This window comes from Primulina eburnea, chromosome 6, assembly GCF_022965805.1.
Source record: "Primulina eburnea isolate SZY01 chromosome 6, ASM2296580v1, whole genome shotgun sequence".
Taxonomy (NCBI): Eukaryota; Viridiplantae; Streptophyta; class Magnoliopsida; order Lamiales; family Gesneriaceae; genus Primulina; species Primulina eburnea.
The window spans coordinates 21824934-21895047 of NC_133106.1; the positions used below are offsets into that span (position 1 = coordinate 21824934).

The 70114-nt window shown below is 37.7% G+C and overlaps 3 protein-coding genes across 3 annotated transcripts; all 3 read left to right on the forward strand.

Annotated features, from left to right (window-relative positions):
- The first annotated feature begins 33555 nt into the window (after positions 1 to 33555).
- LOC140833372 (CASP-like protein 1) lies at positions 33556 to 35983 on the forward strand. Its single transcript, XM_073197732.1, has 3 exons — positions 33556 to 33908; positions 35315 to 35441; positions 35569 to 35983. The coding sequence occupies exons 1-3, from the start codon at positions 33643 to 33645 to the stop codon at positions 35791 to 35793; spliced, it is 618 nt and encodes a 205-aa protein (XP_073053833.1). The 5' UTR covers positions 33556 to 33642; the 3' UTR covers positions 35794 to 35983.
- A 17766-nt stretch (positions 35984 to 53749) lies between these two features.
- Positions 53750 to 55583, forward strand: LOC140833373 (uncharacterized). The gene is made up of 2 exons (XM_073197733.1): positions 53750 to 53830; positions 53906 to 55583. The coding sequence occupies exons 1-2, from the start codon at positions 53765 to 53767 to the stop codon at positions 54488 to 54490; spliced, it is 651 nt and encodes a 216-aa protein (XP_073053834.1). The 5' UTR covers positions 53750 to 53764; the 3' UTR covers positions 54491 to 55583.
- Positions 55584 to 62415: 6832 nt separating this feature from the next.
- On the forward strand, positions 62416 to 65660 carry LOC140833875 (CASP-like protein 1). The gene is made up of 3 exons (XM_073198355.1): positions 62416 to 62816; positions 64850 to 64976; positions 65241 to 65660. Exons 1-3 carry the CDS (start codon positions 62551 to 62553, stop codon positions 65463 to 65465), a joined length of 618 nt encoding a protein of 205 aa, XP_073054456.1. The 5' UTR covers positions 62416 to 62550; the 3' UTR covers positions 65466 to 65660.
- The last annotated feature ends 4454 nt before the right edge of the window (positions 65661 to 70114 follow it).

The following is a 70114-nucleotide window of genomic DNA, read 5'->3' on the forward strand; positions in this document are numbered from 1 at the left end:
GGTCGTTCGTCGCCGTTCTTCACAATCATCAATGAGAATTCATGCGTTAAATACGCAAAGGCACGCAATATTTTTCTTTCCTTCAAATAACTATCACACCATAATATTTATTTGAATATGTTTTGAAAGAAAACAAGGCACACAACTTGATATTTTCGTAACTATGCTTACATGTGTATTAAACTCTTCAATTTTGGTTCCAAAATTTTGTTTTTATGTTATTGAAAGGACTACCATGATTATGACATGATCAAGCATTGTTTTACACGAGTTTAGAGTCCTAAGAAAACACACAAATGCTGCACATCAAGAAACGATCAAGTTGGAACCATATTCTGTCAAGGTGTAGGTATGGCTCGATTTTTGGGGACTTGTTGGCTGGCTTGGTCTCGGTTTGGGGCCAGGGCTAGCTAGGGTCTGGTGTGAGTCAGGGAGAGACTCCTAGCCATGCTATGACTCGAGGGTCAGGGCTGGGGACCACCTGAGGGCCATCAAAGAAACGTGCAGGGTTGTGCAGGCTTGCAGGGAATAAGGAGCTCAGTCAGGGGGCTCAGAGCTGGGCTAGGGTGACTCCTTGGGGTCCTAGGTGGGTGCACAAGAGGTTGGTTTAGGGGCTGGGTCGATGGCTAGAGTGCTAGGCACACAAACTTGGAGTCCATGCACAAAAGATTCTCGACCGAGAGCTTTCCTAGTTTCTTGGCTACGGTTTCGAGTTAGGGGTCAAGTCGGTTGGTTCCATAGGTCCAAGAGGGTTCCTGGAGGGGCTGGTCATGGTTCGGCTCGGGGTTGTCCGAGCTGGGCTCGAGAAAAACTAAAGATGGCTCATGGGTTCAAAGCTTGGCTCGGTTAGTGTTTTTTCTTGGAAATTAATTCAAAACACGGCTCATGGGGGTAGAGTCGTGGTTCATGAGGGATAAATTAATATAAAAGTTTAAGTTTTGAATTTATAAATTTTGTATTGAAGTTTGAATTAATTCAAGATTAAAACGCCTTAAATACCAATAATTGAATATTAATTAAAAAGTCTAGTGTTTAAGTAAATAAAAGTATGGGAAGTTTAATTTAAGCCGAAATAATTGTTTGGGACATGTTAGAGTCAAATAAATTAAGAAAAGTAAAAAACGTGAAATTTTACGTCTAGTGGCAAAACAGTAATTTTAAACCCAAAAATTAGTAAACGTCATGACAGTATCCTGAATGCTGTTTTATTTGCTAATATGAATATTTAAATGTTTATGAATTTTTATATGTTAAATTATGATTTTTAAATGTTTATGGATTTTTATTATTTAATATTTACATTTAAAAGATATGTTGCATGCTTGGTTCAAAAGAAAAACGATATTATATGCATGTTTTTGTTAAGTGATGAAAATACGAAATGTTGAAGGACGTGAAGGGATTGTGACTAATACGATGATATGTTGGAGATATCGCGAGGGTGAAGGTCCCAGTGGGAGCTCGACGATCGTGTTTCCATGGATACGAATATGTTGATATGTTAATATGTTGGCCAAAGCTCAGTTGACGGGTGAGAGTGTCGCTAATGTACCCGTCGCCTAGTACTATGGTTTTATATAGATGGATCCATCGCCCAATACGAATACAAATACGAGTCACAATCACGATCTAAATTCAACAAACACAAATATGAGTATGAAAATGTTTATGATGACTATGAATATGAATATGTTGATATGAAGATGTTTATATTTATGCATTATTTTGAAAATGTTATTTTACATACAATTATATTTCACCTTGTATGTGATCTGTATACATATTATTTGTTATCAAGAATAAAGTGTGTTGAGTCTTTAGACTCACTAGGTGTGATTGATCAATGTGATTATGATAATAATGTTAATGGAAGTCTTGATGGTTGATTTTGCTGGACTGAAGGTGCATATAACCAGATGACCGACGCTAGTTTTCCGCACTATTTTAGGATTTATGATTTTAAGTGAGGCTAAAGATATTACGACGATTTATTTATGAGTGGTTTTTGAGAGGCTATAATATGGGCTATACTTTTCAAATATTGTTTTTAGGTTTGGTAAAACTGTTAGAGTAGGTGCCCGTCGAGACAAGTGTTGGCCGAGAGTTCACATTGAAACTCTATGCATAAAAAATCTTTATCATAATAATATTTGAAAATATTGTATGGCACATCTTTATCTATATACATATGCTTGTTGCATAGATAAAGTCCTTCAATATACAAATAGTAGAAAGAATATGAGGTGCTCATATGATGAGCATCATGAAACTCATATTTGAAATACCGTAGCAGAAAGAATATGAGGTGCTCATATGATGAGCATAATGAAACTCATATTTGAAATACCGTATATTCTAAACAGTTCCTAATCGATTCAGCTACCGCTAAGAAGGATAAAGGCCGCTCGAGTTTGAGACTAGTATCTGCAATGTGAGTACCATGTTTCATTGGTAGGGGAAATTGAGATGTTCGAGCATGCAAATAGGTGCTCCTTGTAGATAGCACTAATTTAATGCCGCCGTGCTCTAGGCCTCATAAGCTCTATCGGTTCGGCTCCTCCTCGAGGATCCTGCCCTCCAAAATGGACTTTCCAAATGGTTCTCACTTATCGAGTGGAAATGTCATAGTTTATGGTTGTACACCATTAGTCCTCATGACCTGGGACAACATTGAGATTCTATATGCTAGCATTGCACTTTTTGATTTGTTTACCGACTCATATGGGGTCATCAGGTGGCAAAATTGAGTGTTTTGTCGAAACATATAGGAGTCATTCATTGTAGTCGGGGATTCACTTCTTACCTTTGAGTATGGATATCCTATGTGATCTCATGTGTATGTAGTTTGAAATATCTGATCAGAGTGTTGGTAGTAATTAAAAAAGGGGTTTCTTAGATTACACCATCGATACAACTACGACATGAAACATAGTATCGATTCTTTGACAGCTCTCGATATACCAATACTTGTCGAATCGGTCGGGATATATGAGTTGAAGGGACTGTATTGTACGCTAACCATAATAGAATGGTTCTTGCAGAAACTATCATTTGATACCTAGGGAATCATGTAAGCGATGCTGCTAGGAGTTTAACATGATTGGTTGGGTACTATCAGACTTGAGTTCTGACGTTATTATTATCAAGGAGTTGATAATAAGAATGGAGCAACTGGGGTATGCTCATATAAGAATTTGTTTAGTCCCGAATCACATAGAGATGCAAACCCACTACTAGTTGTATCAATGAACCATTGAGGGTCACATAAGTGCTAACTTTCTAGATCTCATTGGGAAGTGAAAATAGTTCAATGTGTTGAACGGCTTATAAAGGAGTTTATAAGAACAAAGAAAAATAGAAGTATGACTTCTATAAGAGGATTACGGGGAATGTAACTTTTAGTTTGTGGAAGAGTTCCTAAATTAAAAGATGGCTCAAATAAATAATGTATTTCAAAATTGTATTTTCATAAACATTATTATGGAATAAAATAAATTAATTCAACTGTTGAATTGATTAAATACTAATGGACCTAGTAGAGTCCAAATATTTAATTTAAGTCAAGTGTTGAATTAATTAAATAACATTGGGTCTTGTAAAGCCCAATAAGAAATAATTATTCAACTAGTGGGTTTGAGTAAAATCAAGTAAAGTTTAAATGGTCTCAAATGTGTTGGAGATATTTAAATAAAAGTCCATGCTTGGGAGGTGAAAGGTTGTAGACAACTTTTTCAATAAACAAGGCATGTCATGCACATGCAACTTTAACTTTTTACAAAACCAAGAAAACTTTTCCTCCTTTCTCTCCACATGTGATGACCGAAATTTTCATCTTATTCTCTCCAATTTTTGCTTCTTCAATTGTTGAGGAAAGCCTACACTTCTCAAAGAAAAATCTTTTAATTTTCTAGTGAAAAATTAGAGGGGATCTTCCTAGTTAGTGTTGGACATAATTTGAATCAAGAATCCATTTGAGCAAGGCTTGCTCTTGGAAGCTTATAGATTGGGTCAACCATTCAAGAGCTAAGTTGTTTACAACTTGGTTGAAGCCAAAGATCAATCCTTGTGATTGATATGTAAAAATTCTTAATACACTATGTATGAAAATTTTGAGTTTTTCTTATTTGCTACACAACATATGAGGTGCTCGAAATTTTCTTCACGAAAAATATGATTTTCGAAAATTTCGTTTCGTATCCGGGCACCGTAACCAATCCCCTTACAAGTGGTATCATGAGCTATGGTTACTTTTTTGTATAGCAAATTCATTTTATGTGGGGACCCGGACGCTAATCATCTTCTTAATCGTCATTGGGACTAATTTAATCAATTATAATAAATAGGATCTAATTTTTTATTTTTATTTTAAATGCGAAACGTAATGGAATCAAACTCCTATACATATCAGTATAAAAGTATAAATTTGATACAACATACAATCATTTACATCTCAGGTTCAACAACTCACTATCAAGTGTTTAAACCCTATCTCTAGTCCGTAGTCTCCACTCTAATCTCGATCTTTCTTCACCTCTGTGACCCTGAACCTGTCCCACATGTTGCCATGCACACATACAAACACGACAACAGTCGGATAACTCCGGTGAGAAAAAAATCCCAGTATAAACAATGTATCAATGCAATCATATAAAACATATATAAAAGCATAAACAATCATTAAAACATGTATTCAGTCTGACTACATGAACCAATAGGAATCTGTGTTTTAAGTTAATGACTTATTATCTTATCTTAACTTATTACTAATCTAGGGATCCCGATCTAATTTAGACTTTGGTATGATATATCGAATGTCTACAATAGATGTCGATCTATATCTAAGCTCATCCATACACCGTAAGTCTAGAGTCTCAGCGGTTCTGACAAAGACTCGGAGGTTCTGTCCTAGCAAGGCTGATCTGCCCTAGACTCGGACTCTTGCTCTGCTATAATTCAATAGACTAAACATATCTATCTGATAATCTGCAAATATCAATGCAATGAAATAAAGTATGTGATTTTGGGAAACTCCAGTCAAACCTAACTCGAGTTGTGCAATCCCGAATCAACATTTATTTATACCTTTCTTGTTGTCGCTCTGATACAATCAAAATCTTGACTCAAAGTCTGTCAATGGTCAATCTGACAATGACAATATCAATATTCTATTTAAATCAAGACATCTCTGTCTTATCAGATTCTGACGATACAACAGTACAATCTTGCGATACCGGTGATACCACACCAGTATATACTAATTCTAATAACTTATAATCCACACAGTGCAAATCTGACAGCACATCTCAGTCAATTTAACTCTGAAATTCATAACAATTCCATAATCAATCTGTTTCTTAATCTGAATTCTATTCTATGATGTCTACTATGTCAAGAACTCCATATATGAATCGTATCTAATTCTGGACATAGCATAGTTTCAAATCTTAACAAAACGTAACAAAACTTACGTCCTGTTGTAGCTGTCGTTGCTAGGAACACGGTGCCGTACTCGGGTTTAAATTTGGACGGACGGATCAAAATATAAAGGCGTAAGGATTTTTATCAATCTTTCTCTTTTTCCTTTCTTCGTTTTTAATGAATTCTGAAGGGAAAACGTTATATATATATATATATATATATATATATATATATATATATATATATATATATATATATCTCTTCCATGTTAACGCAACGTGTCATCCTTCTTCACTACTTTCCAGCGGCGCTCGGGCGGTTGATCTTTACCGTCCGGGCGCTTGCTCGGTGCTCGGGCGGTTAAAACTTACCGCGCGGGCGCGGGAGGTTCTGTCCTCACCCTTAATCATTGGCGCTCGGGCGGTCAAAAACTACCGCCCGGGCGCCACATCTTCTGCCCGCAGCATACTTTGTTGAACATTGGCGCTCGGGCGCCAATAGTTCTGTCTAAGATTTGCACAATTCATATGCTTTGTTCAATCTGGTCTCGGAATGGCCCGACAATATCACATTAGCTCAACTTCAATAATATCAGGTTAATATAATCAAAATCTCATATTATCAGAATCAAGATCTTGGCCCTTACATTTTATTATATTGAAGTCAATTTCTAACTGCATGAGATAATCATTACAACAAAATGGAAGGCCAAATGAGGAGCTGTTTTGGGCACCATGTTGCTGCCCATTTTGGGCAGCAAGGGCAGCCCATGGGGCTTTGGCAACGACAATGACGGGTAAGGTTTCCAAAAGTGTTTTGATATATCAAAGTATCATGGGCCTTGAGTTGTTTGGCCATTAAATGGCTAACATAATTTGTGAAATTTTAATGGGCTAAAATATTTTTGGTGAAAAATGTTTTATTGGGCCCTTAAGTATAAATCTACAAAAGTTGTACATATTTTCTCATAAAATAAATAATTGAAGTTGGACTTTAATTATTTAGAGTAAATGATGATTTACAAGAAATTCGGTTATAAATAAAATAATTAGAAACTAGACAAAAGAGTTTGTTTACTTTGTTGATTTAGTTTATAATCTTGGCGGTTAGTGATTGGATCAAGATATACAATATTGGATCAAATGATTATTGTGATAATTAAGTGATGGTGTATGATATGTGATATTATGCATGCATGATAATCAAAAGACCAAGCCCAATTCGTTATGTGTATGCTAGGATATTTTGTGTTGAATGATTGTAATAATTATCAATTTATAAGTGAGCTTGGTTTGTGGGACGTTTCCACCCCATGAGATGTATCCCTATTTGCCATGGATATTTATTTGTAAATATTAGTTTAGTGGAAGATCAAGATTGGAAGATGGTGGGCCTTGATGATCATGAAGATCGAAAACATGTAAATATTGAAGCTTATGTAATTGTGCATTTGCATCCCATCCATTCCCTAGGATTGGACCTAGGCCCATGTTTGGCTCACACGGGCCATTAGTTTTTGAGGCGATCGATCATCTTTGTTTAGTTTACTGTTTATAATATATGCATGATATATTATAAATAATAAGTATGTGCATTATTATTATTATAATAACAAAGTTGCATGAATCTGGCAAACATACGATCAAACATGACCAGCTTTTAAACAAAATTAATGATGAGACCTTTCAAAATTTAAAACCCTCATTTTGAATAAGATTCAAAATTCATATCAAGCACGAAAAGGAGAATTATAAAGGTGTTAATAATTTTCATGTCTTCCATCGACAATGGGTGCATGATGAACGCAACCCGTGCTCGGGGCTCGGCTCATATTATGGGAGGAGCCCTGGACACCGGAAAGCTGTGACATCCATTGACATGGTGATGTGAACTATGTTGAACTCTCATGATTTCGGCTCATATTATTGAGGGAACTCATGGCGACTGTCCATTAAGGTTCAACATCGATGGGTAATGCTTGAAACATAAAGATGAACGACGTTATAGTATTGGATCCTAATCAAACGTGAGACAAATTTTACGTAAAGGGTTGCATGGAGATGCAATTGGAAACTACCTTTTGGAAATTATGATTGGATGATATTATTCCACATCATAATTTGCTAATTAGACCTTACGTACCTACTAAGGAAATGTATTTCCCGTTTTCGCTAGAGGATACTGAAAAAAGTCAAAACAGTGGGAGTGAAAATTTATGAAGTAAAAGTGCATAATTTATATCTTACTAAATATTTTAAAATAGTCATTTACATTTATCTATTTTAATTTTCAATACAGATTTTGACAATGTCTTTGATTCGCAATCCATTATCTGCTATACTCGAAAAACATGTTTTAACTTGATCTAATTACCTCAATTGGCTAAGAAATCTGAAAATCGTCTTGAATTCGGAAAGGATAGAATATACACTTACTGATTCGCCCCCTGTTGAGGCTCCGACTAGCTGAACTCCTGAGGAATTGCAGACTTACAAGGATTGATATGACCATGACCTGCGAGCGAAGTGTTATATGCAGGCTTCTATGAATGATGAGTTGCAGAGGCGTTTTGAGGATGCAAAGAATTCTGCTGACATTAATATGCATCTCAAAGAGCACTTTGGTGAGAAAACACGGCCTCTTAGGCATGCTACCGTCAAGGAGCTAATAACTTTACGCATGCGAGATGGGGCATCGGTCCATGAGCATGGCCTAAAGATGATTGGGCTTGTGGACAATCTCGTTGGCATGGATCTTATGTTGCCTTCGGAGTTGACCACTAACGTGTTTCTCTTGTCACTGCCTAGATGATTTGATCCTTTTGTGATGAATTTCAACATGAACAAGCTGGAGCCTACCCTTGAGGAGTTGGTGAATATGCTTGTTACCTTTGAGTCCACCATCAAGAAAGAGAAGTCGGCTCTTTATGTGGGTTCTTGATCTGATATGAAGATTGGTCCACATGGGAAGGGAAAGAAGCGTTCTTTCCAACGTCCCAAGAAGAATGTGCCCTTGAAGAGGCAAACTCCGAATCTCATTATTTCAGCCACACCAGTAAAGGCTGACAAGACTGTTGATGTAGAGGTCCGAAATTCGTATTTGAAAAATTTGCGGAATATTAAAAATTTTCTCCTTAAGTGAATAAAATGCCTCATTCATAAATATACTGATAAAAAGATTCAATATTTAAAGTAGCAGCGGAAGTAAATAATGTTTGAAAGCAACAACTTAAATTAATTCAACAAAATAAATATGAGTTTGAAATAAAAATGTAAGTGCTGAAAATGAGGTCCTCGGGTTCCTACTACTACCGACCCAAGATGGCTCACTGGTCCCCGCCCTCGGTCCCGACCTCATCAGTACCTACAACAATCAAGTCTAGTAAGTCCAAAGACTCAACATCCATATATCGTAGATAACAAGTAAATATATCATAAAATTTCATGCCGTGTAAAGATATCATGTCGTAAGCGTAACGTGAAAATATCTTGTCATGAGTCATTATAAATACATGCATAACTGAACTGAAAATCGTAAGTGAAATGTTTGCTCGATAGAGCCCTGTCATGAAATAGCATATAATAATTTTCCGTTGAGAATATGTTCTACGCAAGTGGCCCTTAACGTGATCAGACTAAACCACATTACTGGACGGTAGAGATCTAGCAATACATGAACATGAACTGAACCGGTTAGTGACCACCGGATGAAGTAATAATCCCATGATAAGCTGCAATCCCATGAACGTGAGGTGGCAACAAGCAATATCACATTATTCTAAAAAATGAACATTTTATATTTTTATGCACGTAATATAATTAAATATCCTGTTTTATTTTACCGAATGGGTTGGATCGTTCCCAGGCTCGCTGCGACCTAGTTCTTACATGAAAAATATGCAAATGATTTTTGCTTGAAAATAACTTAGTCATTGAACCCTAAAACAGGGCCAACTATACCAACAACTTAAATTCTAACCATGACTTTGTACCAACCCGAACCAACATCGAACCATCATTAGTTATGATTAAAATACACCTAAAATGATGAAATAATGCTCCTAAAAATTGTACAAGTCGAAATTTGGTAAATGGAGGCCAAAACATGAAACGCTCTTTCGAGAGTCATTTTGGCACATTGCACCGTAAATTCTCGTACGACCTATAACATAACCGAATCACAAACGTCCAAAAACATGACCTTCCTAACTCGACGAGGTACTGTCCCGTCCAAGGCCATAGGCTAAAATCCAACCAAGAACTCGAAAACACCTCTGAACCGCGGGTACAGTTGCGGTAAAAAATACAGCAAATGTTGGTGCGTTTCCTTGCGTCGTTTGCAAGGCTAATGGTCATTGGAGCTTGAACCACTGATCAGATCCTCTTACCAACATCCTAAGGTGCGGCTTGAACCATGACTAAGGGCCCTAGGCCAGACACAATCCAAGCAACACCAGCAACAACTCGAAACCATCACCCGAGAACGCATATACACGCGTGGGGTGTTGCAATCGTTCTTGCTATCATGGACCATTCCAGTGGCAATTTGATTGACCATGGCATGATCTAGACATCAAGAGGTATTTTTTGAACCATGGCTAGGGGCTAGAAGCCAACCAAGATCCACACGAAAACCTCAAAACCGGAACTACTCACACAACTCAAAAAGAAGAAACCGAGGGGCTTTTCTTGTTTTATTTTAAAAACGGTTTGGAACGTGAACCAAGCCATGAAAGGGTACCTTGGTAACGTCCTAGAAATGTCAAGGAAGGGTCCTAGCCAAGGTTACAGGCCCTAAATCCAACCAAGATTCGAACCTCCTTGAACCATCCAAAACAAGAAATTTCGAGACAGAAAATCGCAGCATGGAGTGTTGCTGTCAAAAATTATTTGGTGGGGTGCATGGACCGTAACCAATGGACCAACATGATCCTAATACACCCTAGTACATGCCTAGGTGAAGCCTTGGGAGCCTAGGGTCGAGCCAACCACCTGTACTCACAAAAACAAGCAAACCGTGAAGGCACAAAGAAGAGGGCCGAAAATCTGCACTATAATTTTGAAAAATGTTGTCAAAGATTTAGGTTTTTGGCTATCAAATCATGATCATTTAATGTTTAAAAATCATATTATAACTTGATTGAAGAGAAAGGGAAAACATACACATTCCTGGATTTGTTTTGAACGAAAAACAAATGAAAACAACGACGCGGCGTGGAGGAGACGGAGGGTTCTTCTTTCCCACTCGATTTTCTCTCTTTTTTCTTGCTAGGAGTCTCACGATTTTTCTCTCTAGTATGCTCTGAGATTTCGAAATAATGGAGAGGGATAGAATGGCTAGGAGTGAAGGGAAAGTCTACAAATAAAACAGGATAAAATGGCAAGGTCAATCTTTCTATCCTAGAGTTAAGAGATAATGTGAATGATTTGATAACAAAAGATTTTTGAAGGATAATTGAGGGTGCACATGGTCGATTTTTAGTCTAGGAACAAGGGAGGAAATTGCTTAATTATTTAATTGTTGGTGATTTAAAAGTGGGGGAAATTATCTATCAAGAAGAGATTAAGGAAATGAATCAAAGGAATGAGTTGTCAAATATTTTGAATCAAGAAAAGGAGGGGCCGAAATTCTCTAGATGAAATGGGTAGGAAAATTGCTTAATTACTAATTATTGAGGATTTAAAGTTGGAGGAATTATCTATGCCAAGAAGGGATAAAGAAAGATATCCAAAATTGTGAGTTGTCAAATTTAATTAATCTAGGAAGGAGTGGCCGAAATTATTTAGTTAAATGGGGTGAAATATTTCTTAATTATTGAATTTTAAATCTTTAGTGTTTTATATAGCCATTAAATATTTTAGTGAATTAATAAATTAATTATTGAACCCAAATGAACTTATTTATTACTTACCTCAAATTACTTAAATAAATCCTTTAAACATTATTTTACATTAACTTAACTTATTATTTATCTTAATTAAATTCTGGGAATGTTTTCTTAATATTAAATTTTATCTCAAAAGTCCAACTCCAGTCCGGCCTCACTTAAATAATTGAAAAGATAATAACTAAACTACTGCATAAAATAATTAAATTTAAAGAAAAAATTTAAATCCTCATGCATAAAAATCATTTTAATTTAAATATTAGAAATTATGCATGGCTTATACGTAGTCTGATTTACGGGTTCTACAGTTGATGCATGTCATCACTGCAAGAAGCCTGGACATTGGAGGCGTAACTGCAGAGAATATCTTTCCCAGAAAGGTTCTGGAAATGGTAAGTTCTACATTGTAGTAAACATTTCGATTAACTCTACTTCTTGGGTATTAGATATCGACTGTGGCTCACATCTTTGTAATAATTTACAGGTGATAGGAAGAAGTAGGAGACTCAGGGAAGGTGAGACTTTCTTGAGGATGGGCAATAGAGCAAGAGTTGCTGCAAAGGCCATATGAGATGTGTACTTATTGTTGAACAATGAGTTTAAGTTAATTTTGATAGAGGTTTAGTTTGTACCTCAGTTGGTAAAAAACATTGTTTCCATTTATATGCTTGATAAAGATGGATATTTTTGTTTATTTAGCAAATGTGTTTGTAACATTTATAAGAATTAATGTTTGATTGGTACGGGAGAACTTGGAAACAATATCTACAACTTAAAATTGAAAGATATTCCACTAAACAATGTCCAAGCAATAACAACAACAAACATGCGAAAACAAGATACTCTAAATTCGGCACAATTATGGCATGCTCGATTAGGACATATTTCCCTAAGAAGGATGAACAAGCTAGTAGGAGTAGGTATGTTTGATATGTCTGATATTAACTCTCTCATGACTTGTGAATCCTGTCTAAAAGAAAGATAACCAAAATTCCCTTTAAGGGCCATGTTGAGCGAGTCAAAGGGTTATTGGATTTGATCAATATCGATGTGTGCGGTCCGCTTAGCATCACCACTAAGCATGAACATTTCTACTTCATCACCTTTACCGATGACGTTTTGAGGTATGTGTATGTGTATTTGATGAAATACAAATCTTTATCCTTTGAAAGGTTCAAAGAATTCAGAAGTGAAGTAGAGAAACAGTTGGGACGAAGCATCAAGTCACTTCGATCGGATCGAGGTGTGAGTACTTGAGTGCCGAGTTCCAAGAGTATCTTAAGGAGAATGAGATTCTCTCGTAGTGAACTCCACCTGCTACACCGCAGTTGAATGGTGTTTCTGAGCGTCATAACCGGACTTTGATGGACATGGTTCGGTCTATGATGGGGTTCACGGAGTTGTCGCCATCCTTTTGGGGATATGCGCTTGAGACATCGGCACTATTGTTGAACAATGTCCATTCAAAAGCAGTTGATAAGACACCATATGAGATATGGATGGGTAAGCCTCCCAAATATTCTTAGCTTAGAATATAGGGATGCCATGCTTATGTAAAGCAAGCAGTGGGAGATAAATTGGATAGTCAATCCATTTTATGTTACTTTGTGGGATATTCAAGGAATTCAGTTGGAAATTATTTCTATCATCCCCAAGAAACAAAGGTGTTTGTTTCTAGGAATGCAATCTTTTTGGAAAAGGAATTTCTATTGGATAGAAAAGGGGAGATGATAGAACTCAAAGAAGTTTGAGAAACACCCACAATTGTAGAACCCACACCTGAAGAGCCTAGAGAGGAGATACAAGCTCGTAGAAGATCCAAGAGAGTCTCGAGACCAGCTATGAGGTATGGTCTGCTTCTTGAAGAGGGCCATGATGAGCGTATCCATGGATTTGATCCATTTGTTAGAGTAGGTGCTCGTCGAGCCAAGTGTTGGCCGAGTGTTCACAATGAAACTCTATGTATAAACAATCTTTATTTTAATAATACTTGAAATTATTGTTTTGGCACATCTTTATCTGTATACCCATGCTAGTTGCATAGATAAAGTCCTTGAATATACAAATAGTAGAAAGAATACGATTCAGCCAGCCGCTAAGAAGGATATAGGCCGCTCGAGTTTGAGACTAGTATATGTGATGTGAGTACCATGTTTCATTGGTAGGGGACATTGTGATGTCTGAGCATGCAGATAGGTGCTTCTTGTAGAGTGCACTGAACAACCCTCCACAAAGGACTTTCCAAGTGGTTCTTACTTATCGAGTGGAAACGTCCTAGTTTATGGTTGTACACCATTAGTCCTTATGACTCGTGACAACATTGAGACTCTATATGCTAGCATGACACTTTGAATTGTTTACCGACTCTCATGGGGTCATCAGGTGGCAAGGTTGGGTGTTTTGTCGAAACATATAGGAGTCGATGCTTTGTAGTCGGAGATTCACCGCTTACCTTCGGGTATGGATATCCTATGTGATCACATGTATATGTAGTATGAAATCTCTGATCAAAATATGGTTGTAATTATGAAAGGGGTTTCATATATTACACCATTGATGCAACTACAACATGACACATAGTATCGATTCATTGACAACTCTCGATATACCAATGGTTGTCGAATCGGTCGGGATATATGAGTTGAAGGGACCGTACTGTACGCTAACCATAATTGACTGGTTCTTTCAAGCACTATCATTTGATACCTAGGGAATCATGTAAGCGATACTGTTAGGTGTTTAACATGATTGGTTGGGTACTATCAGACTTAAGTTCTGACGTTTTATTATCAAGGAATTGATAAGTAAGAATAGAGCAAATGGGGTATGCTCATATAAGGAAATGTTTAGTCCAGAATCACATGGAGATGTAAACCCACGGCTAGTTGTATCAATGAACCATTGAGGGTCACACAAGTGCTAACTTTCTAGATCCCCTTGAGAAGAAAAATAATTCATTGTGTTGAACGGCTTATAAAAGAGTTTTAAGCGTAAATAAAATAGAAGTATTACTTCTATAAGAAGGATGTAACTTTTAATTTGAGGAAATTTTCCAAATTAAAAGTTGGCCAAAAAAATAATGTATTTGAAAATTGTGATTTTTATAAACATTATTATGGACTAAATAAAATTAATTCAAGTGTTGAATCAATTAAACACTAGTGGGCCAAGTAGAGTCCAAATAATTAAATTAAATCAAGTGTTGAATTAATTAAACAACCTCGGGGCTTGTAGAGCCCAATTAGAAATAATTATTAAACTAGTGGGCTTGAGTAAAATCAAGTAATGGTTAAATGGTCTCAAATGTGTTTGAGACATTTAAATAAAAGTCCATGGGTCTTGTAATTGCTACAAGCCCAAGTAAAAAGCATGCAAGGGTGGTGAAGAGTTGGGAAGCTACTTTTTCAATATCTAAGGCATGGCATGCACATGCTTACGTTAACTTTCACACAACCAAGAAAAAGCTTCCCCTTCTCTCCTATGGTGAATAGTGGCCGAAATTTTTAATAATTATCCTCCATTTTTCTTCTTCATATTGTTGAGAAAATCCTACACTTCTTAATGAAAAATACTCTAATTTTTCTAGTGCAAAATTAGAGTGGATTTAACTTGTTTGTGGTGGACCTAATTTGAAGGAAGGAGAACAAGGAAGGCTTGTAGAAGGTCTTGTCATTGAAGAGCTTAGTTGTTTTACAACTAAGTTGGAGCCATAACATCAATCCTTGTGATTGATAGGTAAAAATTCTAAACACCATTTGCTACACATTATAGTATTAGGGTGCTCGATTTTCTTGTTGAAAAAAATTTTTGAAACTTCCGTTGCGCATTAGGGCATATTAATTTGAAGGAAGCAGAACAAGGAAAGCTTGTAGAAGGTCTTGTCATTGAAGAGCTTAGTTGTTTTACAACTAAGTTGGAGCCATAACATCAATCCTTATGATTGATAGGTAAAAATTCTAAACACCATTTGCTACACATTATAGGATTAGGGTGCTCGGTTTTCTTGTTGAAAAACAATTTTTGAAACTCCAGTTGCAATTTAGGGCATCTTAATCGATCTCTTTTCAAGTGGTATCAGAGCTATGGATACTATTTTTTGTAGCAAATACGTAATATTATATTGAGGTCGATTTCTAACCGCATGAGATGAATTTTGCAACAAAAATCGAGGCCGTCGTGGGGTGTTTTTGGGCAACTTGTTGCTGCCCATTTCAGGCAGCAAGGGCAGCCCGAGGTGCTGTCCGAACACCCCTTGTTTTAATTAAAAAAACATTGGTGTGCAAGTTGGCCGAAATCCGGCGACGGAGCTTCGACGACGGCGATGACGACTAGGGTTTTCAAAAGTGTTTTGAAATATCAAAGTGTCATGGGCCTTGAATTTGTTGGGCCATTAGATGGCTAACACAATTTGTGAATTTAAATGGACCAAAATGTTTTTTGGTGAAAAATGATTTTTGGCCCTTAATTTTAAATTTACGAAAGTTGTACATATTATCTCGTAAGTACATATTATGTCATAAAATAAATAATTGAAGTTGGATTTTAATTATTTATAGTATATGGTGATTTACAAGAAGTTCGGTTATAAATAAATTAATTAGAAAGTAGACAAATGATTTTGTATACTTAGTTAATTTAGTTTATAATCGTGGCGGCTAGTGATTGGATCAAGATATATAATACTGGATCTATTAATTATTGGGATAATTAATTGTATGTGTATGATATGTGATATTATGCATGAAGGATGATCAAAAGCTCAAGCCCAATTTGGTAGGTGTATGTTAGGATATTTTGTGTTGAATGACTGTAATAATTATCAAATATCAAGTGGACTTGGTTTATGGTCCGTTCCCACCCCATGAGATGTATTCCTATTTTCCATGGATATTTATTTGTAAATATTAGTATAGTGGAAGATCAAGATTGGAAGATGGTGGCCTCGATGATTATGAAGATCGAAGACATGTAAATATTGGAAGCTGATGTAATAGTTGCATTTGCATCCCATGCATTTCCCTAGGATAGGACCTAGGCCCGTGTTTAGCTCACACAGGCCATTAGTTTTGGAATGATTGATCATCCTTGTTTTGTTTACTGTTTATAATATATGCATGACATGTTATAAATAATGAGTATGTGCGTTATTATTATGATAATAACAAAGTTGCATGAATACGGAAAACATACGATCAAACATGGCGAGTTTTTAAATAAAATTAATGATGAGACCTTTAAAAAATTAAAAAACCCTCATTTTGAATTAGATTCAAAATTAATATCAAGCCCGAAAAGGAGAATTATAAAGGTTTTTATAATTTCTATGTCTTCCATCGACAATGGGTGCATGATGAACGCTACCCGTGCTTGGGGCTCGGCTCATAATATTGGGGGGACCTGGGTGCCGGAAAGCTATGACATCCATTGACATGGTGATGTGAATTACGTGGAACTCCCATGATTTCAGCTCATATTATTGAGAGAACTCATGGCGACCGTCAATTAAGGTTCAACATTGATGGGTAAGGCATGACACGTAAAGATGAACGACGTCATATTATTGAGTCGTAATCAAACGTGAGACAAAAGTTTACGTAGAGGGTTGCATGGAGATGCAATTGGAAACTAACTTTTATGAATTGTGATTGGCTGATATTATTCGGGATCATAATTCGCTAATTGAACCTTGCGAACCTACTGAGGAAAGGAGTTTCCCGTTTTCACTAGAGGGTAGTGAAAGGTGTCAAAACAGTGAGAGTAAATATTTATAAAGTAAAAGTCCATACTTTATATCTTACGAAATATTTTAAAATAATCATTAACATTTATCTATTTTACTTTTGTGTAAAAAATTGACAATGTCTTCGATTCGCAATCCATTATCTGCAATACCGAAAAACACATATTAACCGGACCTAATTATCTCAATTGGCTAAGAAATTTGAAAATCGTCTTGAATTCGGAAAGGATAGCGTATACACTTACTGAGTCGCCCTATGTTGAGGCTCTTTCTGATTGCACTTCTAAGGAATTGAAGACTTACAAGTAATGGTGTGACCATGACTTGAAAGCCAAGTGTTATATGCAGGCTTCTATGAATGATGAGAAGTCGGTTCTTTATGTGGGTTCTTCTTCCAGTATGAAGATTGGTCCACATGAGAAGGGAAAGAAGCGTTCTTTCCAACGTCCCAAGAAGAGCATGCCCTTGAAGAGGCAATCTCTGAGTCCCGCTGTGACAGCCATACCAGTAAAGGCTGACAAGACTGTTGACATATGTCAGCACTGCAAGAAGCCTGGACATTAGAGGCGTAACTGCAGAGAATATCTTGCCCAGAAAGGTTCTGGAAACGATATGTTATATATTGAAGTAAACATTTCAATTAACTCTACTTCTTGGGTATTGGATAGCGGCTGTGGCTCATATCTCTGTAATGATTTACAGATGTTGGGAAGAAGTAGAAGGCTTAGGTAAGGTGGGACCTTCTTGAGGATGGGCAATGGAGCAAGAGTTGCTGCCAAGCCATAGGAGAAGTTTACTTGCTTTTGAACAATGATTTTAAGTTAATTTTAAGAGATGTTTTGTTTGTATTGGATTTGGTGAAAAACATTGTTTCCATTGCTATGCTTGATAAAGATGGATTTTCTTGTTTATTTAGCAAAGGTGTTTGCAACATTTACAAGAATGATTGTTTAATCAGTACTGGAGAACTTGAAAACGATCTCTACAACTTAAAATTGAAAGATATTCCACTAAACAATGTCCAAATAAAACAACAAAAAACAAGCAAAAACAAGATACTCTAAATTCGGCACAATTGTGGTATGCTCGATTAGGACATATTTCCTTAAGAAGGATGAACAAGCTAGTAGGAGTAGGCATGTTTGATATGTCTGATATTAATGCTCTCACGGCTTGTGAATCATGTCTGAAAGGAAAGATGACCAAAATTTCCTTTAAGGGCCATGTGGAGCGAGCCAAAGGGTTATTGGATTTGATCAATACCGATGTGTGCGGTCCGCTTAGCATCACCACTAAGCATGGACATTCCTACTTCATCACCTTTACCGATGATTTTTCGAGGTATGGGTATGTGTATTTGATGAAATACAAGTCTGAAGCCTTTGAAAGGTTCAAAGAATTCAGAATTGAAGTAGAGAAACAATTGGGATGAAGCATCAAGTCACTTCGATCGGATAGAGGTGTTCAGTACTTGAGTGCCGAGTTCCAAGAGTATCTTAGGGAGAATGGAATTCTCTAACAGTGAACTCCGCCTGCTACACCACAGTTGAATGGTGTTTTGGAGCATTGTAACCGGACTTTTATGGACATGGTTCGATCTACGATGGGGTTCACGGAGTTGCCACGATTTTTTTGGGGATATGCGCTTGAGACAGCGGCACTGTTGTTGAACAATGTCCATTCAAAGGCAGTTGACAAGACACCATATGAGATATGGATGGGTAAGCCTCCCAAATATTCTTATCTTAGAATATGGGAGTGCCCTGCTTATGTGAAGCAGGTAGTGGGAGATAAATTGGATAGTCGATCCATTTTATGTTACTTTGTGGGATATCCAAGGAATTATGTTGGATGCTATTTCTGTCATCCCAAGAAACAAAGGTGTTTGTTTCTAGGAATGAAACCTTTTTGGAAAAGGAATTTCTATTGGATAGAAAATGGGAGATGATAGAACTCGAAGAGGTTCGAGAAACACCCACAATTGAAGAATCCACACCCGAAGAGCCAAGAGAGGAGATACAAGCTCCTAGAAGATCCGAAAGAGTCTCGAGACCACCTATGAGGTATGGTTTGCTTCTTGAAGAGGGCCATGATGAGCCTAACCATGGATGTGATCCAAGGACCTTCAAGGAAGCGTTATCTGATGCCGATTCATCCAAATGTCTTGAAGCAATGGAATCTGAGATGAATTTCATGCATTCGAACCAATTGTGGAATCTCGTGGATCCACCTGAGGGAATTGTTCTCATAGGGTGTAAATGGATTTACAAGAGGAAACTTGGAGCGAATGGGAAGGTATTGACCTTCAAGGCACGATTGGTGGCAAAAGGATATACTCAAAGACAAGGAGTTGACTTTGAGGAAACCTTTTCTCCAGTTGCAATGTTCAAGTCCATAAAGATATTGCTAGCCATAGCTGCATGGTATGACTATCAGATATGGCAGATGGATGCCAAGACAGCCTTTCTTAATGGGATATTAAGGAAGAGATTTACATGTCTCAACCTGAAGGGTTTACATCTGTCGGAAGTGAGCATATGGTATGAAAACTTCAGAGATCTATTTATGGTCTAAAGCAGGAATTTAGGAGTTTGAACCTTAGATTCGATAGTACAATCAAAGAGTTTGGTTTTACTAAGAATCCTGAGGAACCCTGTGTGTATAAGAAGGTCAGTGGGAGTGCTGTGACATTCCTAGTGCTTTATGGTGATGACATTCTACTCATTGGGAATGATGTAGGGATGTTGCAATCAAATAAAATATGGTTAGCGAGTAAGTTCTCGGTGCAGGACTTGGGTGAAGCATATTTTGTATTGGAAATACAGATCTATAGAGATAGATCGAGAAGGTTACTTGGTCTCACCCAGTCCACATACATTGATACCATCGTAAAGAGGTTCTCGATGGATGAGTCCAAGAGAGGACATCTATCAATGTGTCATGGCGTGTCCCTATCCAAGTCTATGTCTCCCAAGACTGATGCAGAGATAGCGGCAATGACACGCATTCCGTATGCACTGCAATTGGTAGCATCATGTATGAGATGATATCTACACGTCCCTGACGTGGCTTTCGCACTAAGTGTAGTGAGTAGATATCAATCGAACCATGGTCTTCCACATTGTAAAGCTGTGAAAGACATCCTCAAGTATTTGAGAAGGACCAATAAATTGTTCTTGGTTTATGGGGTGGAGAACTGAAATTGGAAGGCTATACCGACTCTAGCTTCCAAAGCGATATCGTGACTCGAAGTCAACCTCTGGGTTTGTATTCATGCTCAATGGTGCTGCTGTCTCTTGGAAGAGTTCCAAGCAAGGCAGTGCAGCGGATTCCACCACTGAGCCATAATACATTGCTGCATCAACTGCAGCGAAAGAGGCTGCTTGGATAAGGAATTTCGTCCAAGAGTTGGGCATCATTCCTAATAGAGTTGCTCATGTCCCGGTGTTTTGTGACAACACGGGATCCATTGCACAAGCAAAGGAGCCAAGGTCTCATCAGAAGTCCAAACATGTATTGAGAAAGTACCACATCCTCCGAGAGATTGTGGAAAGAGGAGATGTCTCGATTGAAAAAATCGGCTCCGCAGATATTGTTGGTGATCCACTAACCAAGCCTTTGCCTGACCATTATTTGAGAAGCATCGCGAATCGATGGGTTTGAAGCATATGGGTAGTTGGCTCTAGTGCAAGTGGGAGATTGTTAGAGTAGGTGCATGTCGAGCCAAGTGTTGGCCGAGTGTTCACAATGAAACTCTATGTATAAACAATCTTTATTTTAATAATACTTGAAATTATTGTTGACACATGTTTATCTGTATACACATGCTAGTTGCATAGATAAATTCTTGAATATACAAATAGTAGAAAAAATAAGAGATGCTCATACAATGAGTATCATGAAACTCATATTTGGAATACTGTATATTCTAAACAGTTCCTAGTCGATTCAGCCGCCGCTAAGAAGGATATAGGAGGCCGCTCGAGTTTGAGACTAGTATCTGCGATGTGAGTAACATGTTTCATTTGTAGGGGACATTGTGATGTCCGAGCATGCAGATAGGTGCTCCTTGTCGAGTGTACTGAACAACCCTCCACAAAGGACTTTCCAAGTGGTTCTCACTTATCGAGTGGAAACGTCCTAGTTTATGGTTGTACACCATTAGTCCTTATGACTCGTGACAACATTGATACTCTATATGCTAGCATGGCACTTTGAATTGTTTACCTACTCTCATGGGGTCATCAGGTGGCAAGGTTGGGTGTTTTGTCGAAACATATAGGAGTCGATGCTTTGTAGTCGGGTATTCACCGCTTACCTTCGGGTATGGATATCCTATGTGATCACATGTATATGTAGTGTGAAATCTCTGATCAGAATATGGTTGTAATTATGAAAGGGGTTTCATAGATTACACCATCGATGCAACTACGACATGACACATAGTATCAATTCATTGACAATTCTCGATATACCAATGGTTGTCGAATCGGACGGGATATATGAGTTGAAGTGACCGTACTGTACGCTAACCATAATAGAATGGTTCTTGCAGGCACTATCATTTGATACCTAGGGAATCATGTAAGAGATGCTGCTAGGAGTTTAACATGATTGGTTAGGTACTATCAGACTTGAGTTCTGACGTTCTTATTATCAAGGAGTTGATAAATAAGAATTGAGCAACTAGGGTATGCTCATATAAGGACATGTTTATTCCCGAATCACATAGAGATGCGAACCCACTGCTAGTTGTATCAATAAACCATTGAGGGTCATACAAGTGCTAACTTTCTAGATCCCGTTGAGAAGTGAAAATAGTTCATGTGTTGAACGGATTATAAAAGAGTTTATAAGCACAAAGAAAATTAGAAGTATGACTTCTATAAGAGGATTACGGGGAATGTAACTTTTAATTTGTGGAAGAGTTCTTAAATTAAAAGATTGCTCAAATTAATAATGTATTTGAAAATTGTGATTTTCATAAACATTATTATGGATTAAATAAATTAATTCAATTCTTGAATTATTTAAACACTAGTGGACCTAGTAGAGTCAAAATAATTAAATTAATTCAAGTGTTGAATTAATTAAATAACATTGGGTCTTGTAGAGCCCAATAAGAAATAATTATTCAACTAGTGGGCTTGAGTAAAATCAAGTAAAGTTTAAATGGTCTCAAATGTGTTTGAGATATTTAAATAAAATTCTATGGACTTTGTAAATGTTACGTGACCAAATAAAATTGCATGCTTGGGAGGTGAAGGTTGTAGACAACTTTTTCAATAAACAAGGCATGTCATGCACATACCACTTTAACTTTTTACAAAACCAAGAAAACTTTTCTTCCCTTTCTCTGCACATGTGATGGCCGAAATTTTCATCTAATTCGCTCCAATTTTTGCTTCTTCAATTGTTGAGGAATGCCTACACTTCTCAAAGAAAAATCCTCTAATTTTTCTAGTGAAATATTAGAGGGGATCTTCCTAGTTAGTGGTTGACCTAATTTGAAGGAAAGAATCTATTTGAGCAAGAGCTAAATTGTTTACAACTTGGTTGGAGCCAAACGCCAATCCTTGTGATTTATAGGTAAAAATTCTTAACACACTATGTATGAAAATTTTGAATTTCTGTTATTTGCTACACAACATATGAGGTGCTCGAATTTTTCTTCATGAAAAATGTGATTTTTCGAAAATTACGTTGCACATCCAAGCCCCGTAAACGATCCTCTTACAAAAATGTTTAACGATTTTACGATTTGAACTAATTTCCTTTGGGATTTTTAAATGTTAGTTAGTTGTTTTATTTTGAAAATGAGGTCAAGGTATTTTAAAGTATATATATGTATATTTTGAATTATGGAGATGAAGGAGAAAAAAAATTTCTAGCACGTTTTAAGAAAACGAGGAGTTGACGTTCAGTTGTTATCAGAGCAATGATTCTGTAAGGGGTTGTACAACCATCAGTACCGGAAAGCTCAGTCCTCAAGCCTCAATTTATAAGTTTACATGCTCTATGTGATTTTTATGATGTTATCTGCATGACTACATGAATCATATGTTTACTTCACATGTTTAATAGCATTATGAGGATATATGTCTAATTTGCTCTAGAATTTTATACGTGATACGATATGAAATAAGAAATTATATGATTTCAACGCATGTTGGCTTTGTAGTGGAACTGGACTTTGTTGATTTTTGGGTAACAGTACTGATGTTTTACTTTTGGGGTCGTAAGTTAATCGTGAATATTGAGAATGCTTTTGGTACATGTAGATTTTCTAAGAAAATACTAACGATTCGTGTCTACTAGTTGAATTAATTTTTGAGAATTACACATAAGGAATAATGACTCGAGGACTCTGATGATCATTAGATGTAAGAAAATGTATAATTTGGAATGTTAGGTTTTAACGAAAAAGTAGATTGGTTATCAGAATTGATTTCTGGGTGAATAAGTTTAAATTTTTTGAAATAATGTTATGAGAAACTTGTAGAAAGAAATTAAGAACGCCAAAAACTTATGGGTTAATCATAGGATTTTTGAAAGTAAGGATCAAATGGGATAATTTTTGAGGAAATTAAGAATTAATTTTACAATTGTTAAAGAATTTGGGAACTAGTTTAGCAGTAAGTGAGAATTGAATGGTTTAAATGCTAAGAATTTTTGATAATTTTGGCTCGAAAGGATATTTATAACCTTGTTATATCTTAGATTATAACGTTATAAGGGATGTTAATCGAGAGTATTATGGAATGAATCAATATTAAGCTTGAAAATCTAAGAATTTGTAGGTGTGTTTGGGATTTTAAGATTGAAATTTGATAGGTTGATGAACATTTTGGATATAAAATAAAGAAAGTAATATACTATAAGGGTGATCATCCATTTTGATTATTGGGAATTGTAAAAAAAATAATTGAAATTTGAGGTTATGGAAAATGGAACTAGGTCACCATGGGACGTTGTAAGTTGAGTTTTTCAAACGAGGATGTAGAAGGTAATTTTAATTGGGATCAAAGAGGGGTAAGGACATTCTAAAACTTAAGTTTTTATCAGAGTAACGTAGCGGAAGCATTGATTTTCGGGATATTAGAACAAGTCTAAACTTTTGATTATTAAGGATAAGGGAATTTCTAGGATGAAATTCAATTTAAGGGGAAAAGATTGTAACGCCCCAAAAATTTTGAAGTTCCACGTGAACCACATGCATACAAGTTATTAAATTCTTTGTGTATTTCAATTAATTGTTTTAATCGCATTAATTAATTATGTTGTGCATATTGACATTTTTAAAATATATTTTTCTACATGGTTGCATTAAAATATATTTTTAAGATTTATTCGAGTTGCGATAGAGAAACAGAGACCGATGGCTAAAAAATGAAAAATAATTTTATTAAATAATTGTTTTTAATTATTTAAAATATGATTGATGCTATTTATTATTTTTGAAAATAAGGGGGTTTGAGGTGATTTTATATGCCGGGACGTAAATTTTATCTGTGTTGGGTTTTAACAAAAATACGAACGCATTGGCAACCCGGGTAATAAATTCACAAATTTTTCTAAACAAAATATTTTAATTAAACATTAATGGGCTAAATGAGCCTAATTAAGTTTGTTAATGGGCTTAAGCCTTGTTAGTGGATTAATTAAGCATAGAATAAACTAAACTACCACATAACCATTCAAAACCCATGCCCACTTTCCCCTGCACTTTCAAACTCTCCCTTGCAACAATTCTACACGACACCCACCTAATATTAATCAAGGAAAAATTCGAAAGCTTCAAGGGAGATTCAAGCCAAGGTCGTTCGTCGCTGTTCTTCGCAATCGTCAATGAGAATTCGTGTGTTAAATACGCAAAGACACGCCATATTTCTTTCCTTCAAACATCTATCATACCATAATATTTATTTGAACATGTTTTGCAAGAAAACAAGGCACACAACTTGATATTTTCATAACTATGCTTACATGTGTATTAAACTCTTGAATTTTGGTTCTAAAATCTTGTTTTTGTGTTATTCAAAGGGCTGCCATGATTAGGACATGATCAAGCATTGTTTTACACGAGTTTAGAGTCCTAAGAACACACACAAATGCTGCACATCAAGAAAAGATCAAATTGGAACCATATTCTGTCAAGGTGTAGGTAGGGCTCGGTTTTTGGGGACTTGGGGGCTGGCTTGGTCTCGGCTTGGGGCCATGGCTAGCTAGGGTCTGGTGTGATTAAGGGAGAGAGTCCTAGCCATGCTCGGACTCGAGGGTCACGGCTGGGGAGGACTACCCGAAGGCCATCAAGGAAACGTGCAGGGTTGCACAGGCTTGCAGGGAATAAGGGGCTCGGCCAGGGGGCTCAAAGATGGGCTAGGGTAAGTCCTTGGGGTCCTAGGTCTTTGCCCAAGAGGCTGGTTCAGGGGCTGGGTTGATGGCTAGAGTCCTAGGCACACAAACTTGGAGTCCTTGCACAAAAGGAGTGTCGGCAGAGAGCTTTCCTAGTTGCTTGGCTTCGGTTTCAAGTTAGGTGTCAAGTCGGTTGGTTCCATGGGTCCAGGAGGGTTCTTAGAGGGGCTGGTCAGGGTTCGGCTCGGGGCAATCCGAGCTGGGCTCGAGAAAACCTTAAGATGGCTCATGGGTTCAGAGCTTGGCTCGGTTAGGGTTTCTTCTTGGAAATTAATTCGAAAAACGGCTCATAGGGGTCGAGCCGTGGTTCACGAGGGCTAAAATAATATAAAAGTTTAAAATTTGAATTTAGGAATTTTATATTGAAGTTTGAATTAATTCGGGATTAAAACGCCTTAAATATGAATAATTAAATATTAATTAAAAATACTAGTGTTTAAGCTAAATAAAAGTATGGGAAATTTAATTTAAGCCGAAAAAATTGTTTGAGACATGTTAGAGTCAAAGAAATTAAGAAAAAGTAAAAAACGTGAATTTTTTACTTCTAGGGGCAAAACAGTAATTTTTACACCCAAAAATTAGTAATCGTCGTGGCAGTGTCCTGAATACTGTTTTATATGATTATTTTACATGTGTATGAATTTTTATATGTTAATGTAACGTGCCGTATTTTTACCAACTTTAAAATTTGCGGAAAATAAAAATTTTCTTAAATAAGAAATCAATCTTCAAATTGCGATAACACTAAACCGTTCATCCAAAATATTTGCAACAAAAGATCACAAATAAAGTTTTCTAAAATACTTGTTTAAACATCGTATAAAAAAACGTGAAATCAGAGTATTTGAACATGCATAAAGTCTTAAACGACTGACGATATAATTCCATTTGGGTGATCGTTGTTGGCTCGCTAAATCAGCACACTTTTTACCGATCAAGAAGACTTTCACCATGACTCAGCACGCAAGCTGTACATCAGAGAGGTAGTTAGACTGCGTAGATTTTTATGTCCATTGTGTCAGACAGGGATCCGAGATTCACGTCTGCGTTCTGGAAGAGTCTGCATCAGGCATTGAATACTAAGTTGCTATTCAGTACGCCTTCCATCCTAAGACCGATGGACAGTCGTAGAGGGTGATTAAGATTTTGGAAGACCTACTCAGAGCTTGCATGATCGAATTCCAGGGCAGCTGGGAGCCGAAGTTACCTCTTGTGGAGTTCACGTACAACAACAGTTATCAGACGTCTATCGGTATGGCTCCATATGAGTCATTGCATGGGAGGAAGTGTAGGTATCTAGTGTATTAGGACGAGGTAGGAGAGAGGGCAGAGATAGGGCCGGATATTTTCAGTTAGACTGCAGAGTTAGTGATTAAGATCTGAGACAAATGAAGACTGCTCAGAGCCGATAGAAGAGTTACGCATATCAGCGGCGCAAAGGTCTTGAGTTTGCCGTAGGGGATCATGTGTTTGTGAATGTTGCACCGATGAAGGGTGTGATGAGATTTGGGAAGAAGGGCAAGCTCAGTCAGAGATACATAGGGCCGTTTGAGATCCTGGAGAGAGTTGAGACACTCGCATACAGAGTTGCATTACCGCCGAATCTGGTGGGATTTCATAATTTCTTCCATGTCTCTATGCTGCGGAAGTATATGTCGAATCCTTCGCATGTGCTGAACTGTGAGCCACTTCAACAGTCACCGAACCTGTCTTTTAGGAGAGACCCGCTCAGATTTTGGACAAACATGAGAGAAGGCTCCGGAATAAGGTGATCCATATAGTCAAAGTCAAGTGGCTGAATCATTTTGAGGAGAAGGCTACTTGGGAGATGGAGACCAAGATGAGGATTTGTTACCCGGAGTTATTCGGCATGTTTTAATTTCGATGACGAAATTCAATTTAAGGGAGGAGAATTGTAAGGTCTAGGAAATTCGAACTACGTAACCCGACTGCATGCAATCTAGAGTTTTATTTAAAATACTTATTTATTGATTTTTATACATTTAATACATGATTATTGCATGGCTAGGGTTTATTTCAAGATTTTTTTAAGTTTCATGCATTAGGGTTTTAAGTTGAATTTCGAGCTCGAAAGGGTAAAGGAGACTGGGATAATCAGGAAAATACTTTATTTATTGAATAATTTTTTAAAATTATTTAATATGAGGTGCTTTATGTATGATTTTTTTTGAAAATGGACCTTGTTTGAGTATTTACCCGCAAAGTTATATTTTTAACCAGTACGCAAATTTTAATGATTCAGGAGAATTTTTGAGGGTTCGGCAATATTTTCAAAAACGTACCAAAATGAAATATTTTTCCGGAGTATTGTTGGACTTGATGGGTTTGTTTTAATGCTTAATAGGCTCAAAACCATTTTTAATTTAATTAGGGCCCATTAGTACATGTTTTATTAACTTAAACAACACCTAATCAAACCCAACCCTACTTAACACCCCTTGGCCTCCCCCTCTTCTCATTGAGCAGCCTCCGTTCCTCAATTTTATCAGCATCCTCCCTCGATGTTGCAGCAGCAAGGTTCGGCCTTCATATTTTCTCAAGACGGCTTCCTCCCGGCATTCTGTTCCCATTCCGCGCGTAGTTCTTCAAGTTTTTGATCACATAATCGTTAAGGCACACATGTATCTTTTCTTTCTCTTCATTCAAGCCAATATTACGCTGAAGACATGAAAATGCATTAGAATTTATTTATATATCTTGAGGTTTTGTTTTATGCAAGGTTTTTTACATGTAAGTGCATCATTGGTCTTCATACTCACGTTTTTTCCTTGTGTTTGTGTAAGGGGCTGTCAAATCAAAACCATAGGAGGCTGAAAACTTCAAGGGTTTAGGTGACTAAGGGGTGGAGCCGAGGGTTGGTTGATCCATGGTGAGGGCTGGTCGAACCTAGGTTGTTTTGGGATGGTTGTTGCAAGATCGAGAGTTTGGGGATGGCAGCCGTGCATGGCTCGATCCCAGCCATGAAGCCGACCCTCTTGGGTTCGTGACAGGGCTGGGAGATGGCTGGAGCGGCTGGTCGTGGTCCATAAGATGTTCGAAGGGCTGGGTTGAAAAGCGGCTTGTTTGGTCGATGTTAGGGCTTTCGGGTGTTTCACGTGAAGCTGAGTGCAGGGGTTGTAGGTGTGGGGACCCGGACGCTAATTCATTTCTTAATCGTCTTTGGGAATAATAAAATCAATTATAATAAACAGGGTCTAAATTTTTTTTAAAAAAAATACAAATGCGGAAACGTAATGTAAATCACTCTGAGATACATATTGAACATAAACGTACAAGTATTGTACTGTCTACAATAAATTAACTAGGTTCAACTACATATCAGTGCTGAATCCTAATCTACTTATGAACCTGGATGTCCATGTTAATCTTGAATCTCTCATCTTCTTCATGACCCTGATCCTGTCTCACCTGTTGTCATGCATACATACAAACACGACAACAGCCGGATAACTCCGGTGAGAATTATATTCCCAGTATAAACCAAGTATACATGCATTTCATATAAACAGATATAACAGCATGAAACATATATTCATAACATGTAACACAATCAGAAACATATATCAATATCAAACTGTAAATCATATTCTGAACATGTACCACAATCAGGAACATGAATCGGTATCAACCAATAAATCACACTATGTGACTCTTAGACTCGGACTCGACTCATTCCTAATCTAGGGATCCCGATCTGAATAAAAACGTAACACCCACCTACTGTTCCGATCGCAGTGGTGGTAAATTCTCATTCACGGACTTTGGCCCTCTCTATATCGAATCTCGGCGATAGGAGTCGCTCCTATCCTAAGCAACATTGATACAACCAAACGTCCGGTGTCTTGGCATCTCCGCCAATGACTAGGCATATCCGACCTGACATATCCTGCCACTGACTAGGCAAATCCTGCCCTGGCATATCCTGGCACTGACTCGTCACAAACACATGCTAGACCATAAATCAACAACCTAGGCATAACAATCTCATTAATTGCAAATATCAATACAATAAAATAAAGTATGTGATTTAGGAAAACTCAAGTCAAATCCAACTCGAGTTGTGTAATCCCGAATCAACATTGATTTATACCTTTCTCTTCTCGGTCTGACAAAGTCGAAGTCTCCAATTCAAATCTGTCCATATCAATCTGGTAATGACAAAGGTCGAGGAGTATAATATCAATACACCAATCAAATCAATACTGGATATAATCAGGACTCAATCAAATTCTGTTTTAATGGCATAACTGTAAAATCTCGAAATACCGGCAATAGAATATTAGTATATACCAATCAACAATTCATCTGATTCAAATATGAATAATATCAATATAACCAGCAATAAAGTATCAATCAAATATCAATCCCAACATCTTATAATTGATAACCACACAATTCTAATATCAAATCTCAATCAAATCAACTCTGAAATCATAACAATTCTATACGGTATCTGTTCTTCAATCTGGTTTTGATTATGCGACGTCTACTATGTCAGGAACACCATATATCAATCATATCTGATTCTGGCAGTATCATAATTTCAAATCATATCAAAACTTAGGAAAACTTACGCCCAGTTGAATCTCTCGTCGCTAGAAACTCAGTACTGAAGTCGGATTGAAATTCTGACGGACGGATTCTGCGTAACCTTCAAATTCTCACACGTAAGGAACTTGGAACTTTTTCCCTTCGTTCCTTCCTTTCCCTTTCTCAATTTTGTATGAAGGAAAGTAATATATATATATATATATATATATATATATATATATATCCCATGCATGCATAGAATACGTGTCTCGCTTCTTTAAGAAACACGTCTCGCGCATATGCGTGACTACCATCGGCGCATATGCACGGCGCCTAAGCTCATCTCTGCTCGCGCATATGCGCGCACTGACACCGCGCATATGCGTGAGACCTAATGTCTCGGTGCACAAACACTCGCGCATATGCACGCCTCCAGCCGCGCATGTGCACGCAATGTTCTGTTCCAGCTTCTTGGCTACTGCCCTCCTCGTGCATGTGCTCGTCTTCAAGTCGCGCATGTGCGTGCAATGTTCTGCCTACCTCGCGCATATGCGCCTGGCTGAGTTGTTAATATACGCGAGGGCTCATCCTTGCAAAAATCTAATGTTTAATTCTATCTATCCCGGTCTGATCTGTTTCGTCTATAATTACATCTCAATTATCGACAAATCATATCAGATTATAATAATCTAAATCTCGGGCCTTACAGTAGGCTTGGGTGAGTGATCCGGAAAAGGGGTCCTAGGCTCGGTCTTTGTCCTAAGGTACACTGGTTCAGGGCTGGTCCAGCTTAGAGTAGGCTAGAGTCGAAGGTTAGTGGCTAGGGCGCTAGGGTTTGTAGGTGTCAATGCGCTGGAATTTTCCAGCAGCTTCCAGGCATGATTCGGAAGTCCTAAGTGGTATGAAAAGAGTGGTTTAGGGGTTTGTGGTGTAGATGTAAGTCATATTTCAAGTTGGTAAGGGTTTGGTTGAAATTCGGGTTGATTCGGGTTAAAACCGGGACCCGGGTCCAAGTTTAAAACGAACTGTCTAAGTTTTGGAACGAGATCAAGTTTACGTGTAAGAAATACTTAGAATTATGTTTCAAGTGTTTAAAGGAGTTTGGTAGGCTTCGGATTGAAATTTTGAAGTCCAGTGGTAAAACGATCATTTTGGGTTTCAAGGGGCAAAATGACCATTTTGCACCTGAGTTGAGTTTTTAGTCCTGGCAGCGCCCTGAGCAAAATTTGACATGTTATATTTAAATGTTTAGGTATCACAAACATGATTTTATGAGATTATGAAAAGTATGTTGTTTGCTTGATTTTAAGAAAATTTACGTAAATGCATGATTTTGTTAAGTGATGAATACGATGACACGTTTGGAAGGATGAGAGTTGGTTGTGACTAATACGATTATATGAGATATTATGAGCTGAGTCCAAGTCTCAGTGGATGGATAATGATGTCACTGATGTCCCCACCGCCGGGTAATGCGGTTATATTATATGGATCTATCGAATAGAGATGATACGAAAGTCACAACTAATGAACTGAATTCAATTAAAAGAAAATTTATACGTATATGATGCTATGATGAGATATGTTTTGACACGTATGATTTTATACGACATGTTTACATTATGCTTTTAAGTTCATGAAATGTTTGTTGCTTACAGTATTTTTCACTGTTGCATGTTATGCATATGTATTCGATATATCATTACAGGTGTGTTGAGTCTTTAGACTCTCTGGGTTTAAATGATGCAGAGCATGTTGATGAGGAGGCTGGAGGTGCCGAAGTCTGAGTTGGCGAGGCTGGATGTGCGCACATGAACTCGAGGACCACATTTTCCGCACATCATGTTTTTGAGTTAGTCATAGACATGATCATTTTTATACGCTTTGTTTTGACATGTTGATGATTACCAGGATTTTTACTTGTTTTATTTTTACCTACATCTAGAATGGACGAGTTGGAGAAAATTTTTAAACTGCGGTATTTTATCTGTTATATGATTACGGTTATCTTTAAAAGGCGTATTTTTCAGCAGTATTGCATGCATGCATAATTTAAAGAATTTCGAAAAATTGAGCTTGTAAAAAAATTAATAATAATTTGTAGTGTTTTTAAGTAGTAGATGTCACACAAATGATCCAAGTCCATTGGACTTTAATTCTTCATGCATGCCTCCGTTTCATTTGTGATCATACTTCTACATTTCCAGAGGCAGGACCAATTGTAAAACGATAATATATATAATATTTTCTTTATGATTCAAAAGAACAGATAAAAATAAAGAAATATTTCAGAAATTTATTAATAGTGGTGTTAAGTATTCATTAGTTATATCCATTAATGGTTAAAATTGAACTGCCCCATGAGTTAAAATATGACGGAATACTACAACAAATGGCCGAACAAATGGATATCTTCGATTTAGTTCAATTTATTTTAATTTATTTTTTAAAAAAATGTAATCGAATATAGAGAAAAATAAAAAATATACCAAATTTAAGAAGGGAAATTATTTTAGACATATTTTGGTTCAATTACTTTCATTATTTTAGTTGTTTCGGCTAGGTTGATTATGTAACTTGAAATAATCGTTTATTTATTTCGACTTGGATGAAAATTTTGGATACTTCAAAAATTTCGATTAGATCGGTAACTAAACTGGTCGAACGCTAACCAATTGAAAAGAGCTAAAAGGGAATTACATTGTGCTTCTATTAATGAATTTCAACTTTTTTGATTTGCTTTCATGGAAAAATTGAACTGAATTAGAAAGTCTCACGGGTCTATTTAAGTGATATAAGTCGACTCGAAATCGTAAAGACTTTTGTAATAATTATTGAAATTATGTAACTGGACATGGATTAGACTCGAAATCGTGAAGACTTCGTCACATAATTTCAATAATAATTATGATGGATTTTAATTAGATAAAAGGTCAAATCAAATACATCAATCCAATGTCACCTTAAAAAATCAACTTTTTTTTTAATATAAACAGATATGTGTGGTTATTTTCTTAAATTTTTAATATGTTACAACAATCGGAATACAATTTCAATGCAATTACATATTAAATATAAGTCAATTTTATAAAAATATGCATTTCAAATATATTCCAATATCAAACTATTATTTCGATTAGACTAAACATTCACACGCAACCAGCCTATATTATCCTAATTCAAAAGAAAGAAAGTGTACCTGACCAATGATAAACGATTTGATTCTCCTTATCAATGTCTTATCGAATTAGTCTATCGCACAAAATTTGTCCAGCACTGACGAGCATAGTCTACATGACAACCGTAGACTACAAGCTACTACGGTAACCCGAGATTTACTCGATATGTATCGAAAGATAATGGTGATGAGTTACATTGTTATAGGAAAATGCACCGACCGAATCGAAATTCAAATCAAATCATTATATTTTATTTATTTAAAACATTAACTTAGCGTGTAGGAAACTCTAAACCAAAAAATAAAAAACACAACACATCGCTCGCATTCTATATAATACATACATATTCTTATCCCATAATCATAAAATTGTTCACACTAACTTCCGTCATCCAACTAAATTTTGAGCGAAGTAACTCAGAAAGGAAAACGAAAAAACCCAGAAAAATTTCAATGGCGACCACGGAGACAACCGAAAAGGTGGCGCGAGAGCCCGAAAAGGCGCTGCCGCCAGAGATGAAAACTTCGGGGGATGCGGTGCCTACCAGGTACTTTGCATTGCTTGAGGTTGTGCTGAGATTCTTGTTGTTTGCTTCGGCACTCGTGGCTGTGTTGGTGATTGTTACAAGCAAGCAAACGGAGCTGGTTCCAATATCGCCATTTCCGCCATTTCCTTTGGCCCTAAGGGATGCGAAATTTAATCAATCCCCAGCATACATGTAAGTTTTTTTCAGTATATATATACATATATTTCATCTAAAAATACATTAAAGATAAATCATATTTCTAACCATGATCTAGTAGTATACATGAACTAGTATATGAACAAGATAATTTTTTTCACCGCTCATATGAGATCGTCTTACGGATCAATTTTTTGATACATGTCTCTGATGGACTCTTGATAAAAAAAAATTTTATTTTTTCATTGTATGTATAAACTATGTCGACCCGTCTCTCGAATATAAATCCATGATAATGTCTCCTAGAAGACTTGCTATTTTTTTTGTCCATAATATTTGAGATCAAAACCTGTTTCTTCGCGCTTTTTTCCTTAATTTAAACGTTAACGAAAAATGTTACCCAATTTTTAATTTCAAATTCTCCTTTGCATAGCTAATGTGTCCTTCTCCTTCTCTTATGAACCCAGTCCGTTGATTTTTTTGAAATATTAAATGGATTTAATTAACAGTTGGACATAATAATTTGTTTGACCATTTCTATGGAAAAATATTCAAGTTTTGGTAAGAGTGCACTAAAACTATCAAACTCTAAATTAAATATTAAAACAATCGTAATCCATATATATATATATATATATATATATATATATATATATATATATATATATATATATTCGGAATTGTTAATGGCACTCCGAAAAATTATTCTCGCACTAAGCTTTTATCATTTTTGTGTGGTATTTAAACCATAAAAGTGGAGTATAAAAATAAATTTTTGAAATGCCAATAACATTGTGAAGTGAGAATAAACATTGGAGTGTCAATAACAATTCTCATTTTTTTTTTATTCAGTTTACAAATTTTCTGAAAAAAGTAATAGAATAATTAAAGCAACCTTAAAGAAGAATGACACAAATTTCAACTGATGAAGAAAATAGCTTTGAAAAAGGAAAGATTCTGATCTTCAATAATTTGATTAGTTGGTATGCAGAAAAAAGTTATTAACGGTGCCAAATTAAAGAATTACGAAATTGTTGAAATGTTTACGTACGTAGCTGATTATTGAGTCGAGTTTAAATAATAAATTTTATTTATTTTTATTCTTCTATTAACAGACATGTACGCCCCAAAATATCACAAGCAAACTTTGGACACTGAAAACTTTGTCATATAAATTCACGATTGTCAAGGGACCTTTCTAGTTAAAAGATTTGTTATACAATACACACTTATACACACACATAGCGATGGTTCCTGTTCATCGCGGTTGCGGGGACGGCCGCTTTGGAACCGGAACAACTGTCGTGGCAAAGTTTTATGCTAAAACGAGTGTGTTACTTGAACGTTGTTATTGTTGGAATAATATCATATATTTATTTATGTGCCTTCACGGAACGGAACGGGCCGTCACGGTTGTTTTAGGACTATTATTTTCGGTGCAGATACTTTGTAGCAGCACTCTCAGTTACAGGCTTATATGCCGTCATCTCCACTCTATTATCCTTCTACTCCCTTCTCAAGCCTGGCTGCTTCACAAAGGCACTGTCTCATTTTGTCATAATCGACGTGGTAAATTTAATTTCATTAATGCCCCTGCTTTACTAAGATCTCGTTCATTTACTAGTTATTTTCTTGATGAGATGTTCAAAAATTGTGGAAATGAATGCACCAAATGCGACGATGTTTTGTTTTGCAGCTGCTGTTAGGAATTGTGGCTTCAGCGACTGGAGCGGCCGGTGCAGTCGCTTACATAGGTTTGAAGGGCAACTCCCATGCTGGCTGGATGAAAGTGTGCAACATATATGATAAGATCTGCAGGCACTTTGGAGCTTCTGTGGCTCTCTCCTTGTTTGGATCCATCGTACTTGTGTTGCTTGTTTTGCTCTCCGTCTACGCCTTGACCAAGAAAATACCGAAATAGGGTCGCGAATAATCGAACATGTATGTGTCTGTGTGCATATCTAGATGTGTTTATCGGGAGTTGAAGAATGAAAAGAACTAGAATCTGTATGTGTTTAATCTATTCGTTATGTATATTTGTTGACGTATCATGAACTTGCTTGAACTTCAACTACTGGATTGTGCATTTTTAATGTGTGAATTTCCAATAATCGGACAAAATTTGAGGAAAATATTTAATCTGTGATCGAGATAAGGAATATCAGGCTTTGATTCACACATCATTAATGTGCTCAATAAGTTTTAAACATTTATCACAGTAAGATTATGCAAAAATTGCAGTTACGTACTATCACGCCCAAAGACGGGAAGCCATAAAACATGAGCATTCTTCTTCGCGTCACCCTCAACATTTTACAGGTGTAGCATACTCTAGATATGGATCCCAGTACGTAGGAAATGAATAACAGCAATTTGGAAACAAACTTGTAACGCCCCAGATTCGACGAATGTCATCACTGTACCAAGACGAGTCTTTTCATCGTGCTTATGTCCTCACTGACACGTACTCTGAGAAACTTCACAGGGTCACCCATCCCAAAATTGCCCCAAGTCAAGCACACTTCACTTTGGAGTTCTTATTGATGAGCTGCCGAAAAAAATATGCAATTTCTTGATATGAGTAGAGTACATATCAAATCTTTTAAGCCCTTTTCGACTGCACAGTCTCATACCTGAACAGTTTCGGAATCCCACTCCTTCCGGTGTAAGATCGGTTCATCCATGTTCCTTCCGCCTAGAAGCCTGCCAGGAGCCGCTCATTGTCCGTGCAACATCATGGCACCGGCGATCACTCCCCGCCCTCTTCGACCCCGGGCCTCACATGCCTACCAGCTTCCGCTTGGTTCGTCCCCGAACCACACTGTACTCGGAGAGGTCAACTCTGATACCAACTGTAACAACCCAGATTCGACGACTGTCTTCACTATACCAAGACGAGTCTTTTCAGCGTGCTTATGTCCTCACTCACACGCACCCTGAGAAACTTCCCGGGGGTCACCCATCCCAAAATTGCCCAAAGTCAAGCACGCTTAACTTTGGAGTTCTTATGTGATGAGCTACCGAAAATAATATGCACCTTCTTGATATGAGTAGTACATATCAAATCTTTTAAGCCCTCTTCAACTGCACAGTCCCATACCTGAACAGTTTCGGAATCCCTCTCATTCCGGTGTAAGATCGGTTCACCCATGTTCCCTCCGCCTAAAAGCCTGCCAGGAGCCGCTCATTGTCCATGCAACCTCATGGCACCGGCGATCACCACCCGCCCTCTTCGGCCCCGGGCCTCACATGATTGTGAGACACTTGTCCCACATCTTAAAAATGAAATATTTAAAACGATTTTATAATGGCTTACAATGGACTTCTATAACAACTCGGCGCAGGTGGATCGAGGGGTCAGGCAGCAACGAGGACTTCGCGTTCTGAAGGAGGGGTGATTGTGATATCTTTGTCCCACATCTTAGAAATGAAAGATTAAAAATGAGTTTATAATGGCTTACAATGAACTTCTATAACAACTTGGGTTAATCATTTTCGTTAAGCGATGACGAATACGAAGTAGTTGCTACAGGGGCCCATTGTGCAGTCACGCAACCACGGGCCCGGGCTCAGGGCGTGACAATACTAAACCGAGACGTGGTTACGTGATGATTTATATAGGATGTTTTTTTATGTTTTGAAGTTAAAATGTTGATGCCAAAGATTATAAGCCAAAATGCAACGATTATGTTATGTCTACGAATGGTTCATGTTCAGGAAACCTCTCCAAATTACAGAGATTGTGGTATAATTCCTGTTAGAGTATATGTCATGTAAGCCAACTGTTGACTAGGGATTTTATTGACTCATTTGTAATAAACCATCTTTATTTTAATATAATTTATTATTTCATGGTTTGTTATTTCTTTATCTGTATACCCATGTGAACAACATATATAAAGACATTGATTATATTTTAATACAAATGAATCGTAATTCGATGTTGAAACTCATTTGTAAACACTGTATAATCTAAATTCGTTCCTAGTCGATTCAACCACCTGAAACATGGATTAAAGTCGCTTGAGCTCGAGACTAGCATCTGTGATGTTGTGTACTGCATTTCTTGGTAAGGGCATAGAGGTCAAAACATGCAGATGGGTAGTCATACGATGATTATACCGAACAACCCTCCCTCGGACTTTCCAAGTGGTTATCATTCATCGAGAGGATAAGTTCGTGGTTATATATTATTGTATGCCGTTAATCATTACGATCCAGGACAACACTGAGGCTCTATATGCTAGGGCCGTGCTTTAACACGTTTATCGACTCCAGGAGAGTCATCAGGTGGCGAGATTGGGTACAGTTGCGACACATATAGGATCCAGTACATTGTAGTTGGAGATTCACTGCTCACCTACGGGTGTGGATATCATATGCGATCTGATAAAATAATAGTGTGTGGAATCTCAAGCCAGAGTATGAGATGTACGTTAGAGAAGAAGTTCTCTAATAGTACATGCGATGCCACTATTTATGTAGAGCCCAAATTCAGTACACGTATAACTCATGTATTTATTTAATTGTTAAATTATTTATTTAAGTTTAAAATGATTTATAGCGATGCATAATTAATTCAAATGCATTATTTTAAATTAAATCTGCTTATGTGATGCACGTTACATGTTTTCTTGATATTCATGTTTCAGGAGATTATTCGATGCGGGATCGAGGAAAAGAGACCGGCAACGAGTTTGACAATTTTAAAACGTGATATTTTATTTTAATTCAAGAATGGGGCATTTTAAATAAATTATTATGTTTTTAGCATTTTAAAGCCTAAATTATTTATTTAGGAATTTTAGAATTTTAAAACTTTTAAAGTTTAGCAAGTATGCATTTTATTTTAAATTAGAGGATTCTAGTAAAGTGGGTATTAGTTTACCTTTTTGACTAGCTTGTGAATTGGTTGAACATTTTAAATAGCTTGATTAATTATTTTATTAAGCAATTTTTCCCCAAATTACTCACTCACACACACGTTACACACACTCACACACTCTTACACGTTTTTACACACACCAAAATCAGCCAACACACACACACACACCTCATTGCTCACTTTCATACTTTTTAAAAGAGTAAAACCTAGGGTTCTTGGTCTAGAGAGCAGCCGCCCCTTTCCTCTGAATTTCCATCAAACTTTCGTCACTTTCGTTGCAAAAAAATATTGTCACGTTCGTCCCGGATCGTCCATCGCTTCCTTCTTGTATCGGTATCATCGGTTCGGTAAATTTTAATATCAAAGGCATGTATATTCTTTCGTTTATGCATCGATCTTGTCATAGTATTTGTTTTTATGTTTATTATGCGTAAAAATCCATATATGTTATAAAAAGTTTGAGCAAAAATTTGTTGGATTGGTTTTGAAACGATTTTAGATCTGAAAACTTGAAATTTGTTGTCATTTTAAATAATGCGACTTTTTGTTCAATTTTCTAGAAAACTTTCAACATATAAAACGTATAACTTTTTGATACCTTCGAATGGACAGTAAATTCAAAATATTTGAATAAGAAATATGGTTGTTTTCGTGTGGCTGCTCAAACCTGCGATCTTATGAAAATGATGTTCATCATGTTTTGAAGGTTTTTAGTTGCAGGCTTCGTTGTGCACTTCCGGTCTTGTGCTACTGAATTTAGATATGTTATGAGATGTATTTAGGTGTTATTTGGTGGTTCGTTTGGCTCGGGATTGGCTTGGGATGTAATAGAAGTCGTAAGAAGCGAAACGATGTCGAATTACGGGTTATTGTTGTATTGAAATTGTTTGTCGATTCTTGGGTACGTTTGAGGTGTTTTACGAGTTTGAATCAATGTAATAGCGTCCTAGTATGAGTCTCGAGGTGTTGGTGCATGGTCCCTAGGCTTGGATTGGAAGAACGAATCAATAAGTTAGTGAATTTTCGTGAGTTTGCAAATCCAGCATGTACCCGGACCCCTACACAGATTCCGTGTCCTTTTTCCTTCAAAAATACGAATTTCCAACATGTACCCGGACCCCTAGTCGGACCCCTACACAGGGTTCGTGTACCCTTTTTTAGAAAAATAATTTTTATATTTTTTAAAATATGAATATAAAGTATAGAATTTTTTTGTGGTTATGAATATAAAATATGGGATTTGGCTTGGGGTTTTATGTCATGGTCTAGTACGATGATTAAACGAAGTCAAGTCCCGAGTGATCTAGAATTTCATAAGCTATTTATTTACTTCGGTAGTGAGCACGAGTACTTATGTCTAAGCTATGAAAGACAAGTATTTGAATTCATGTAGTATGTGCAGCAGTGGCTCCACGCGAGATCCAACGAATCCCTCAACGCGAAGTAAGTATGTTCGACGTGCAAAGAAATATTTTAAGCTTTTGAGGTATACTAAATGTCTTGTGACCAAATTTATGCATGGGATTGGAAAGCGGTAAATCATGACCAGGGACCAATCCAACCCGTTAAAGCATGAACGAGTTTAGATCAGGATTGGAAAGCGGTAAAGCATGACCAGGGACCAATCCACCCGTTAAAGCATGAACGTGGATCTCACGTATGTGGTAGTGGATCTTCCCTATCATCTGAGTACTGTGATTTAGTCTGATCAGACGCATTTATGTATGGGTCATTTGCTTTGAAACATGCCTCTACGCAAAATGATGAAGTTATGTATGTTCAAGTATGTACAAGTATGCAAGCATGTTTAAGAAAAGTTTCACGTTATGGCACGTCTATGTTATGTGTGTAAGATCAAGCTTTTACACGCATGTTAAAGTTCAAGTTCCAGTATGTATGTTCTATTTTAAAGTTGCATGTGATTTTATTACGTATTACTTGCTACTTTCAGTTTATACGTTTTGAGTCTTTAAACTCACTAGACTTGATCGGTGCAGGTGAGGATGCATTTGAGGAGACAAGGAGTGAGGACCAATGGCTGGCTTGGACTGAGCGGGAGGCTAAACCCGAGGACCGCCATGTTTTTAAGAATTTATGAAAGTTTCAAATACTCTGATTTCATGTTTGTTTACGATGTTCTAAAACAAGTATTTTTGTTAGCAAGAATTTCTATGGTGATATTTTATTGCAAATACTTTTAGATGGTTCGCAAACTTGAGTGTGGTTGGTTTATGGCCAATGTTTTTAGATGAACGAGACATTTTAATACAAATTCGAAAGTTTATTTTAAAATTAAGAAAATTTTTATTTTTCCGCAAATTTTAATTAGTTAAAAATACGGTACGCTAGAATTGGTATCAGAGAGGTGTTCTTGTAAAGGGTTATGCCTACTGCCAGTTGCGAGAAGCTCATGAAGTCACACCTCAAGTTTGTAAGTTTTAAATTCATTCATGTAATACGTATCCAGTTATGATTTCTGCATGTGCATGTTTGACTCAAATTACGTGAATCTTATGATATTAGTATTATTTCATGCATGTTGGGTTTACGTGTTGGGTAAATGTTGGGACGGTATGCCTCCAAGACGTAGGATGGTGCGAGGAGCAGGCGATGACGATAGGGAAGCTCAGGATGGGGAGAGGGTCACTCCTCTTCGTCCACCCCCAGATATGCAGGCTCAGATGCTTGCTGGGATGACACAGTTATTCACGCATTTTGCGGGGAACCAGGCTGCAGTGGATACAAGGGCGAGGCCCAGACCGGAGCCAGTTAAGAAAGGTTTAGGAGGATGGATCCTAAGGAGTTCTCAGGGACTACTGACCCGATTATATCTGAAGGATGGATTAAGTCCATCGAGGTGCAGGATGCAGACAGAGTTAGATGTGTCACCTTTTTGTTGACAGGGGACGCCAGGCTATGGTGGGAGAGAGCGCCTGTGTTGGTTAATTTGCAGACTCTTTCTTGGGATGACTTCAAGGAAGTCTTTTACTCCTAGTACTTCACTAAGAAAGTACGCTCCAGATTGACTAGGGAGTTCATGACGCTGTGACAGGGAAACATCAGCGTAGCAGACTTCGTCAGGAAGTTCGAGAGGGGGTGTCACTTTGTACCCTGATTGCAAATGATGCCCGGGAGAAGCTGGGGCATTTTATTGATGGGTTGCGGCCGATCTTGCGCTGTGATGTCAGATTTGCAGGACCTACTACTTACACAGTTGCTGTGTCTAGAGCCTTGGCGGCAGAACAGGACCAGAAGGACATCGAGAGTGATAGACAGGGCAAGAGGCCTTATCAGACACCTTTTCTTGAGGAATATTTGTAAGTCATTAAGAAACTTAGGATTAAGTGGATATGAGTACTAGAATTAGGTTATGTAAGACTACTTGGGTTGTGTAAGTTTTAATTTCAAGTTTATGAAATAGATATTCATACGGGGATATTGGGTGAAATAAAAACAAAAAAGAATTAGTTGTATTCAACATAGGTTAGCAATGGTCGAATATTAAGATTTTTATCGAGTAAAAAATCTAAAATATTTATATGAGGATTCTAGAATTCTATGCGTTATAAGTGAAGTTGATTTATTAGAATTAGTCCATCATTAACACGGAGAAACTTATTAAGCTTTATACGTTAGAATGAATTAAGTATTGGGGATATGTCAAAGTGTGAAATTCGTTCAAAGTGTGACATTTGAAGAAAAAAAAATTCGAATCTGCACGGAACTGTTCCAGGCAGACCGCCCGCGCCGCGCGTCCGCTCGGCCGACGCGCAGTGGGCAAACGGTTGTGCACGCACCCGCCTGCGAGTGCCTGAAACGTTCGGGCATTGCGCGGTCGGCTGCACGAGAATGTCTTGGGCACCGTGCTGATTGTTGGTTTTTAATTGTTTGGGCCTAGGGTGCAATTTTCTGATATTTCAAAAATTTGGTCAAATTGATATTTTATGAAAATTAGTTCAATTTATCTTTTGAAAAATTAATTTTTGGAAAATTAATAATTTTCTTGTAAAATAAATAATTAGAATATGATTTTAATTATTTATAGTAAAAATGAGTTTTACAAGAAATTAATTATTATTGAATTAATTAGAAATTAAATAAAGGTTTTTATTTAATTTATTAAATTTTTTAATAATTGTATTGGTTAGTAATAAAATTATAGGTACGTGATTTATCAATTAATTAAATTTGTTTAATTAAATTGATGCTAATATTTGATATTAAATGCATGAAGGATAATCGAGAGCCTTGACCAATGTGTTAGGTGTATGTTAAGATATTTTACTATTTTATTCATTTTGTTAATATTTGATATTCATTAAAGTGGGCCTTGTTTATGGCTCGTTCCCACCCCACGAGGTATATCCCTTATGTGTCATGGCTATTTAAATGTAATTATTAGAAATAGCGGGAGATCAAAACTGGAAGATGGTGGACCCGATGTACAAGAAGAAGACAAGTAAAATATTGGAAACACTTGTAATAGTTGCATTTGCATCTCTGAATTTACCTAAGTTTTGGACCTGGATCCATGTCTAGCTCACATGGATCTAATAGTGGTTGTGATCGATCATCCTTGTTTATTGTTTTTTTCATGTTATGATATATATGCGATACATATAGTAGTATGCATGTATGTATAGTATATATAATATACTTGTATGAATCCGGCAAATATACAATCTTGTGACACACGATTTTTAATTAAAATAATGAGACAATTTTAAAATTAAAATCCCTCATTTTGAATAAGATTCAAAATTTATATCAAACTACAAAAGCAAAAATTAAAAGAGTTCAATTTATTCTTGCCTTCCATCAACCGTGGTTGCATGTTGATCGCTACCCGTGGACATTGTCTGGCTCATATTATTGGGGAGGCCTGGACTCCAGAAAGCTGTGACTTTCACTGGACATATGATGTGAATTGAGTGGAAATCCCATGACTTCGGCTCATATTATTGGGAGAACTCATGGCGACCGTCTACTACAATTCAATATTTATGGGTCGGTTTGACACGTGAAAATAAACTGCGTCATATTATTGGGTCCTTATTAAACGTGAGGCGAAACACACGGAGGTTGCATAGGGTGCAATTGGATTCTACTTTTTAAAATTATAATTGTCTGATATTATTCGGGATAATAATTGTCTAATTGGGCTCTACGTGTGAAGGATCGTTTTCTCAACATCTTTGGGATGCTTCAAACAAAATATTCTCCAATGAGCTGAAATAGATCGTGTTCTAAGAGTATTAACACCGATGAATTAAATCGAGTTTGGTTAAAAACCAAGCGGAAGAAAATCGAAGTAATCATTCGTCAAGAAGACTGTTAACTTAGAAAGAATTTTATCTTATGTAAACTGAATAACCGAAAGAAGACATATTAGTTTTTGCATTCATCAGTTCAGTTATGGTGTCAACTGAACTGACGAATACTCCAACTGATCAAAACAGTTTGAAAGCAATAGTTAATCAGTTAAATACACAAGATATGTTTATGGATGTTCGGAGACTTCAAATGCTCCTACGTCACCTCTTCTACCGCCTCGGGTAGGATCCACTAGAAGACTTTGATTTATACAACTACTTGTACAAACTCACTCAGCTAGGACTTACCCACTGCTTAAACTGAACTCCTAGACTTAGACTGAAAGCAGCATCTTCCAGTCAACACTTCTTTAATGTCTATGTGAGAAAGACTACATACAAAAGTTTAACGTCTTTAAGCAAGACTGTATTTGAGTGGTTGAGAGTGTTTGTGTGTGTGAGAACTAAACAAGGATGTTCTCACACACTGAGGGAAATACGCTTCTATTCTAAGCTGATATATATGTAAAGAGTTCCCTCGACTGGGCTGAATGCTTCTGTTAAGCTGATATGACTTTGAAGCGTGCCATTTTCTCTTTCTCTCTTGAGTTGTGTATATTTGAGTCTTCACTGATCTTCTCTTCATATAGGTGGGAAAATTGATCGTACAGTGAGACTTATTTATTGTATTCGTTGCATTTGAATCGGCTTCTTGGACTTTGTGTCTCGTCTTTTTGACTGCCCTTCTGAAGCTTTTTGTCTTTAATGCAATGATGCAACGTCCATTATTGTCCTTTGACTGGATAATGGCTTTGTACCTTCACGTACAGCTGGATTCCACTTGAAAGAGTTTGTCTTCATCCACAACTGAAAGATTTTAACTGATGCTTCAAACTGGTCAGTTGAACTGATCTTTCAGTTGGGCTGGTAAAATCAGTTGACTCGTCAGTGGAACTGATTTCACACTCGTTCAGTTGGACTAATTAGCTGGGTTTCTTCATCAGTTGAACACTCCTTCGGCTGGCCAGGCTTCTAAGGTTTTCCTGCTGAATCACCTAACAACTGGACAATCAGCTGGACTGCTCAATTGAAGTAACCAGTTAGATTGCTTCATTATGTGCGACTAGTTGGGTCTTTAGTTTTGCGATGTAAACATCTCGTTAGTGATCCTAGATGGTACACACTAAGGTAGATCATTAGTAACACAATTAACAAGTTTTTTTTATCATCAAAATCAATATTGCAAACTTGAAAAGTTCCAACAACGTGCCCACTAAGAAATACGATTTCTCTTTTTTATCAGAGGGTGGTGGAAATATCAAAATAGTGAGAGAGAAATTTATAATATAAAATTCATATTTTATATCTTAGAATTATTTTAAAATAATTAGAAACCATAATTCTGTTTCCATATCAGTATATTTTCGATTTCGTCATGTAATACATTTATTAACAAGCTAACCGAATCTAATTTTCAAGACTGGTTGGGAAATTGTTCTAAATTCGGAGAAAATAGCATACACACTAATGTCAGTCCTGCTGAACTGACAAAATATGCAAGATGGTAGGACCGTAGTATGCAAGCTAAAGTGTAACATGTTTGCTTCTATGTCAAATGAACTGTATGGACAGTTTGAGGAAATGTTGAATGATGCTGACATTCGAATGCATGTGCAAGAGTTGCAAGGTACATGAAACTCGTACAGTGATGCACACCACTTTTAAAAGCTCATGACTACACGCATACAAGATGGGACTCTGGCCCATGAGCGTGGTGTACATATAATTGGGTTTATTCAGAAAATGGTGAGCCTGGAATATGTGATTCCTAACGAGTTTCTTGATGACATCAATTTGTTTTCTTTCTCTTCCTCGTTTGACAGGGTTATGGTGAACGTCAATTTGAATAAGATAGATGATAAATTGAAGAACTAGTCAATACGCTTATGATTTATGAGATCACCATAAAACAGGAAAATATTTTTTTTTCTAATGGGCCTCTCGTCAAGACGAAAATGGCCCACAAGATAAGGGAAAGAAATGTTCTGCCTCTCACAAGAAAAACAAACCCAATAAGAGGCAAACTCTGAAGGACACTTAAAAGGTCCTACAAAGCCTGATAAGTCAGAACATATTTATTTCACTGCAAGAAGTCCGAACATAAGAAATTATATGCGCCAGAAATGTTCTGGAAATGATAAGTGAATGTCTAAGTAAACAGGATTTCAACGACAAACAAAAGAAAGTTAGATGATCCAAATCTCGCACAAATATGGCACGCTAGACTAGGTCATATTTCTCAAAGAAGAATGCACAAGCTAGTGGGAGAAGGCATGTTTGACTTGTCAGACATAAATTCTCTACATACTTGTGAGTCCTGTCTAAAATGAAAATTGACTAAGACTCCATTCAATGGAAATGTGGAATGTGCACATGGTCTACTGGATTTGATCCACACAGACGTTTGTGGCCCGCTAAGTGTTAGCGAAAAAATTGGGCAATCCTATTTCATTACATTTACTGATGACTATTCGAGGTACGTGTATGTTCATTTGATGAAACAAAAATCTGAAACATTTGAAAAGTTCAAAGAATTCAGATCTGAAGTAGAAAACCAGCTAGAAAAAAGTATTAAGACACTTTGATCTGATCGAGGTGGAGAATACTTGAGTGCTGAATTTTTGGGTTATCTAAAAGAGAATGAGATCCTCTCACAGTGGACTCCACCAAAAACACCACAATTGAATGATGTTTCTGAACGTTGTAATCGAACCTTGATGTACATGGTTGATCCATGATGGGATTCACTGAATCGCTTAAATCGTTTTGGGGCTTTGCGCTTGAAACTGTTGCAATGTTGTTGAATAATGTCCGTACTAAAGCCGTGGATAAAACACCATATGAAATATGGATGGAAAAACTCCCAAATATTCTTATTTGAGAATATGGGGATGTCCTGCTTATGTGAAGCAGACAGTGGGAGACAAGTTGGATAGTAGATCCACTCCGTGCTACTTTGTAGGATATCCAAAGAATTCTGTTGGATATTATTTCTATCGTCCCAATGAAGCAAAAAATTTTTGTTTCAAGAAATGCCACCTTTTTGGAAAAGAAATTTATATTAGATAGAAAAAGACAAGATGATAGAACTGGAAGAACTTCAAGATACTCCATCCACTGTAGAATTTGAACCTAATCCCCAACAACCAGTAGTTGAAGTACACTTTCCTAGAAGGTCTGATAGGGTTGTCAGACCACCTGCAAGATATACGCTTCTTCATGAACAAGGTCATGATGAGCCTTGTGTTGGATGTGATCCAATGAACTTCAAAGAAGCAATATCTGATACTGATTCATCCAAATGGCTTGAACCCATGCAGTCTGAATTGGACTCTGTGTATTCAAACCAAGTTTGGACATTAGTGGACCAACCTGAGGGAATCGTTGTCATAGGATGCAAATGGATCTACAAAAGAAAGCTTGGGGCGAATGGAAGGTATTGGCCTTCAAGGCAAGACTGGTTGAAAAGGTTATACTCAAAGGCAAGGAATTGACTATGAGAAAACTTTTTCACCAGTTGCTATGTTTAAGTCCATCAGAATACTATTAGCCATAGCATCATTGTATGACTATGAGATATGGCAAATTGATGTAAAGACTCCATTCCTCAATGGAGACATCAAAGAAGAACTTTATATGTCTCAACCTTAAGGAGACACATGAGTAGGAAGTGAACATAAGGTATGGAAATTTTAGAGATCAATATATGGTCTCAAGCAGGCGTCAAGGAGTTGGAACCTCATATTTGATAGCACTATAAAGGAATTTGGTTTTGCTAAAAATCCTGAGGAACCATGCGTGTATAAGAAAGTTAGTAGGAGTGCAGTGACATTCCTAGTATTTTATGTTGATGACATCCTACTCATTGGGAATGATGTAGGATTACTGCAATCGACTAAAGTATGGTTAGCAAGTAAATTCTCCATGAAAGACATGGGTGAAACATCCTATGTATTGGGAATACAATTCTATTGAGATAAATCAAATAGGATGCTTGGGCTCACCCAAGCGACTTATATCGATACCATCCTGAAAAGATTCTCTATGGAAGAGTCCAAGAGAGGATACTTACCAATGTGTCATGGTGTTACTCTATCTAAGGCAATGTGCCCCGAGACTGATGAAGAGATAGAAATGATGACATGTATTCCATATACGTCAGCCATTGGTAGTATCATGTATGGTATGGTATTGACACGTCCTGATGTTGCTTACACTTTGAGTGTTATAAGCATATATCAGGCGAACCCTGGTCCAATGCATTGGAAGGCCGTGAAAGATATTCTTAAGTACTTGAGAAAAAATAAGAACTTGTTCATGGTCTATGGGGGTGGAGAATTGAAAATAGAAGGCTACACTGATTCTAGCTTCCAATGTGATGTAGATGATTCGAAATCGACCTATGTTTTTGTATTCATGCTAAATAGTGAGGCTGTCTCTTGGAAAAGTTCCAAGCAAGACACCGTTGCGGATTTCACCACTGAAGCTGAATACATTGATGCATCTGCTGCAGTCAAAGAGGCCGTTTGGCTGAGGAATTTTGTACAAGAGTTGGGCGTTATTCCTAATGGAGTTGATCCAGTCTCGGTGTACAGCGACAACACTGGTGCCGTTGCGCAAGAAAAGGAACCAATGTCTCATCAGCGATCCAAACATGTACTAAGGAAGTTCCACATCATACAGGAGATTGTGGGAAGAAGAGACATATCAGTCGAAGGAGTCCCCTCTGCAGATAATGTTGTTGATCCACTTACAAAGCTCTTGTCAGGACCATTGTTTGAGAAGCATCGCGAAGCAATGGGATTAAAGTTTATGGGTAGTTGGATCTAGAGCAAGTGGGAGATTGTTAGAGTAGTTGCCTTGTAAGCCAACTGTTGACTAGAGATTTTATTTACTCAGTTATAATAAACAATCTTTATTTTAGTATAATTCAATATTTCATGGTTTGTTATTTATTTATCTGTATATACATGTGAACAACATAGATAAAGATCTTGATTATACTTTAATACAAATGAATCGTAATCCGATGTTGAAACTCATTTGTAAACACTGTATATTCTAAATTTGTTCCTAGTCGATTCAGCCGCCTAGAACATGGATAAAGGTTGCTTGAGCTTGAGAGTAACATCTGTGATATTGTGTACCGCGTTTCTTGGTAAGGTCATAGAGATGTCCAAACATGCAGATGGATAGTCATATGATGATTATACCGAACAACCCTTCCTCGTACTTTCCAAGTGGTTATTATTCATCGAGAGGATAAGTCTGTGGTTATGATTGTACACCATTAGTCCTTACGACCCAGGACAACACTGAGGCTCTATATGCTAGGGCTGTGCTCTGACTCGTTGACCGACTCCAGGAGAGTCATCAGGTGTCGAGATTGGGTACAGTTGCGACACATATAGGAGCCAGTGCATTGTAGTCGGGGATTCACTGCTCACCTACGGCTATGGATATCATATGTGATCTGATAAAATAATAGTGCGTGGAAACTCTAGCCAGATTATGAGATGTACGTTGGAGAAGGAGTTCTCCAATAGTACATGCGATGCCACTATTTTATGTGTCACATAGTTATCGAATTACTACGCAACCCTCGATCAACCAATGGTTGCAGATTCGATCGTGATATATGAGATGAAAGGACCGTATTGTACATTAATCATAATCGACTGGTTCTTGCAGGCACTATCAGTGATACCTAAGGAATCATGGGGCGATGCTACTAGACGCTTTTACCATGATTCGATGGGTTTAATCAGGAATATGATTTCTGACATTCTCATTATCAATTATTGATACATAGAATGAGGCAAATTAGGGTAAGCCCGAATAATGGATTATGTCTTGAACCACAAAGAGTTGTGAACTCACGGCTAGCTATATCTCTGAACCATTGAGGGTCACACAAGCACTGTTTATTTGTTCCCGTTGAGATAATAAATTCAATGAGTTGAATTTATAATAAATAACTTTGATATGATCAATCGATAAGCTTATAAATAAAGTTTATAAAAGCTTAAAGAAATTTTGAGAGCATGACTACTAAAACAGTCAAAAAGAAGTACACCTGCCTTATTTAGATTTTGGTGATCTAGAAATTAAAATGTGCGTCATAATAACAAACAAGTTGAATTTGTCACATCGATGAGGACGGATCGTCGATCGGGATTATGATGATATTAATGTAATGAGAGCATGAATCATGTGCTTGTAAGAGTATAAACACATCATGCTAATTTTATTAAAGTTCAAATGGGTTTTAATAATTAAATTATATTTTAATTGAGTTAAAATATAACCCATTATGTTTTTATAAAATATGGTATTGATTATACAATATGGAAATTGATACTACACGAAACTCAGGTGATAAATCTGTCCGGGTGAACACGTTAGTATGAGAGAATATCCGCTACTCACGCGTCCACACCAATAAATTTCGGGGTCGCCACCTACGTCACGAATTGAGGTTAGAGGTATCGGGGGATACCCAACAAAAAATCCTCCAACCCTCAATTTAGCAAACACCCCAAAATATGTACTCTCAAAAGCTAGGGACTTATGGAGCATATAATGAGATAATGTGAATCCCCCTAAAATGGTGGGATAGCTCCTATTTATAAGCTTCCTTGATGAGCCATGGGCTCTAATTATCTTGGGCTCTTTATTGGGCCTATTTAATAATTAATGGCCCAATCCAATATCTAGAACACTAATAACCCAACTTATAATAAAAATAAACCAATCTCTAGACTAACACCCATCATAAGCCCCCCACTCTCGAACACCTACAATTTATTAAAGGTGATGGAGAGTAAGAATTTAACAGAAGAAAAAAAAATTCGGTCCTACCCCTAATAAAATAAAATATAATAACTTAACCAAAAACTTAATCTATTCTTCATTCCAATCCTGCAACTAGGTTAAGCCCCACTCCCCTATAAAAGGGTTCCACACGCCTCACCTTTTCCTGATTCTCGGCCGCAATGTCAGGTACCCTTTCTTCTCTGCTCTTTTTCTTTATGAGTCATAATGGTTGCTTTTATATTATATTATTATATAATATATGTTTCAAATGCTTTTCCTTTATTCTCTGCTTTATGAAACAACCGCTTTATCCTTCCTTCTATTTGTGCTACTGTTGCAATCTTGCGAGGCGCCCTGGTGTCAGCTGCACCATGATGGATTTTTGATTATACGAGGCGAAACATACGGATAGGAAGCATGATAGCCGGTGGGAGATGTTTAATCTGCACGATTTTTGCCTATTGCGTTAACTTCCTTTATATATGAAGAAACAGGAGCTCATGGCTCCGGTGTGATGATGGCTGTAACACTTGCTGTAATATTGTCTAACACAGCCTCTCCTTTCATGTCAAGATTAGCACATGATTTGAAGTTTGCCAGTACTGATACTGGAAGATTGGCTATATCTTCTTCATTGTTTGGTGATGTTTGTCCTGTGCTTTTGTTGATTATAATTGCAAGAAACGATGAAAAATCTGATTTCTCATCATCGGTTTTCTATGCATTCATGTACATTATTATTGTGACATTGGCTATTCTCGTTAATAGACAAGTGACAAAATGGATGAATAGGAGGAATAGGGACCAAAAACACCTTAAAAATACTGAGTTATACATTCGTACTTTTGAGAATTGTATATGTTGCTGCAATGATCATGGAGACTAGTGGATTGGATTTGGGTTGGGTTAGTTTGGGTTATGGATTGGGTTGGGTTGAGTTGTGGGGTGGATTTGGGTTGGGATTAATTTGGGCTAGGGATTGGGTTGGGTTGATTTGTAAGTTGGATTTGGGTTTGGATTAATTTGGGCTAGGGATTGGGTTGGGTTGATTTGTGGGTTGGATTTGGGTTGGGGTTAATTGGGCTAGGGATTGGGTTGGGTTGACTTGTGGATTAGATTTTTGGGTTGGGGTTAATTGGGCTAGGGGTTGGGTTGTCTTGTGGGTTGGATTTGGGTTGGGATAATTTTGATTTGTGTATAGGATTTGGGTTAATCTTTACAACATGATACGGGTTGTGCGCCTAACGCTACTTCTTTCGGGTTATCTGATAAATTTTAAAACTTTTTGCAGGGTGCGCGCCTCGTGGTAAGGAGTACTCTTTACTAATGGCTAGTCGTATGAACAAATCTCCCCTTTCGAGTGATTTTAGTAGGGGTGAAGCTTCAGATACTTACTCGTATCACTCTGACACTCCGTCCCTCTTGAGCGATTTGGGTTCTCTGGGTGACTTGACCCTCCTTGGTGACCTGGACTCTTTGGGTGATGATGTTTTAATGGATGATCTCGAGAGTTCTTTCCCTCACATCCCTCAAGTGCCATTACCTTGCCTTCGCGGTTCCTCGTTTGGTGATAATCCTGAACAAGAAGTTATTCTCGGGGATCTAGATCGGAGCCTTCTGACTCCTCAGGATGTGAAGTGCTTGAGTGGTAAACTGGAAATCTCCTCTGACTATGAGTTTAAGGCTCCTGGCCTGGGGGATTCTTATCACAACCCACCCGCAGGGTATTTTACCGTGACCCTGGCCCATTTTAATAGCTGGTTTTCCATTCCTCCTCATTCCTTACTAGTCGAGGTGATTCGTACCTTAGGTGTAAGCTTCAGTCAACTGTCCCCAAACTCACTTACTTATTTCCTGGGATTCTGTCATCGAGCAAACGAGTTTCAAATTCCGGCTACTACTTCTCTGTTTCATTCTCTTTTCTCAGTACGATGCCTTAAGCCTGACTACTCCGTCTACTTTCAACCTCGTGCCGGTTGTAAGTTTATGGTCAGACTATGCTCGACTCGAGGGGATTGGCGGTCCCATTTTCTTTTTGTAAAGGATAGTGGGTGGGACGTACCTTCAACTTGGAGTTCTAGTTGTAGTGTTGTGAAAATGAGAATGATTCATCGACACTTGCAAGTTCAGTGTCAAACCCTGGGGTTCTTTGACGATTTATTCGATCCTAAGAGTTTGTTGGCCCGCGGTATCCCTTTTCTTGCTCTAATGGTCTCTTTGCACATCGTTGATGTCCGTGTTTCTTAGCTGTAATGTTTGATTTATGGAACTTTGATGCTCCATTGTCGCTATTTTTTATTTTTTATTTATTTATTTATTTATTTATTTTTTAATTTTTTTTTTGTAGGGTTGCGCGTGAACTTGGCCACCCTTCAAGCTCGCGAAGATACTATGGCGAGGTCTCTCTCTACCGGAGAGAAGAAAAGAACTGATGACCGGCGCTACCCTCCCGCTCCTCGATCTTCTATCCCTACTTCGGGGTCGCAACCCCATTCTGGTCGTGGAGGAGGGTCTAGTTCTCAGGGTCGTCAGGGGCCTCATCCTACGTTCACTGACAGCCTTGCTCCTGGAGCTGTTGTGGATAAAAGAAAGGACCAATGTACTAGAGGACCCGACGATGGAAAGAGGAAGGGCGAAGCGGCCACCCCGCCAAACTTTAAGAAAGGTCGCGGAGATCCGATTTCGTCTTCTCGAGGCCTTCGGGAGAACTCTCTATTCTTGGAGGGAGTTAATGCTAAGGAGAGAGTGGGGTCATTTTGGGATACCGACGACCCTGATGTGGGATGCAGAAAGGGGAGGAGATGATAATTGATCATGACATGGCCCATTTGGTTCCTCAACCTCCTGCTGCTCTATCCCACTGCTTGGCCTTGATAGGTTGTCAGGTGTTTTCCTCGCCCCTCAGTGCCTTTTCTGCAGTGGTGCTTACGTGATGTAACCAATTGTTTCTTGTTTTTCAGGCTGTGTCTCTGGCCTGTGCTTACCAGGCGCGAGAGGAGAGAGGTCGATCTGAGGAGGCTCGAGTTCGCCGAGAGCTTTCCCAACTAAAGGAAGAAAATGAACGCCTTCGGTCAGAGAACATGAAGTTCCAAGACGATCTTTCTTGCTTGACAAAGAAGTGTGAAGAAAAGACCAGAGATGATGAGGAATTGCGTAAAGAGCTTGGTTCCCTCTATGACAAGCACCATATTGAAGTGAAGATTGGCGGGATGTTCTTGGCTTCTAAGACGGGGAAGTCCTTTGTGACGGGTGTTGAGGAGAAGGCACTAGCAGCCTTTCGTGCTTCTCCGGCCTATGCTGATGAGGTTTACAGTCACGCTTTTGGTCTCCGTGATGAGGTGGTGCGATACTGTCGTCTCCAGCTCCGCTTGACAGGGTTGGTTCCCGAGGAGGTGATTATGAGGATTTCACCTCATATGGCAGAGTTGGATGACACCGCTCAGGTTGACCCTCTGCCAGAGTTTCTTCCAGCGGGGGATGTTGACTGCGAGGTCATTGGTGCGCTGCACTTGCTCCCTGCTGACAAAGCTATCGAGGATGGATGATTTTTGTCTTTGCCACTAGACCTGTCTGAGCTTTATTCTAAGATCGTACTTTTGCACAACTATTTTGCTTAGTCGAAATTTATTTTGATTACTATGTCATCTGGACATTAATTTTTGTTTTCTTTCAGTAATACTTCATGCTTACTGCTTAATTAAATATGAATTTGGGCATATTTAAGCCTCTGTGGTCTCGACGGGACGTTATTACCCTAGCGTAGGTATCCCGGGACTCTATTTTGGTGACCTCTTACAGTGTCTGAGCACTTTCCCGCTGGGCTGGCCAAGCCTCTTATGCTTGGGTGGCTCTCTGTGACACCTTGGGTCTCGCGATGTCTTTTGCGCGCGTTACTCTTTTTTTTTTTTTTGGTTCTCTAATTAAGTAAAATGAAAAGACGATAAATGCAAGAAAAACTTTTAAATTTATTGATAAACGTAACTCAGGTAATAACATCTTGTCACTGACTGCTCTTTAAGTAAAAACAAACAGAAACACGTAGTCTATACGTAAAATTTCTTTAAGTTCGCAATGTTCCATGTTCTTGGTAAGGTCTTCCCATCTGGTTGCTGAAAACGATATGCTCATCCTTTGATTATCTCGATTACTTTGTACGGGCCTTCCCATTTTGGATCGAGTTTACCTACCTGCCGCAAGATTTCTGCCCTCCTCAAGACTAAGTCCCCTACTTGAAATGACCTATGCTTAACCTTGTTATTGTATGCTCTGGCCATTTGCGCTCTGTACCTTTCTGCACGGAGTGATGCCTCTTCCCTAAGTTCGTCTACGAGGTCCAAAGATAACCTCATCACTTTCTCATTATCTGCTAGAGTATAATTCTGGACTCTCATGGAAGGTTCTCCTATTTCTGCGGGAGCCACTGCTTCTGCCCCATAAACCAAGTTGAAGGGTGATTCTCCGGTAGAGGTGCGTGACGTAGTCCTATAAGCCCAGAGGGCACTCGGCAGTTCATCCACCCATTTGCCTTTGGCTGATCCTAATCGGGTTTTGAGGTGCTGCAAGATAGTACGATTTGTAACTTCCGTCTGTCCATTCGCCTGGGGGTTTCCTACGGAAGTGAAGAATTGCTTGATGGAAAACCCCTCACACCACTTTCTTAATTTGGAACTTGAGAACTGTGCTCCGTTATCTGAGACGAAGGCTTGTGGTATTCCAAACCTACATATTATATTCTTCCACACAAAGTTTATTATGTCTTTTTCAGCTATCTTAGCTAAAGGTTCAGCTTCTACCCACTTCGTGAAGTAATCGACGGCCACAAGAAGGAACTTTCTCTGCCCAGAAGCTATGGGAAATGGTCCCACGATATCCATTCCCCATTGTGCAAAAGGCAATGGGCTTTCTAAGGGTTGCAAGAGCGTAGCTGGCTGATGATTGATATTCGCGTGCTCTTGGAATGCACAACAGTGTCTTACCAATTTTTCTGCGTCACGCCTCATTGTGGGCCAAAAATACCCTTGTCGCAGAGCTTTACAGGCCAATGCCCTTCCTCCTAAATGATTCCCACAAATTCCTTTGTGAATCTCTCGAAGTACGTAGTTAGCATTACTGGGAGCAAGACACTTTAAGTACGGTAAGGAGTAGCCCCTTTTGTACAACTCATTATCTATTATTGTAAATCGAGCGGCTCTGATCCGAAGCTTTCGGGCTGTAGACGGATCTTGTGGTAGGCTTCCTTGTACCAGGAAACTGATGATTTCATCTTTCCAGCTCGGTTCACCCTCTCCCGCGCACAGAATGTCAAGAGTTGGTCCCTCCGCCTCTTCCTTAGTAACGGCTAGAAAAGTGGCCCTTCTACTGTCAATATTTGTCATTGAACTTGCCATCTTGGCTAACCTATCTGCTACTTCATTCTGGGCCCTGGGTATATGCTTTATCTCATAGTTCTCTAGACGCGAGAGCAGCTCGTTAACCCGGAGCACATACCTGGCCATTTTCTCCTCCTTAGCCCCATAAGTCCCTTGAAGTTGGTTAACCACAAGCTGGGAGTCACTGTGCGCTATCAACCTCTTTGATCCTGCGGCTAAGGCTAGCTTTAATCCTAATATAATAGCCTCGTACTCTGCTTCGTTATTTGATGCCGAAAACTGAAGCCTTATGGAATACTGAAACTTGTCTCTTTGAGGATTTTCTAACAATATCCCGGCTCCACTTCCTGATGCAGTGGAAGATCCATCAACAAACAGTGTCCAAGTGGGGATGCAACATTCTGCCTCCACTATCTCCATCTCTACTATGAAATCTGCCAGAACCTGGGCCTTTACCACTGGGCGCGGTTGATACTCCAAGCCGTACTCGCTCAACTCCACCGCCCATTTGACCATCCGACCAGATGCCTCAGGGCTGGAGAGTACCTTTTTCAAGGGATGGTTGGTCAACACTACTACCTGATGCGATTGGAGGTAAGGACGTAGTTTCCTTCCAGCAGTGACCAACGCCAGGGCTAGTTTTTCGATATTGGTGTACCGAAATTCTGCACCCTGCAACGTTTTGCTCACGTAATATACTGGCTTATGCTCGCGCCCTTCCTCTAAGGTTAGCATTGCGCTGATTGCTTCGGCCGAGACGGCTAGATAAAGGAACAACGTATCTCCTTCGCATGGTTTTACAAGTAAGGGTGATGTGGTCAAGTATTTCTTCAAGCTGCTGAAGGCTTGTTGACACTCGTCCGTCCATTTGAATCTACTTCTTTGTCTAAGCACTTTAAAGAATGGCAGGCCTTTATCCGCCGACCGAGAGATGAATCTGTTAAGGGCGGCGATCCGTCCTGTTAACTCTTCTATTCCTTTCAATGTCTTCGGAGGAGACATGTTCAAAACAGCACTGATCTTCTCAGGATTAGCTTCTATCCCTCTAACTGAGACCATATAACCTAGGAATTTCCCTCCTCCGACCCCGAATGTGCACTTTTCAGGGTTTAACTTCATTTTATACTTTCTCAGAATGTCAAAGCATTCTTTGAGATCTTCAGTGTGGGTTGAAGCCAGTATGCTCTTGACAAGCTTGTCGTCTATATACACTTCCATGTTGCGCCCGATTGTTTTTTCAAACATCTTGTTTACCAACCGCTGGTAAGTTGCCCCGGCGTTCTTTAATCCAAACGGCATCACCTCGAAACAGTAAATTCCTCGATCAGTTACAAAGCTTGTCTTTTCCTGATCTTCAGGTGCTAGCCGAATTTGATTGTAGCCTTGATATGCATCCAAGAAGCTAAGCATTTCGCACCCGGCGGTGGAGTCTACCAATGAATCAATCCTTGGCAACAGGAAAAGATCCTTAGGGCATGCTTTATTTAGATCAGTGAAATCTATGCACAACCGCCATTTGTTGCCCGGCTTCGGTACGAGTACGACATTTGACAACCACTCTGGGTACATGATGGGGTGGATGTACTCGGCTGTTAATAGCTTCTCTACTTCTTCACTGATATGTCTGCTCTTCTCGAGACCGCACGTTCTTTTCTTTTGCTTGATTGGTTTTATCTTTGGATCTGCTTTGAGATTGTGGAGCGCATACTCTGGGGGTATTCCTGGCAATGCTTCATCCTTCCAGGCAAATACATCTGCATTATTTCTCAGAAAGGCTGTCAGGGCTTCTTCCAAATTAGTTGGTAAACCTGTTCCAACCTTGACCTTGCTCTCGGAATTTCCTGGTATTACTTCTATACTTTTCAGTACTTCTGCGGCTTTAAGTCTCTCGTCTCTTCCTGATTCGCTTTCAACAATATGAATCTCATTGTTCCCTGGATGATGCTCCAACTTCTGCTTACTTCTGGGTGATGTGTCCTTTGGGGCAGCCTGCCTCTTTCGATGACTTGCTGTCCCCTGCAAGGTGATGGCATGAAATTCTCTCGCCAATCGACTATCACCGGTGGCCTCCCCTATTCCTTCGGGTGTGGGGAACTTAAGTTTCATGTGATACGTAGAGCCTATCGCCTGAAACAAATTTAAGCTAGGACGCCCCAAAATAATGTTGTATGCTGACGGAGACTTCACCACGAGAAACTTCACCATCTTAGTGGTCCTTAGCGGGTAAGACCCCAAGGAAAGGGGAAGCACAACCTCTCCCAATGCCTCAACTACCTCTCCCGCAAATCCAACCAGAGGGGTGTTTACTGGGGCTATTAGGGCATTGTCGATTCCTAGTTTTACAAAAGCGCTATAAAAAATGATGTCTGCAGAACTTCCTGAATCTACTAGTATCTTTCTCACCCAGAAATTGGAAATGGTGGCGGAGATGACTAGGGCGTCATTGTGTTCCCCACGAGGGAACTCCAGGTCACTGTCACCGAACACCATACCTTCCTTCGACTGGACTATCTCGAGTACGGTGTGTGATTTGGTACTAGTTGCAGATGGAAGTTCTTGCAATGCCGCGCGAATCAAAGTTTTTCTCGCCCTATTCGAATCCCCACATGCCGGACCTCCAGAAATTACTGCGATGATTCCTCAAGTAGGGAGGTTCTCCTCTATCCTTTCGGGCCGTTTCTCTTGGTCATTGTTTCCTCTCAGAGGGCTGGGTTTGCGCTGGAATTCCGGGCGCTTACTGTCCTGCTGATTTCGTGACTTATCCACGAAACCGCCCAAGTATCCTCGCTTGATGGGTTTCTCTATTTCTGCTCGCAGGACAAAACAATCTTCTGTGGTATGACCTTTTTCCTTGTGAAAACGACAATATTTGTCAGATTGTTGTCTTTTCGAGTTCTCTTTCATAGGGCGAGGGGGCTGCAAAAGACCTTGATTTTCAGCTACCACTAGTATGTCTGTCAAGCGTGAGTTCAGCGGGATGTGCTGGAGATGAGGGCTCTGAGTTACCTGCCTTTCTTCCTTCTTGACCCCGAATTTCTCATCCTCTCTCTTTCTTTTTACAAGATAACGAGGTTCTACTGCTTCTTCGATGCGAATGTACTTTTCTGCTCTTTCAAATAATTCTTCCAAAGTGTTAGGGGGTTTTCCTGCTATTGACTCTTTGAATCTCCGGTGACGAAGGTTTTGCTGCATGATTCCTGCCAGTAAATCGTGATTGACGTACGGGACCTCATGAACGGCCTGAGTGAATCGATGTACGAACTCTCTCAGGCTCTCTCCCTCTCTTTGGACTATGGTGAACAAATAAGATGCTGTCTTGGGATACTTCCTATTAATGGAGAATTGTTGAAGAAAACGTCTGGTGAGTTCATCCAGGCTGCCTACTGTCCCTGGGGGTAGCTTGTTGAACCAAGTAAGGGCCTGTCCTGATAGGGTAGTTCGAAAGATTTTACAGTAAGCCGCGTCGCTGATGTCATAAAGGTCTGCCTTTGCATAAAATTTGTCTAGGTGATCTTGCGAATCCCCTTCTCCTTTATACTCAGGTAGGTTTGCTATCTTTAATCCAACCGGCAGCATTTCCGCTAGTACAGCTGTGGTGAAAGGGCTACGTCGTGCAGGTGAAAATGCCATTGCAACCTCTTCTCCTCTCTTGGCGCGGAGTTTGTGACAGGAAGGAGGTGCCTGGCTATGAGCCTCGTCATCTTGGAGTGCAGTCCCCTTCTTTAGGTTTGTCGCTGGCACGTTGTTGGTCCCGACTACCTCTCTCTGGTAAGATTCTCTCTGAATGATGTGAATGGGCTCCTTCGCCGTGTGCTCCCCTGTTCTCGCTGTACTGTTGCCGAGTTGCGAGGTATCGCTCCACGGCTTCGGCTGCAGCCCTAGATGCTGCTTCCTCCATCAATGCCTTCAAAACCTCGGACGTGATCAGGAACTCCTCCTGCTGCGGTCGAGCTGGAGGAGGGCGCCCATGCTCCTCCTGGGCGTCATGAGTTGTACGCGACCGTGTTTGCATTCTCAGTGATCAGGTGGCAGTCTTCCCACAGACGACGCCAAACTGATACTACACGAAACTCATGTGATAAATCTGTCCGGGTGAACACGTTAGTATGAGAGAATATCTGCTACTCACGCGTCCACACCAATAAATTTCGGAGTCGCCACCTACATCACGAATTGAGGTTAGAGGTATCGGGGGATACCCAACAAAAAATCCTCCAACCCTCAATTTAGCAAACACCCCAAAATATGTACTCTCAAAAGCTAGGGACTTATGGAGCATATAATGAGATAATGTGAATCCCCCTAAAATGGTGGGATAGTTCCTATTTATAAGCTTCCTTGATGAGCCATGGGCTCTAATTATCTTGGGCTCTTTATTGGGCCTATTTAATAATTAATGGTCCAATCCAATATCTAGAACACTAATAACCCAACTTATAATAAAAATAAATCAATCTCTAGACTAACACCCATCAGAAATATTCATGATAGTATAATTTAATATATTGCACACAAAAAAAAAAATAAATCAATGCATGATATTCTCTTAAAATTATGCACAAAAATCGAGAATCACCATGATTTGACATTCAAATATTTTAGAATTTTTAATTGACTTAATTAATCTAATTAATTAAGTAAATTAAAGATTAGAATGCTTAATAAGATTTTCATTCTTGGTTTACGTGAAGGGCATCCGAAATTTTGGAACAAGATTTCATTAATTTTCGGCTCTTCTCAAGAATTCGTGCGCGGCTCTCAGATCCAATTTCTTTTGCAACAAAAATTTCGTGCGCGGCTCTCAGATCCAATTTCTTTTGCAACAAAAATTTGGCTTATAGTATTGAGTCAAATTTTTCTTCATTTTCTATCTCTACGTAAAAATATCTTCTAATTTTCTAGTGCAAATTAGAAGAAGAACAAATAATCCGGTCGTGTACCTGATTCGGAGATCGAAGAAGGAGGTTCGAAGAAAGTTCATAGGAACATACAATAAGAGCTACATCCGCTAACATCGGAGTAGTTAGACCAATTGAAATTATTCACCAAAAGTATAATTCTTTAACATCCTATGAATGTTTGTTTTTAAAACTATACGAATGTTCAAATATATCTTGAATGTCAAGATCTAAAATTTTTAAAATTTACGTTCTGTTTGGGCACGAAAAAACCGAGAACCCAACAGAGTGATAGAGCACAGAAGAAGTCCACCCACTACCTCTCAATTAAGGTGGCCGAAACTTCATACGTGAGAGCTGAAGTTTTTCTTGCAAAAATCCTTGAAAAATCTCGAAGGAATCTATTTTGCAATTTATATCTTTTCACCGAATATTTATGCATTCAAAAGAAATCGAGATTGGCTATAGTTGGCATGCTTTTAGAATCTTTTATTAACTTAATTAATTAGATTAATTAAATAAAGAAAAGATTAGATATCAGGTTCACGAGCGGATTACTTGTTATTCTCCTAATTTGCGTTAGAAAATTAGAAGACGTAGAGATAGAACACGAAGAAAATTCGTAGGGACATACAATAAGAACTACATCCGCTAACACTGGAATAGTTGGAGTCAAGTGAAATTATTCACCAAAAGTATAATTCTTTGACATCTTATGAATGATTGTTTTTAAAACCATACGAGTGCTAAAATATATTTTGAATGTCAAGATTTAAAATTTTTAAAACTTCCGCTGCGTTCGGACACGAGAAAACCGAGAACCGAACAATTCCAAGTGGCACGAAAACAGATCAGATTGCTGGAGAGAGAACAGAGTTTTTGTGAGTAAGAAATGAAGACTAAATACAGAATATTGTTCTAAACTACTGACACACACACACATATATATATACATATACATATATATATATATATATATATATATATTCCCAAATGGCTATGATCAGAATTAAAAGGAAATTAACACAAATTTTTTTAAGTCCAAGAAAATATTGAGCGAGATGTGACGTTTGAATTTGTTGTACAAGTTAAAAGATTAGAATTACACTGTTATCACTTTGCCTAACTTTTAGTAAAGCTATAACAATCTATCAGTCCCATATATCAACTTGCTGCTTGCCGTAAGGGAAACTCCAACCAATTAAACACACCTCTTTCTATATAATACCACACATATTCTTATCCAATAAACATAACATCTTTCACACTTAAACTTTTGTTATCCAACTAAAGTTTGTCTGAAATAAATAATTAAGAACAAGAAACACAGATATTTCCATGGCAACCATAGAGACGACGAAAAAGGTGGTGCTCGTGTCCGAGAAGGCGGAACCACCACCATCGGAGGCGAAAATCTCGGCAGATGCTGTGGCTACCAAGTACTTCACCTTGGTTGAGGTTGTGTTGAGGTTATTGTTGTTTGCTTCGGCGCTTGTGGCTGTTGTGTTGCTTGTCACTAGCAAGCAAACGAAGAGATTGCTGTTTCCTCAATTTCCAATACCGTTTACGAGGGTTGCCAAATTCAACCACTCACCAGCTCTTATGTAAGTTATATTATTTCATCTAAATCTGCATGGCATGCGGATGGATTGTAGCTTAATCGACACCAACATCTCAAATTTAAGACGAGGTTTGAAGTTCAAGATATAACTATAACAAAGCCTTAACCCAACTACAAAAAAAAAATTTATGGAGTTGAATCTGATTCTGAAGTACTTGTAGTATGTGCAAACTAGTGTGTAAAGTATAAACTGTACGATTAGATTTTGGTTATATAAAAATTTAATAAAAATACGTGATTATGACTTTTGAAATATATATTTTCCATATTTTTTATATATATTTTAAAATTAAAAAAAATTTGTCACAATTGATTTTCGAACTCGATATATATTCTGAAACTCGGAATAATCAAGTGTTGGCACAAATTTCAATTTACCGGGAAAACGTTTAAAGAAAGGAAAGATTCTAAGGCCATCTCCAATCCATATCTTCTATTTTTCATCCTCTATCCTCCAAAATAGAGATCATGGATCTCTATTTTCAAAAACCTTCTCCAACCATATCCTCTAAATATTACCAAATACTCTATTTATTTCATTTTCAACTCATATCCTCTAAATATTACCAAATACTATATTTCTTTAATATCTAAAAATATCACATGTTTATCAATCTAAATTAAGTCAATAATAAGCTTTTATAATAAATTGTGTTATGTATTTCTTTGTCATTAAATTGTTCATCAGTTCCATTTGATAACTATTATAAATATTAAATTATAATTAATTCATTAAAAAATTAAAACAACTTTTGATCAACAAGATTGACACAAAGCTTTATCTGCTATCTTCCTTTGGTCGACCATACTTTGGAGCATCATGGTCGACCAAAACAAGCATGGTCGACCATCTTGCTTTGGTGGACCATGCTTTAGAGCATGGTGGACCAAAGCAAATGCTTTGGTCAAAGCATGGTGGACCAAAGCAAGAGTCGGCCAAAGCATCTTGCTTTGGTCCACCAATGCTTTGGTCCACCAAATCATAGTTTGCTTTGATTGGTCGATCAAAGAATGACTAAATCTGTTTTGGTCGACTTAAGTGTGGGTGTGTGACTTCAAGCCCAGTCAATCTATGAAGAATGATATTTTTCTAATTTTTTTTTTCAAAAGTACTATAATGCAATTTTTAAAATATCTATTTTTTAATCATTTCACATTCTTTTTCATCCTCTATATGAACAGTGATCCTCCATAAATAGAGGATCACTGTTGCATACTCTAAAATGGAGGAAGCAAATAGAACACGGTTGGAGAAGATTTCATCCTCCATAATGGAGGAATACTCCATTATAGAGCACGGTTGGAGATGCCCTTCTGCAATAATTTATTTAGTTACTGTGCAGAGAAGGTATATTCCCACCAAAGATTTATTAAATCTTTGACAAATTTCCTTGGTGGCTGCCACTTATTCAATCTTTTCCAAATAAATATTCTTTACTAGCCCATTATGATTTGATTAAAGTACAAGCTTATGTAGTTTAATTCCTGATTTGAGTTTGAATCTTAAATATATTTCTTCTAAATTTAAAATTATTCATAAGCTGATTTTTCATCTAATTTATTTCATTACTACTCAATCAAGCTTGACTAGTTTAATTGATGGTAAATAAAAAATAAATTTTTAATATAATAATAATCATAATTAAGTCAAATTTTTTCCTAAATATAAACTTTATTCCACTACAAAATATTCCCATCACCTGAAATGAAAAGACACATTTGCACCCAAAAATAAACTTTGGAATTACTCAACCTTTCTATTCAAGCTTTTTTTCTTCAATGGGGACCCTTCGTTTGATTGGCATTCATGGAGTACGTATAAATATATGCATATATAATATATTCTCACACAAAAAAAAACTAAAAAATAGGTAAAAATTATGGATTTTTTTAAATTTGAGACAAGGTTAGATCTCGAAATCTCGCTCCAAGGTTCTGAAAACTTGGTGTCCGTAGACATGGAGTAATTTTAAAATTACTTCAAAACTAAAATTAGAGGTGTTGAACTCTGTGCAGATACTTAGTAGCAGCACTCTCAGTTACAGGCTTTTACGCCATTATCTCGACGCTATTGTCCTTGTACTCTCTACTCAAGCCTGGCTGCTTCACAAAGGCGCTGTCTCATTTTGTCATACTGGATGTGGTAAGTTTTGTCACAATACCCGTCTGTCATACATAGAGTTTCTCTCAAGTTCGAAAAGTTTATAAGATGTTACGATCGATATACTCAGGAATTTGAGTGGTAAATTTTCGTGGGGCGAGAATGGATACAAGATAGTTCATCATTGTGTCGAGTTTGGCTTATACGGGCCATTGGAGTCAGGGCATTGGTTATAAAAAAAGAATCAACGTAAAAGAATTGAGGAAATAACGAATGCAGCAAAAGTGACAAAGTTTGTGTTTGCAGCTGCTGCTAGGAATTTTGGCTTCAGCAACTGGTGCTGCCGGTGGAGTCGCTTACATTGGTTTGAAGGGCGATTCCCATGTTTTTTGGATGAAAGTGTGCGACAAATATGGAAAGTTCTGCAGACACGTCGGAGCTTCTATCGCCATATCCTTGTTCGGATCCATCGTGCTCGTGTTGCTTGTTTTGCTCTCTGTTTACTCCTTGTCCAAGAAAATACCGAAATAGGGTAGGACGCTAATGATCAAATGTTTGTTTTGTGTGTGTGGGTGTGCCTATTTAGATGCTTTAATTTTCTTGTGCAGTTGAAATACTAAAGAACAGTAGAATTTGTATGTTTATTTGTTCTGTATAGTTGTTGTTGTTCCGTGTACGGTTGAACCACTGAATTATGCGGTTTTAATATGTGAACTTTCATCACGCTATGGAATAGTGTCAAGTCGAGTGAATGAAACAAAGGCTTGACAACTATGATAATGCACATGAAATTCAACGGTTCATGAGAGATGATAATGTTGTGCAATGAATTCCTTTAAAAAAGACATGTTCAACATCTAATAATTAAACATGACATCAGTTGATAATGTTGTGAAAAAGTAAAAATTTATGGTAAAAAGTAAAAATCTCAAACTCTCGAAATTTACCAAACTACACACTTTATAATATTTTTCTCTCTACTCAATTGTGATTTTCTTCACAAATGAGAGATCTATTTATAAAGTTTCATTACACATAATCCAAAAATAAAATACATCATTACCTACATCATCACACACAAATTTCTAACTTTACAACTCTTATTTTCAACTTTCAAATATTCAACTATTACTTTTTCAATATTTAAATATATTATTTTCAACACTCCCCCTTGTGATGATGATCATGGTACGATGATGTCTTCATTACGTGTTTTGTACTGCCTCGTTAAAAACCTTACTTGGAAAAACACATTGGGATAAAAACCATAGTAAGGGAAAAAGAGTGCAGTCACGTAAACTCCCCCTGATGTTGACATGAACAATTCTTCACAAATTTCGTAGATTGCACATCCCAATATTATATATGTGCTTTCTGAAGACGTAGGAAGTGCCTTTGTGAAGAGATCTGGTGAGTTTTCACTTGATTGAATGTGAGGAACATCAATACATTTATTCTTCTCAAACTCCTTGGTGAATGCGAAGAACTTAGGAGGAATATGTTTAGTTCTGTCGCTTTTTATGTATCCTTCTTTCATTTGAGCAACACATGCAGCATTATCTTCATATAGTATCACAGGCTTATCATCGAATGATAATCCGCATGAAATTTGGATATGTTGGGTCATTCATTTTAACCACACACATTCACGACTTGCTTCATGTAGTGCAATAATCTCGGCATGATTTGATGAAGTTGTTACGAGCGTTTGTTTCTGTGAACGCCAAGATATTGCAGTGCCTCCATGAGTAAATACATATCCAGTTTGGGAACGTGCCTTGTGTGGATCAGATAAGTATCCAGCATCGGTATAACCAATTATACTTGGATTAGCATCTTTTGAACACAAAAGTCCAAAGTCTGTCGTTCCTCGTAGATAACGGAATATATGTTTAATTCCGTTCCAGTGTCTCTTTGTTGGATATGTGCTAAATCTTGCCAACAGATTCACGGCAAAAGATATATCAGGCCTTGTACAATTTGTAAGGTACATAAGGGCACCGATGGCACTTAGATATGGTACTTCTGGACCAAGAATATCTTCATCATTTTCACATGGACGGAATGGATCTTTTTCTATGTTTAATGATCTTACAATCATTGGAGTACTTAAAGGATTTGCTTTATCCATATTAAAACGTTTAAGGATCTTTTCTGTATAATTTGTCTGGTGAACAAACATTCCACATTCTTTTTGTTCAATTTGTAAACCCAGACAATACTTGGTTTTTCCAAGATCCTTCATTTCAAATTCTTCCTTCAAGTATGACACAACTTCTTGAATTTCCTTATTCGTTCCAATGATGTTTAAATCATCAACATATACAGCAATAATTACGCATCCGGATGTTGTTTTCTTAATGAAAACACAAGGGCACATTGAATTATTTACATATCCCTTTTTCATCAAGTGATCACTTAGTCGATTATACCACATTCGACCTGATTGCTTTAACCCATATAATGATCTTTGTAATTTCACAGAATAACATTCCCTGTGTTTTGAACTTTGTGCTTCAGGCATCTTAAATCCTTCAGGGATTTTCATATATATATTACTATCAAGTGATCCATATAAGTAAGCTGTAACAACATCCATAAGACGCATTTCTAAATTTTCAGATACCGCCAAGCTAATCAAATACCGAAACGTAATTGCATCCATCACAGGAGAATACGTTTCTTCATAATCAATTCCAGGCCTTTGAGAAAAACCTTGTGCAACAAGTCGAGCTTTATATCTTATTATTTCATTTTTCTCATTTCGCTTTCGAATAAAAACCCATTTGTATCCAACAGGTTTTACACCTTCAGGTGTAAGGACTATAGGTCCAAAAACATTACGTTTATTTAGCGAATCTAATTCAACCTGGATGGCATCTTTCCATTTTATCCAATCCTGCCGATTTTTACATTCACCAAAATATTTTGGTTCATGATCTTCGTTATCATTTATGATGTCGATTGCCACATTATAAGAAAATTTATCATCAATTTCATCTATATCTTTTCGGTTCCATATTTTTCCAGTCTTAATGTAATTGATAGAGATTTCATGATTCTCGTCAGTTTGTGGTTCTGACAGAACATTTTCATCATCATGTGTTTCTTCAGGAACATCATTCTCTATTTTGTGATCATCATGTGTTTCTTCAGAAACATCATTCTTTATTTTGTGATCATCGTGTTTCTCTATGAATTTTCTTTTTCGAGGATTTTTATCCTTGGAACCGACTGGCCTTCCACGCTTCAGGCGTTTAATGATATCATGAGTATCTTCCATTTGTTTCTTTGGAATTTCAATTCGAGCAGGGGCATTTGCAGCATGTATATATGATTTAATTACCCCTTTTGTGTCTGTAAATGCATCTGGTATTTGATTTGCTATTCTTTGCAAGTGTACAATTTGTTGTACATATTTTTCACATTGTTTTGTTCTTGGATCCAGATGTAACAATGATGATACATACCATGTAATTTCTTTTTCGGTATGTTTCTGTTCTCCTCTTAACATTGAGAAGATTTCCTCATTAAAATGACAATCAGCAAAACGTGCTGTGAACACGTCGCCTGTCTGAGGTTCAAGATATCGAATGATTGATGGACTATCATAACCGATATAAATTCCAACCTTTCTTTGAGGTCCCATTTTCTTTCGTTGTGGTGGTGCAATAGGCACATACACCATACATCCAAAAATTCTCAGATGAGAAATGACTGGTTCTTTACCAAATGCAAGCTGCAATGGGGAGTATTTATGATATGCACTTGGTCTGATGCGAATTAATGAAGCAGCATGTAAAATTGCATGTCCCCATATAGAAATAGGGAGCTTTGTTTTCATAATCATTGGTCTAGCAATCATTTGCAGACGTTTAATCAATGATTCAGCCAATCCATTCTGTGTATGTACATGAGCAACAGGATGCTCAACAATGATTCCCATAGACATACAATAATCATTGAAAGTCTGGGAAGTAAATTCACCAACATTATCAAGTCTAATTTTCTTGATTGTATAATCGGGAAATTGATTCCTCAATTTTATTATTTGAGCAAGTAATCTTGCAAATGCAACATTTCGAGTTGACAATAAACATACATGTGACCATCTGCTGGAGGCATCAATCAATACCATAAAGTATCTGAATGGTCCACATGGTGGATGGATTGGTCCACAAATATCACCCTGAATACGTTCAAGAAACATTGGTGATTCAGTTTGGATTTTGACTGTTGATGGTCTTATAATAAGTTTTCCAAGAGAACATGCTTTATATTGAAACTTATTATTCTGAAAGATCTTCTGGTCTTTCAGTGGATGACCATGTGTATTTTCTATAATTCTTCGCATCATTGTCGAACCAGGATGTCCCAATCGATCATGCCAATTGGTTAATATCGAAGAATTATCAACTACCATGTTTGATTCAATGGGACTTATATGTGTATAATGCAATCCAGTAGAGAGCATTGATAGTTTTTCAATCACATATTTCTTTCCTGATTTATATGTGATAAGACACATATATTTCTCATTCCCTTCATTCATTGTTTGAGTATCATACCCATGGGAATATATATCATTAAAACTCAACAAATTTCTTTTCGATTGTGGTGAATATAAAGCATCATTGATCAAAAATTTTGTACCATTAGGTAACAAAAATTGTGCTTTACCACATCCTTTAATCAAGTCTACAGGACCTGATATTGTATTCACCGTTGTTTTTGTTGGTTTTAGTTCCAAGAAATATCTTTTATCTCGGAGGATAGTGTGCGTTGTACCACTATCGGGTATGCAAACTTCAGCTTTGCTCATAGCATTTTTCATATTTGAACTTCAAAAAATATGCAATGAAATAAATTACTGACAATATATATTTAAATATAACACATTTCATAATTATACAATAAAACATTATTCTATGAATACATGAAAAATAAATTATTGTACATTAATATTCTACCATTATATTGTTCATTTTCAGAGAAATCGTTGAGAAAATCTGCAGCATCAATATTGTTCATTTCTATCCCACCAATATATTGATCATTTCCAGAGAAATCATTCATAAAATCACCAGCATCAAGATGAGTTGAATCACTCAAACGGTCACTGCGTTCAGTGAAGTTGGTCTCCTTTTCTTTTCCCTTTAATGATTCTTTATGTGGGGACC

Coding starts and splice junctions, on each gene's coding strand:
- LOC140833372 (XM_073197732.1), top strand. CDS start 33,643: ATGGCGACCACGGAGACAACCGAAAAGGTGGCGCGAGAGCCCGAAAAG. Junction 33,909..35,314: donor AATCAATCCCCAGCATACAT/GTAAGTTTTTTT, acceptor TTTTCGGTGCAG/ATACTTTGTAGCAGCACTCT. Junction 35,442..35,568: donor ATTTTGTCATAATCGACGTG/GTAAATTTAATT, acceptor TTTGTTTTGCAG/CTGCTGTTAGGAATTGTGGC.
- LOC140833373 (XM_073197733.1), top strand. CDS start 53,765: ATGGCCCATTTGGTTCCTCAACCTCCTGCTGCTCTATCCCACTGCTTG. Junction 53,831..53,905: donor TGGCCTTGATAGGTTGTCAG/GTGTTTTCCTCG, acceptor CTTGTTTTTCAG/GCTGTGTCTCTGGCCTGTGC.
- LOC140833875 (XM_073198355.1), top strand. CDS start 62,551: ATGGCAACCATAGAGACGACGAAAAAGGTGGTGCTCGTGTCCGAGAAG. Junction 62,817..64,849: donor AACCACTCACCAGCTCTTAT/GTAAGTTATATT, acceptor AACTCTGTGCAG/ATACTTAGTAGCAGCACTCT. Junction 64,977..65,240: donor ATTTTGTCATACTGGATGTG/GTAAGTTTTGTC, acceptor TTGTGTTTGCAG/CTGCTGCTAGGAATTTTGGC.